The sequence below is a fragment of the Hordeum vulgare genome, chromosome 1H (genome assembly GCF_904849725.1).
Source record: "Hordeum vulgare subsp. vulgare chromosome 1H, MorexV3_pseudomolecules_assembly, whole genome shotgun sequence".
Taxonomy (NCBI): Eukaryota; Viridiplantae; Streptophyta; class Magnoliopsida; order Poales; family Poaceae; genus Hordeum; species Hordeum vulgare.
The window spans coordinates 462,470,794-462,542,882 of record NC_058518.1 but is presented as its reverse complement, the minus strand read 5'-3'; the positions used below and the strand labels follow the sequence as shown (position 1 = coordinate 462,542,882).

The 72,089-nt window shown below is 44.1% G+C and overlaps 1 protein-coding gene and 1 non-coding gene across 2 annotated transcripts; one reads left to right on the top strand and one right to left on the bottom strand.

The window, feature by feature from the left end:
- Nucleotides 1–37,503: 37,503 nt before the first annotated feature.
- LOC123445495 (kinesin-like protein KIN-10C) lies at nucleotides 37,504–41,220 on the top strand. Its single transcript, XM_045122488.1, has 13 exons — nucleotides 37,504–37,802; nucleotides 38,018–38,183; nucleotides 38,286–38,486; nucleotides 38,580–38,751; nucleotides 38,838–39,043; nucleotides 39,115–39,419; nucleotides 39,506–39,591; nucleotides 39,951–40,168; nucleotides 40,273–40,319; nucleotides 40,435–40,456; nucleotides 40,542–40,610; nucleotides 40,698–40,736; nucleotides 40,849–41,220. The coding sequence occupies exons 1-13, from the start codon at nucleotides 37,636–37,638 to the stop codon at nucleotides 40,891–40,893; spliced, it is 1,743 nt and encodes a 580-aa protein (XP_044978423.1). The 5' UTR covers nucleotides 37,504–37,635; the 3' UTR covers nucleotides 40,894–41,220.
- A 400-nt stretch (nucleotides 41,221–41,620) lies between these two features.
- On the bottom strand, nucleotides 41,621–41,693 carry TRNAK-CUU. The gene has a single exon. It is a non-coding gene; the product is annotated as a tRNA-Lys (tRNA).
- Nucleotides 41,694–72,089: the final 30,396 nt, after the last annotated feature.

Below are 72,089 nucleotides of genomic sequence, written 5' to 3'. Positions count from 1 at the left end.
TAATAGCAGCAAAATCAAAACCCATCATAAATCAAGAGAGTATCATATAGTGGCTGCCGCTTTCTCATACACATGCCTAAACCAACCGTAGCACACCAGCCCCAAGCAATGATCCAGTTTTCTCTAATAAATAAAACTATAAACTGTAATAGGGGTGTGACAAAGTCTGTAGCATGAAAAATATCCTTCACGTGTAATGACAAAGTCCTTCACGTGTAATGCATGAAAAATATCAGTTCGTTTACCAAGGCTTGCTCACCTTTCATCATGGGGTAGTTTCTTTCGATGCTCATATGTGCTCACGAATTATAGAAATCAAAAAGAGCTTACGGGTGTCGATTCAGTGATATACTGACCAAAAAGGCAGACCATACAGTACATTAAGCAACCTTACAAATTGATTGTGAAAAAGCAACGATACATCCACATATATAGGAATACTGGCCAAAATGCAAGTCAAATAATTTACACTACTTCAACACCCCATATTGATTGTGAAAATGCAGACCAAACTGTACAATCCAGGATTAGAGGAGCTATCTGATATTGCACATTCAGTTTTCTCCATGTTAACGCAGGATGGAATGACTTCTGTTGAAAAACATATGCTTCTCTTGGTTCTTGATCATCAACAGATCTACAAATGTCAACATTCATTGTACCACTTTGCTGATTCATATCCTTTGATGACTCATCCATGTTGGCAAGTAAGAGGTGACCATCATGTGAAACATTTGCTACAGTTGGTGGGCTCAGAATCACAACAGTATCTGGAACTCCAACATAAGTTTTTGTTTCAAAATACTCCTGCTGCACATGATTATTCAGAGCATCACAAACTACATTTTCTAGCTGCCCATCTTGAGCGCCAAAATTGGCAATATGAGGCAAATCAAGAGTCTTGTCATCAGAGAAACTGTAGCCTATGGCTGCTTGTTCAACATTCATATGCAGTAATATATCCTTTGTTTTCACATCATGGCACACCAGTGAATCTGGTTGAACCTCCACAGGCACGTGCACAACCTCCTCAAATGAAGTGCAAATCTTGTCTGTGCTTCCACATGAATCAGGTTGCATGACCACCAATGTGCACCTCACATCTGCGTTAAGCTCATTAATTGGAGAAGACTCTTCCACATGCTTTATGCTTTCTAATGTATTGACTTGAACAACTTCTGGATACCTGTATTCATTGTTATCTGTATGATCATCACAAGAACGACTAACAGAAGACAACGGAAGTTCATTCCCAACAGAACACTTATTCACATCTGAAATACTTGTATCATCCAATGATCTTTGATGGCTGCACACTTGATCAATGGGATCTAGTGAAGAAAAATTGTGATCCATCACTTTTTGTTCCACATTGTCATGCAAATGCGCTTCGGCGTCTGAAACATCCTGTTCAATTGGTTGGGTGATGAAACCAGGCTCCTGTCCACATCCATTATCTTCTATGGGAAACTGATGCAGCACAACAGATAAATGGTCACGGGTGTGAAATACTGCATTTTCCATTTCAGCACAGCATATGTCCTCCCCAACTACTTCTTCATTATGTTCTGCAAGTACAAAAAAATGTCAGTGTTGATTCAAAAAGGATCCACAAAAAGGTTTTGCTTCAAGCAAAATAGTAATGGCTGAAAGACAAAAGTCATGTAGATTGATCTTCAATATCAAGATAACAAAGAACTGGAATATAGTTCTTCTTGCACAAACGTGAAATCAGCCTGAACAATCATTTTTTCTGTCTTGAACAGGAAAGCAAAAAAAACAATAGTTGTGTCAATCTTTGAAAGTTGATTTCACACCCGGTGCAAAAGCATGGAGATTCCTTATGTTTAACTTTTGAATTCTCTATTCGAAAGGTAACAACTTGAAGCAGTACTGAACACATCTTTTCACATGCTAAATGCATTCATAGGACCTCGAACACTCTAACTCACATTCAGCACCCAGAAATTATCAAATTCAGTTAAACATCTACCAAATTATTTACACACTACTGTCCAACCTAAGATCAATTCGAATCACGCACCCCTAGGATATCGGACACATGTACCTGTTCTCCGGTTGGACCTAAGAACAGAGAGATGGGGCAGGACCAGGAGGACAAAGGAGGAGATGGAAAAAAGGAACCTGAGGATGTCTACAACGAAGGGGTGGTGGTGCCAGCTTCTCCTTGGGCTCATGGACACCATAGCAGCAGGCCCCCGTCGTCTCGAACACTACTTTGTTGCCGCTAAGACCAGCACCATGGTCGCACTCAGATGCAGGAGCAGAGAGCTTTGGGAAAGTTTAGAGCAATCATGGGCATCGGAGAAGGAGAAGGAGCAGCAGCAGAGGCGTGGGGAGAGAAGAATTGGCAGTAGCAGTGTAGTTCGTGCAGGTCTCCAGAACTCCATACACCGTCGGCTGCGTATCTTGTCGGGCGCGCTGGCTTGTAGAAAACCACGCAGATGACCAGAAACCCTCCTGGTGTTGTCTTGTGAGGCGCACGTGTTGATGTTCGGCGCTGGTTGTGTGCCGCCTCAACAGGAGCTCGCTGCCCTGCCGCCGGCCGGTCACCGGCGGCGCCACCGCTGGTGACTGTCTCCCTCACCTTTGCCCTATCGATGGATTTTTGTAACCAACACGCAGATTCAGTTTTGTTGCCAAGAGGAAGAAGAAGACCACCGTCACCCACCTCTTCCAGAGGTCGCGCTCGCCCTTGGCGGGGATGGAGCACCAGAGGCGGTCCATCTGCGCGCAGAGGCCCTGGATCTGCGCCACCACCCTCCGCACGGCCTCGGCGCCCGTCGGGTCCGGCACGCCGACGGGCGGCGCCGAGGCAGAGTAGTAGGAGGAGGCGGGCGCCGAGGCGAGCCTCTCGACGCGGGCCATGTCGTCACGGGCCGACAGCAGCAGCCGCCGCGCGCTCTGGTACATCTCCGACAGCGTCGCGCCGCCGCCGCCTCCTGCGCCGCGCCTCACGTCGCCGCCCCTCACCTCGCCGCGGCTGGAGAGGGACCGTGTGGATAAGATGAAACAAAGGATCGTGATTGAAATTCTTACAAATGTAGGGGGCTTTTTGAAACAATGAAGCGTTTTCTCAGATCCACTTAAGAAGGGACTGCGGGTTGATTTACCAAACACGGGAGGTTGTTTTTACAAAAATGCCACAACGGACGAGAGAAGCACTACGTGGTTTATTATTAGGGAGAGATGTGTTACCACAGGTGGCTAAATATTCTGTACGGAATTTCATGATTTATGTATTATTTTATTATTATTATGTGATTAAATATTAAAAGTAGATACTCCGGAAAAAAAAGTCACATCGAATGTAGATGTAACATTAGAATGTGTGCCGTGTCGTTGAAGGTTTTTATCTCGGTAGCTCTGCACCCTTTATTAACGGTGTGACTAATTAGGTTCTATTTGGAATGATAATATAATATGATAATCTGAATCATGAAAATAGATTATATAATCTGGTTTATAAAAATAATCTAGGTGAGTATGTTTGAAGATCAGATTATATAAACTGTAATCTAGGTTTTACATTGCATAATGATTTATCTATCCTTTGTTTTTTTTATAGAAAAAAGAGGGTGACGGTGGCAATTATCTTTAACTTTATAAAGGTAAGGAATCATTAGCAATTCATAATCTGATTTTAGCTAGGGTAGAGTAGATTGTGAGTTTTTAATAATCTGTTCATCTAGTTTTATAATCTACACCATAATATGTCCTGTTTGGAGACAGAATAGATTATAAAAACTAGATTATATAATCAAGTGGTTCCAAACAAGGCCTTAGAGGGTTGCAATATCTTATTCTCACCATTCCTAATATTTCGTTTGCTGTCAACAAGGTGTGCCAATATCTAGCGAAACCTACTCATATGCATTGGGAGGTGGTCAAGCCCATATTAAGGTACATCAAGGATACTATGGCTACTAGACTCTATTCGTTGGTCAACATGAGCGAACACATCAAGGATACAAAGCATATTGGGATAGATTTTCAGTTCATAAGAAAAAAAGGTGGCGCAAGGAGTTTTGGATGTTCGCTTTGCATCCTCCGGCGATCAAGTGACAGATGCTTAAACTACACTTGCTACTAAGGTCATGTTGTTGGAGAAATTACTACATAATCTCAACCTTGTGGCATGTTCAGATTAAGGGGGGATGTTAATGTTTATCTCAACATGTAATCAATGTAGTTGACTACAATTTTTTAAGGGTGCTACGTCGGGCTTACGCCGGTCGAGACCATTTTCATTATAAATAAGAAATATACAAGACAACGGTACAACGGATAGCAGCTAACCACACCCGAGAGGGAACAAAGAACAACACAAAGAAGAACAGACAACGGGCTACGAACAAAGAACAAAGTAAAGAGAGCTAGAATCAGGCTGTGACAAACAACCAACACCAAGAACTTAGCACCATCGCCACCAGCTGTCCGAGAAGAGCGGGGACTAGCTTTGTTGGATTAGTCAAAAGGAGATCCACTGCCAAGAAGACGTAGAGAAGAAGACGTCTGCTGCCCTGCGTTCACTATGCACCTTGAAGAGTTAGGAAGTCGCGGCCACCGTCGAAGGGCATCACACTGCCTAGGAACATCGCGACAGAGAGAGCCATGGACCGTACCGATGGGCAATGACCCGCTGAGACAATCTTGCACCTCCTGTGGGCCACACCATGACCGCCATCGCAAATAGAGAGAACCAAAGCACTATGAGAGGCAACCAAACCTAGAACGCCATCGAAGAGGGATGATCATTGAGACCTCACCGTTGCCACGAGCCCCCAAAAGGAGAGGTCAACCATCAACATAGGATGACCAAGGCATTGGTCACCACCACAGAGCACCTCCACCGCCGCCATTGTACAAACCAACAACCCAAACCAACGCTCCAACCCAGACATCAATAGACCAACTGCGGATCCATGGCTCCTAGAAAAATGCCCCAAAGGGGGAAAATGACATCGATGATGGCATCATCGTCCAACCCACAAAAGAATACAAGGCTTTTGCCTGGAGCACAGGAAAATAGCGGGCAACAGAAGCTACCCGACGATGCCTTCATGAAGAGAAACGACGCGCGAGGACGTCACCATCATAGCTGCCGACAATGTTAGCAAGAGGCTTTCGCCTGAAGCATCCAAGCCCGGCCATCTCCGCCAATGCTAGCCACCAAGTCCGGCAGCGCTAGACCTTCCCCATCCTGCCGGTCCACGTGAGCATCCCTGCTAGGTCCATCAAGAGACTTCCGCTATCGCAACCACTCACCTTGGGCACCTGCACAGATAGAGCCGATCGGTCTCGGCCGCCACTAGCACCCAATCCCGCACCGCCGGCCAAAACACTCCACCACACGCCTACCCCGCCAACCCTAGCTATATCCGCAACTATGGTGCCTGCCGGGCCGTGCGAGCCACCGCAACGGTGGGATATAGATCTGTGCGTAGAAAAGCCCCCAGATCGGGCATGGCAGCTCACAGGGACACCGCGTCGCTCGAGCCCCCACGCTGCACTGACCACCAGCTCTGCCTTGCACCATCAGCCCCTAGTCTCGGCCACAGGGACCGCCGACGAAGGGAGCAAGCTGCCGCCCCAAGGGAGCAAGATCTGAGGTTGGAGCTCCTCGGGACGGAGCAACGTTGGATCTCATGTTGATCAAGCCGTTCGCGGCTCCACGCTGCCTGCGCCACTGCACTGCACACCCATTGCCCGTGCACGCCCACATCTGCGTGTTGTCAGTCGAGCGCCCCACGCCACCATGCCTGGATGAGAGGAGGGTGAGACGTCCCCATCGCTACCAACGCTGTGCTGGCTTTGCCCTCCGACGGCGGCGGGAGGAGGAGGAGTGGAGGTGGGATAGGTGTCGGCGGCGGCTAGGGTTTCTCCCGAGCCGCCCGTGTGAGCGACACGGGAGTCAGGTCCGTTGTTGTTGTTGTTGTTTTTATTGTTGTTGTCAAGGTCTTATGACTACAAATTAGCTAGGATTATTTCCTACTAGCAAACATGCCCGTGCGTTGCTACGGCATGGAGGGGCAATGGTTGAAGAATGGGTGGTTTTTAAAGTAAGAGTATACATGATGTTTTTTAGACATTGTAGATTAGACCATCGATATATAGTGATAACACATACCTAACCAGTAAATTAACCATCGTACTAACAAGAAGAAAATCATACACGCGATATTTATGTTGAGTTATTGATATCACGCAGTAAAAATGCCGTATACTTTTCCTAGCATCCAAGCATATACTCCCTCCGTTTCAAAATAAGTGACTCAAAAGTGACTCAATTTTGCACTAAAGTAGTGTAAAATTGAGTCATTTTTGTGTCACTTATTTTGAGACGGAGAGAATGTTTTTATCGTGTGTGTCCTGAATTCTATAGTCGGTATGAATACGTCAAAAACCCGAACAAATGTAAATCCAACTTTAAGAAAAAGAATAAAATGACATGCACGGGGAGACTACGTCAACCGATATGATGGGTAAAGGAGCCCTCACGCGTATCCTTTTTTCTTTATCTTTAATCTTTAATCTAATCTAATCGTATTCGGTGGTTGCTTCTAGCCCGCTCGTGCGTTCGTTGCAAGACAACTTTTATCCCCTCGTGACCGCTCACTGTCACTTCAGCCTTATCTTCTCAGCGGGTCTTCATCCATCCTCATCGTTTTTTCTTTTTCTCTTGGCCATCAGCCCCATCTCGATCCAGATCAGATTGAGGCCACCATCGAGCGAGATTGCCTCTCCAGCAGGCCCACCTTTCTCCTCCTTCCTCTCTTACATATCATTTTTTCTTTTTCTCTTAGCCATGAGCACGAGCATGCAGTGAGCGGGGCAGCCTCGGGGGTGAGCGCAGCGGCGCGACGTTGCAGCCTGGCATGCGGGTGGGCAGTGCCGGTCCTCTACGCACGCCGGCGGTCATCTCCAGGCACGGAGAGCTGCAGTCGTAGGGCAAGGTGGGGGCGCGGTGACCTGTTGTTGCAGGGAAAGGCCGGGGGCGGCGACAGCTCCAGGGCGAGGCGGGGCCGACCGGGCGTGGCGAGGGCGGGAGCACAGGTGGGCAACTGGCGCTTTGGCGAGCGAGATTGAGCGCATAGGCCGGCGCGGTGGGGATGAAGAGGAGCGAGCTTGACTGCTGACCTCGCTGCCCACCTCCGAATCCTCCCCAGCCCCTGTTGCGCCGCGCTGCAAGTTCGAGTCGTCGCCACCGTTCTACAAATCGCAGGTTGAATAGATGAAAACACAAGGTCCTTTTTGTAAATTTGAAACGTTTTTTTGACTTACTATTACTAAATCCTGTAGTGCAGGTTCATTTCAAGAAACTATAAGGGGTTTTCTGTAAATATGCACGACGTACGGCAGAAGCCTTATCTGCTTTATTATTAGGGATAGATTATCATCCATTACTCATTGAGATGGTTTGATGTATGCTTTTGTTAGCCCAACAGGTTGGTGATCAAAATCTTTACTGACACGGCGGGTCAAGCATCATAGGCACCCTAAGGGCGGCACAAGGTTTTTTAAGGATCACAGAAGAGTTCCGCAACATGCATAAGCAAGGGATTGTTTTCTAGAATAACCTATTACATGGCTCGAATGGCCTAATCAGTAAGATCTATTCTGCTGGTGCCTCCGGGTCAACCTGCCCCGAGCTCTGGCCGACTTCAAGTTGTAAATCGCCCAGTACCCAATTACACTTGGATAGAGCGGCAAATTCTTCTTCATCATTCAAAAATGCCGAGAGATCAGATTCCAAATCAAAAGTGTTCTTGGGCCGACGAGGAGTTAAGCTAGTTGTCACGAACAACGGCGGGTTTACTTTCTCGTTCTTGTCATCATAAGCAGCTTGGTACTTTGATAAATCCAAGCTCGCTGCTAGCTGAGTTGCTGCCGAGCGTGATTCCTTGACAACATGCTGGTAATCATCTTGAGTAAACTCTGACCCGTCATCCTTGAGCTGTGGAAAGCCTGTTGCTACCTCTTCGGGCTTCAGCTCTAGAGCATATGCCAAACACCAACTCAAGGTAGTCAGCGCCCCCTTCCGGGCGGCTGATCGGGTTAGCTCACCTATCTCAGGCGGAAGAGTTGATAGGCAGCCAAGCATCTTTTTGATTGATGTGATTAGTTCCTTGGTGCCCGTCACTGCCTTCATGGTCAGCATGCTCCCAACATACAGTTGCTCAGTCAGTGTGTAAATCGCCTTTAACTTCAAGATACAGTCCTCCTGAAGGTTGGCGGCTCTCGGGCCTGCGCAAGAAAGATAATGATGTTTTGTTTCAGCCATTTCCGCTCGCTTTAGTGCGGTGGCCTGATCAGCTTGAGAGTTCTTATTGGTGGCTTTCAGCTTTTCCATATCAGCTAAGATCGCCTGGTATTTTTCTTCTGCTTGAGCCCGCGCGTCTTGCTGGTCGGCTAAACTTTTCTTTAAGTCGCCCAATGCCGACTCGGCTTCGGCCAGAGATTCCTGTCAACATATTATCAAGGGACAAGTCTCAGAATTATGGCAAGCAACATCCCTGACACTTGGGGGCTAATGTATAATTTTTTAGACAAAATTATACCACAATCAAGACCCGGCTCATCTTTCAAAAGATGACCCGGCCCTTGGGGGCTAATGAGGAGGGTATGCATTAAGGCGTACCTCATGTTTATTCTTCATCATATGGAGCAGGTTCTTCTCCATTTCATAACTTGTTTCTAGGCGACTTGCGAAGCCGGAGAAGAGCTCATCAAACTCAAGTTTTTCATATTGGGAAAGTTTGGCTTGGAAATCTCATGTTTGGTGGAAGGATGGGACGATGTTGATACATGCTTCGATAAGATTGCCGAAGCCGGCTTAGAGAAGCCAGTGCCAGTAATGACCAAAGTGTCAGGATCTTCAGCCGCCTTCAACGGATTTGGCGGGTTGGGCGCTTTTATGCCTTCCTTGGGAGAACTTGGAAGGTCAACTCGGTCATCAGATATATCTTTTGCCGGGTCAGCACGAGCCGGTGCTGGGTTTTCTTTAAGTTCTGGAGCCGGAGTGGAAGTTGAGCCGCCAGTTTTTCTCTTATTCGCTTGTGCTCTAAGGAAAAGATGGTCATGCTTAAAGCAAGCATCATTATCATCAAGAAAGACATAAGTATTATAAGGACTTACCCTTGTAAACGAATCATTGGCGGAAGGGCCGACATCACTGAGTCGCCCGACGAAGGGGGAGAAGTCTGCAAAAGTAATATCTCAAAATGTGAGCGAGTTACAAGTGTGATCCAAAAGAAAACGAAGGTGGACATTGATAGAGGGTACCTCGTTTTGCCCTTTCTTGGTAGGGGTTTTTATTGGCAATCCGGACACCAAATCTCCTGAGTGGCTTCGAGTCTTCCGAAAGGAAGCATGTTGCGCCTTCTTCAAGAGGAAATTAGGGTCCAAACAAGCATTCGGGTGAGACATGGGAACTTTCCCACAAACCCTCCTTGCCGGCTTAGGCGAAGGAGAAGATGAGTCGAAAGAAATAGAAATTACCTCTACGGCATCATCCTGGCTTTCGTTATCATCATTCCATACATAGAAATGCAGAGATATGAGCACAAATTAGAGCAAAGGGCGTCAAGACAAAGAAGATAACATTTTACCTCTGAAGACGCCTCGCCGACTTGGGATTCGCCCACATCAAACGATTCGGCGATGGCGGTTTTGTTTTTACCCTTGGTTTTCTTCTTTGGAGGCGGTTTGGCTTGCTTCACGGCAATCTTTTTCGGCCTTCTTGACCAGAATCGGTCGCCTTTCTGAAGTGGAATTGTCATTATGTAAGTCAGAATTCGAGTAAGTCGGAAAGAGTGAACCAAGGGCGGGTTAAATTATTTACCTTAGGAGCCGGGTTAATCTTGCAGAATGGTTTAAGCCCTATCTGGCTGCACTTGGCCAAAGGCTCACCGGTTAGCTTCTTGATGATGCTCACAATGTCTTCCTCTGTGAGTGCTGTATGGAAGTAGCACTGGGGATGGTCCAAAGTACCATCAAACTCTCACATCAAGCCGTCTCGGCGACTTAAGGGAAGGATGCGCCATTCCACCCAGCAACGGATCAGATCAACTCCAGTAAGACCGTTGTTTGTTAAAGATCGTAACTCAGATAGCACTGGAATGAAATCTGACTCCTCCTCTTCGGTGAGCTTGTCTGGAAGTTTGAAGTGTGTGGGCAGACGTTCCTTCCTGTAGCCGAGGAGTTTGTTTTCACCCGGAGGGGAAGTGTCCCGGCAATAAAACCAAGACTCACCCCTGCCTTTGGGGTGGCTAGGCATGGCGAGTGATGGGAATGAGCTGTCCCCGCGTCGTTGAACGTTAACACCTCCAAGTTCTAAGCTAGGGCCGTTGGAGAACTCGGTCTGGCGATTCAGATGGAAGAAGTACCAAAACAAAGGGATCGGTGGTTCCATTCGCACGTAAGCTTCACAGAATACTTGGAACTGGCACATGTTGCTGATCGAGTTGGGGCCCAGGTCTTGGAGGCGGACGTTCATGAAGGCCATAGCATCTCTGAGGAACTTTGATCCTAGCGGCTTAAACCCTCGTTCGAGGTGTTCAGCAAAAACAACTATTTCCCCTTTGGCCGGGTTGGGAATTTCGTCGCCCATTCCAGATCGCCATCCGATGACTTCCTTCGGATCAAGGTTCCCAGTTTTTACGCAATCCTCAAGGAAGGCGTCGTCGACTTTGGTCGGGAGCCAGTCGGCCTTGAAAACGGCACCCATAGCTACAGAAGGAAAGGTCATGGGTAAGTTAACCCGCCTAATACTTGTTGAGTGGCTAAGAAAATCCTTCAACTCGCCAAACACTTGTTGAGTGGTTAAGAGAATCTCTCAACTCGCCGAACACTTGCCAAGTGGCTAAGAGAATCTGTTAACTCACCAATAGGGGATCAGATTTGGGCACGAGGGCGATTTAGGAATTTCCTATTACTCAGAGAAGGCATCCCAGGACATCAAAGACGTGTGGTAAAATGATGAAGTCTGAATTTACAAACAGTTTTCTACACAGTAAGCAGTACAATGCGGATCTACGAACAAGGTAAAATAACAGAAAAAGGCTTGGACGAAACAAAATGGGTTGTGACTGAAAATGAATATGACAGAGATGATTTGGCCGAAGTTTTTTTTGGTTTTCAAATAGGAAACTATTTAATCAAGGATGCGGCTAACACATCAGCTACTACCATTGACCTATCAACATGCAAAGGAAAGCTCAGAGTGTTCTAAGAACATGGCAGGTGGCGAATGTCGAAAGATCCGGATCTGATTGCAACTGAAGAAGAACTGACCTACTAATGGCGTCCGGAAGCGGTTGTGCGGGTCCACGGCGAGGACGGCGTTCTCGCTAGATTGAAGATACGTCGAACGCAGTGGGCGGCGGTGGAATCCCTCGAGTGGCGACGTAGCTTTACAGCCGGCGTCGGAGTCCCTCGGGCGGCGGCGGAGACCCTCGAGCGGCAACAGAACTCCGCAGGCGGCAGCGGAGTCCCTTGGGCGGCGACGGAATCCTTCGGGCAGTGAGGAGTTCTTCGGGCAGCGACGGAGCTCTTTGAGGAGGTGTTGGATTTATTTGTGTAGTCGCGAGGAAGAAGAAGCCGATGGGACGAGTAGGTGAAGATTCCCTCCGCTCATGTTCCCGAGCCTATTTAATAGGTCGGGCGCGGGGATCGAGGCGCCTCGCGCGGGAACCAAAAGGGCAAACTAAAGATTCGCACTTATGGCACCAAGATTTTCGGGATATTTGCGCCACGAGATCTGCTGGAGATTGCGTCATCATTTGCCGAGTATAAAGGGATAAGGTGATGTCCTCAAGAAACGGTTCAGTGACTTGGATATTTCCATGGAGGATGGCGGCTTAAGCGTATGATGCATGAAAGGAGTGGAATGAGTCGCCCCTAAACTAGGTACGAGTATTGGCGTGAATAGGTTCAAGTCAATCTGGGGCTTATGATACGTCCATTTTGCATCATGCTTTCATGTTGATATTTATTGCTTTATGGGCTGTTATATTACTTTGTGGTACCATATTTATGCCTTTTCTCTCTTATTTTGCAAGGTTTATTTGAAGAGGGAGAATTCAGGCAGCTGGAATTCTGGACTGGAAAAGGAGAAAATCTTATCTCACTATTCTGCACATCTCCAAATGACCTGAAAAGTTACGTGGAAATTTTTGGGATTATATAAAAAATACTGGGCGAAAGAACTACCGGAGGGGGGCCACAATCCCTGCCACCGCCCACTACCCCCCTAGTGGCGGAGGGCAAGCTTGTGGGCTCCCTGACGGCCCACTAGCTCCCCTCTTTTTCTATATGAAGGGTTTCATTCCAGAAAAATCATTCGGGAGCTTTTTCGTCGTTTCACCGCCGCCACGAGGCGGAACTTGAGCAGATCCAATCTAGAGCTCCGGCAGGACGATCCTGCCGGGGAAACTTCCCTCCCGGAGGGGGATATCGTCGCCATCGTCATCACCAACACTCCTCTCGTCGGAGGGGAGGCATCTTCATCTACATCTTCATCAGCACCATCTCCTCTCCAATCCCTAGTTCATCTCTTGTAACCAATCTTCGTCTCGCGACTCCGATTGGTACTTGTAAAGTTACTAGTAGTGTTGATTACTCTTTGTAGTTGATGCTAGTTGGATTACTTGGTGGAAGAGTTTGTGTTCAGATCCTTGATGCTATTCATTACACCTCTGATCATGATTATGATTATGCTTTGTGAGTAGTTACTTTTGTTCCTGAGGACATGGGATAAGTCATGCTGATAATAGTCATGTGAATTTGATATTCGTTCGGTATTTTGATATGTTGTATGTTGTCTTTTCCTCTAGTGGTGTTATGTGAACGTCGACTACATAACACTTCACCATATTTGGGCCTAGAGGAAGGCATTGGGGAGTAGTAAGTAGATGATGGGTTGCTGGAGTGACAGAAGCTTAAACCCCAGTCTATGCGTTGCTTCGTGAGGGGCTGATTTGGATCCACTAGTTTAATGCTATGGTTAGACGTTGTCTTAATTCTTTTTTTGTAGTTGTGGATTCTTGCGGGAGAGGTTAATCATAAGTGGGATGCTTGTCCAAGTAAGGGCAGTACCCAAGCGCCGGTCCACCCACATATCAAACTATCAAAGTAACGAACGCGAATCATATGAACATGATGAAACTAGCATGACAGAAATTCCCGTGTGTCCTCGGGAGCATTTTTCCTCCTATAAGACTTTGTTCAAGCTTGTCCCTTGCTACAAAAGGGATTGGGCCACTTGCTGCACCGTTGCTACTACTTGTTACTTGTTACTTTTTGCTTGCTACGTTTCACCTCGCTACACCATCACTTGTTACCGCTACTTTCAGTGCTTGCAGTTATTACCTTGCTGAAATCCGTTTATCAGAGCCTTCTGGTCCTCATTGGGTTCGACACTCTTACTTATCGAAAGGACTACGATTGATCCCCTATACTTGTGGGTCATCAAGACTGTTTTCTGGCGTCGTTGCCGGGGAGTCAAGCGCCTTTGGTAAGTGGAAATTGGTAAGGGAACATTTATATACTGTGCTGAAATTTATTGTCACTTGTCACTATGGAAACTGTTTCTTTGAGGAGTTTGTTCGGGGTATCTTCACCACGAACGGAAACACGAGGAGTTGTTCCTCGACCTGAGGTACCTACTGAAAATATGTTTTATGAAATTCCTTCGGGTATGCTTGAGAAACTACTGGCTAATCCTTTTACAGGAGATGGATCTTCACATCAAGACTTGCATCTAATCTATGTAGATGAAGTTTGTGGTTTATTTAAGCTTGCAGGTTTGCCCGAGGATGAGGTAATTAAGAAAGTCTTTCCTTTATCTTTGAAGGATAAGGCATTGACATGGTATAGGCTATGTGATGATACTGGATCATGGGACTACAATCGGTTGAAATTGGAATTTCATCAAAAGTTTTATCCTATGCATTTAGTACATCATGATCGGAACTTTATTTATAACTTTTGGCCCCGTGACAGGGAAAGCATAGCTCAAGCTTGCGGGAGGCTTAAATCAATGCTATATTCATGCCCCAATCATGAGCTCTCGAGAGAAATCATCACTCAAAACTTTTATGCTCGGCTTTCTCATAAAGATCGTACCATGCTTGACACTTCTTGTACCGGTTCTTTTATGAAGAAGGATATTGATCACAAGTGGAATTTATTGGAAATAATCAAACACAACTCTGAAGATTGGGAGCTGGAGGAAGGTAAGGAGTCAGGTATGAATTTCCAGTTTGATCGCGTTAAATCTTTTGTTGAGACAAACACTTTTAGAGATTTTAGCGCTAAGTATGGACTTGACTCTAAGATAGTAGCTTCTCTATGTGAATCTTTTGCTGCTCATGTTGATCTTCCCAAAGAGAAGTGGTTTAAATATCATCCTCCTATAGAAAGCAACATAGCCAAAACCAATCTAGTTGACGAGAAAGTCATTGCTTTTAGTGATCCTGTTGTTCCTTGTGCTTACACTGAGAAACCACCATACCCTGCTAGGATAAAGGATTATTCTAAAGCTCCAACTATGATACGTAGGGGTTACATTAGACCACTTGCACCCCGTGAGGAGATTAGAGTTGAACCTAGTGTTGCTATTATCAAAGATCTCTTAGCCGAAGACATAGACGGGCATGTTATCCAATTCTGTGAGGACTCTGCTAGAATTGCTAAACCTCACGCGAAAGACAAACACAGACGTGTAGTTGTCCTACTCGTTGTTTCTGTCAAGATAGGAGATCACTGTTACCATGGTTTATGTGATATGGGAGCTAGTGTTAGTGCAATACCCCGTTCCTTATATGATGAAATCAAAGATGAGATTGCACCTGCTGAGTTAGAACCCATTGATGTCACTATTACGCTAGCTAATAGAGACACTATCTGCCCTCTGGGAATTGTGAGAGACGTAGAAGTCCTGTGTGGTAAGACGAAGTATCCTATTGATTTCCTCGTCCTTGGTACTGCACAAGATAGCTTTTGTCCCATCATATTCGGTAGACCCTTTCTCAACACTGTCAATGCTCACATTGATTGCACTAAGCAGACCGTCACTGTTAGTTTCGAGGGTGTGTCTCATGAATTTAACTTCTCCAAGTTTGGAAGACAACCCCATGAAAGAGAGTCGTCTAGTAGGGATGAAATCATTGCTCTTGCCTCTATTGTCGTACCTCCTACGGATCCTTTAGAGCAATATCTGCTTGAGCATGAAAATGATATGCATATGGAGGAGAGAGATGAGATAGATAAAATTGTCTTTGAACAATATCCTATTCTCAAGAATAATCTGCCTGTTGAACTGCTTGGGGATCCTCCCCCACCAAAGGGTGGTCCTGTGTTCGAGCTTAAACAGTTGCCTGATACTCTTAAGTATGCCTATCTTGATGAGAAGGAGATATATCCTCTCATTATTAGTGCTCTCCTCTCAGAGCACGAAGAGAAGAATTTACTAAAAACTCTAAGGAAGCACCGTGCTGCTATTGGATATACTCTTGATGATCTTAAGGGTATTAGTCCCACTCTATGTCAGCACAAGATTAAAACCGATCCTGACTTTAAACCAGTTGATGATCATCAAAGGAGATTAAATCCTAAGATGAAAGAGGTCGTGAGAAAAGAAATATTAAAGCTTCTGGAAGCAGGAATCATTTATCATGTTGCTCATAGTGATTGGGTAAGTCCAGTACATTGCGTACCTAAGAAGGGAGGTATCACCGTTGTTCCTAGTGATAAGGATGAACTAACCCCACAAAGGATTATTACTGGCTATAGGATGGTGATAGACTTTCGGAAACTGAACAAGGCAACCAGGAAAGATCATTATCCTTTGCCGTTTATCGGCCAAATGCTAGAAAGGCTATCCAAACACACACACTTCTGCTTTCTAGACGGTTATTCAGGTTTCTCGCAAATACATGTTGCACAATCCGATCAGGAGAAAACCACTTTCACCTGCACCTTCGGTACCTTTGCCTATAGACGTATGCCTTTTGGCTTATGCAATGCACGTGCCACCTTTCAAAGATGTATGATGGCTATTTTCTCTGACTTTTGTGAAAAGATTGTCGAGGTTTTCATGGATGACTTCTCCGTTTACGGGTCTTCCTTTGATGATTGCCTCAGCAACCTTGATCGAGTCTTACAGAGATGCGAATATACCAACCTCGTCTTGAATTGGGAGAAGTTCCACTGTATGGTTAATGAAGGCATCGTCTTAGGACACAAAATTTCTGAAAGAGGCACTGAAGTTGATAAGGCTAAGGTTGATGCAATTGAGAAAATGCCTTGCCCCACGGATATCAGAGGTATACGAAGTTTCCTAGGTCATGTTGGTTTCTATAGAAGGTTCATTAAAGACTTCTCTAAGATTTCTAGGCCTCTTACCAACCTCTTGCAGAAGGATGTTCCTTTTGTTTTTGATGAGGATTGTGAGGAAGCTTTTGAAATACTTAAGAAGGCTTTGATAACCGCACCTATTGTTCAACCACCTGACTGGAACTTGCCCTTTGAAATCATGTGTGACGCTAGTGATTATGCTGTTGGTGCTGTTCTAGGACAAAGAGTTGACAAGACGTTGAATGTTATTCACTACGCTAGTAAAACTCTAGCCAGTGCCCAAAGAAACTATGCCACTACGGAAAAGGAGTTTTTAGCAGTCGTGTTTGCGTGTGAAAAGTTCAGATCTTACATTGTAGCGACCCGACCTGAAACGGCCAAGTCTCTGGGTTTTCCGTACCATCCCAAGATCATGCTGGTACACACACAGTACATCAATGTATATATCGAGAGTTCAATCACACAGCTTTATTAAACAAAAACAAAATTTTATTTTTATTTGTTATCAAGAAATCAATTCTAGTTCTCTAATAACTTGCTATTGATTTCCCTACTAGTTTAACTCCCATTTGAAAATACTTTCAAAATAGTTTCATGAAAAATACTTTATTTTGTCTTAGTTAAATTTATATTATATTCTGTGTTATTTAAGTTTTTCTTTCTGTTAGACAAAAATTATTTTTGTGAATGTTGTAGTAGAAGACTCCCAAGCTCTCTTTGAAGTTCCCATTTCGATTCTTATTCGATCTTTCATATTGTTTTGATTTCATCTACTTTTATTGTTGTTTGATATTTCATTGCTAGAATGATTGCTAGTGTGAGTGCTTATGTGAATACTATGTTGCTTATATAGATTTCATCGGAGAGTGACGAATAGTTCTATCAAGTTATTTCTCGAGAACGATAATTCTTCTTCGTCAACCTCACCAGGCAAGTCATTTGATCGTGTATCACCTATGTTTTATGCATCGTAGTTCTACCATACTAATAACCATTTGCATGCTGACTAGGTACTTGGAAAAATATGGTTACTTGATGTAGTATCATGTGGTAGGCACCCCAACAACCCTGTTACTTGGCCCGGGACGACAAATTCTATTATGCTATGCTTGAGTAGACGGGGTTCTGGTTGAGAGTCTATCACGAGTGATGCGAGAATAATTTAATAACCAAGACCGGTTAAGTCAAGACTTTTCAAGACCTCGTGATGCAATGCAACTCTGGGTGAAGGACGGTTTAGATGGGCTCCCTAGAGAAACCAGTGGACGACCCGGGATGCATGGGGAAGTGCCATGACATCTGGCGGAAAGCTTCACCCAGGCTCAAAGAGATGGACGGATATTTTCAAGACCCAAGGCTTACCTGCACAGCCACAAGTCATTATGGGCTCTGGCTTGGTTGGACAACACGACGACTCTGGAGAGGCGGTGCTAGCAGATGTAGAAGAACGGTAGGATTGGATGGGCACCAACAGGGGATCAGAGGGACCCGTTGAAAGACCACGTTTTGATCATCCGGTCTTCAAACACCCTGAAGTGCGAGGACATACCCGGAGGCGATCAAATCTTGTGGGGAACGTGTGCAAAACTCTGCAGAGTACTCAAACCTAATCGATTAGCCATGTCCACGGTCATGGACAACTTGAGCCAAAGGAACTGAAGTTATCTGAAATTCTCAACACCATTATATATACTTGATGTGGGTAATATTGATAACTTGGGTATGAGAACTGGTTGGCGAACCATCTCATTAACAACCAACAATGTAGTAATATTTTGCTTTTAGCCCCTCTATTGTTGTAGGAGAGAACTTTGCTTTTCCGCTAAAAACTTACAGCCCCACCTGCCATATATGCATATAGAATAGATGATTACTTTTCACCTCTCTCTTATGTGACTTGTCGGCATATTCAATATGCTGACCTACACAGCTGCAACGTCTTAGGTTGCAGATATTTTTCTTCGACGAGTAAGAGTACGATTCAGGGTTACGGTCTACACTCAGCCTGTCGTTGGTGTTTATTGGGACTCCACTCCCTTTGACTGTTTCCGCAGAGATTTTAAGGTATATATCAGTTTTATGCTATTTACATGTGATTGCACTTTGATATATACATTGATGTACTGTGTGTGCCAGCATACTGATCCACGGATGGCACAGATACACAAAGGCTTGACTCGTTTCGAGTCGGGTCGCTACATACATAGTTGACTCCAAAGTCACTATTCACTATGATCATGCTGCTATTAAGTACCTCATGGAGAAGAAGGACGCTAAGCCTAGACTGATCAGATGGGTTCTCCTGCTACAGGAATTTGATTTGCACGTCGTTGACCGAAAGGGTGTTGATAACCCTGTAGGAGATAACTTGTCTAGGCTAGATAATGTCCTAGATGTCCCACTACCTATTGATGACAGCTTTCTTGATGAGCAACTAAATGTCATCCGCAGTTCACACAGTGCACCGTGGTACGCTGATTATGCAAACTATATCATAGCCAAATACATACCACCCAGTTTCACCTATCAGCAAAAGAAGAAATTCTTCTTTGATTTGAGACACTACTTTTGGGATGATCCTCACCTTTATAAGGAAGGAGTATGTGGTGTTATTAGACGTTGTGTGCCTGAACATGAACAGGGACAGATCTTGCAGAAATGTCATTCCGAAGCCTACGGAGGACACCACGCTGGAGATAGAACTGCCCACAAGGTATTGCAATCAGGTTTCTATTAGCCCACTCTCTTCAAGGATGCCCGTAAGTTTGTCTTGTCTTGTGACGAATGCCAAAGAATAGGGAACATCAGTAAGCGTCAGGAAATGCCTATGAACTATTCACTTGTCATTGAACCATTTGATGTCTGGGGCTTTGATTATATGGGACCTTTCCCAAGTTCCAATGGGTACACTCACATCTTAGTTGCTATGGATTATGTCACTAAGTGGGTAGAAGCTATCCCCACTAAAAATGCTGATCACCACACCTCTATTAAGATGCTTAAAGAATTCATTTTCCCAAGATTTGGAGTCCCTAGATATTTGATGACTGATGGAGGTTCACACTTCATTCATGGTGTTTTCCGCAAGATGCTCGCTAAGTATGATGTCAACCATAGAGTTGCATCTCCTTATCATCCTCAGTCTAGTGGTCAAGTGGAGTTGAGTAATACGGAGATCAAATTGATCTTACAAAAGACCATCAATAGATCTCGAAAGAATTGGTCTAGCAAACTTGACGATGCACTATGGGCTTATAGGACTGCCTATAAGAATCCCATTGGCATGCCGCCGTATAAAATGGTTTACGGTAAGGCCTGTCATTTACCTCTTGAGCTGGAACACAAAGCTTATTGGGCAATCAAAGAGCTCAACTTTGATTTCAAACTTGCCGGTGAGAAGCGGTTGTTTGATATCTGCTCGTTAGATGAATGGAGGTCCCAGGCATATGAGAATGCCAAGTTGTTCAAGGAAAAGGTTAAGAGATGGCACGACAAACGAATACAGAAACGAGAGTTCAATGTAGGTGATTATGTCTTGCTATACAATTCTCGTTTGATATTCTTTGCACGCAAGCTTCTCTCTAAATGGGAAGGTCCTTATGTTATCGAGGAAGTATATCGTTCCGGTGCCATAAAAATCAATAACACGGAAGGAAATTTTCCTGGAGTGGTAAATGGGCAAAGAATCAAGCATTACATCTCTGGTACTCCCATAAATGTTGATACCAATATCATCAATGTCATAACTCCAGAGGAGTACATAAGGGATGTTTATCAGCCTGTTTCAGACCCTGAAAACGAAGAGGTATCTGTTTCGGCAAGAAATTTGACTCCGATGCTTTTCCAATAGGAAATTTCTTCCGTTTTGGAATTTTTGGAAAATTAGAAAAATAAAAAGCACTCCGGAGAGCGCACGAGGCAGCCACAAGCTTGGACACCATCTTTACCCCCCTGGTGGCGGAGGGAGGCCTTGTGGGCACCTCGTGTGCCTGCCGGACTCGGTTTTCCTGCGGAGCACTCCTTCTGGTCTAGAAAAAATCAATATATATTCGCCCGAAGGTTTTGATCTCTGTATCGTGCAGTTTTCCGCTGTTTTCATTTTGAGCTTGTTACTGTGACAGATTTAGATCACCATGACTTCCCCAAACGCTCCTAAGGACAAGATCTTCGAGAAGGTCATCAATCCCTACCTCACGGAAGTGCTGAAACACCCTCAATCTATCAAGATGAGCGAGGGGATGTTGCACATCCGTGATGTTGAGGGGCCTAAGAAGACCGAAAGCATGGAGACGAGGCTCGAAGCAATGGAGCAACAAGTCTTCAAGTGCCAAGGGATGGTGGAGCGTGGAATCAACGCCAACCACATGATGATCACGGAGTTCACTAGCAATCACAAGATGGATGCCATTGACATTGGGAAACACCTCTCCAGGCTCTATGACTGGGTTGATCAACTTCACGGCCAGATCTATGACCTGCAGAACCAAAACTGTGAGTATGAGTAGAGATTTAAATCAATAAGGTTGGCTGCAGATTTGAGGATTCCGGCGACTCGTTCATCCTGCCATGATGGAGCACCTATGCCTTCGAAGACGGAGGATCAGACTACTTCAACAACAACACCACCATCACCGCCAAAGGAAGACAACTAAGCATTGGTATGGGCAATCCCCTTGGCTTTTGCCAATCTTGGGGGAGTTGCCGTGGTATCGTATCACCTTTATATCTTTTGTTTTTACCTTTTTTTTAGTTCTTTCCTTTTCAGTTTTTTATCTCTTCTCTTAGAGGAATAAGTTTTAGTGTTTAGTTTGAGTCTTTTGCTTTTGTCTCTCCCCCGATGTATTCGAGCTGGTGAGCTATATAATAAAGAGTATCTTAGTCAAGGGCTTTGCTTTATGTCGTGATCAAAAGTATGAAAAGAACGATACCATGAAAGATCATGAGACGATCCTATGGAAAGTGATAGCTTCACATATGACATGTTTGATGATTGAAACTTGTTGAGAACAAATCAACATAGACCTCAGTCATTGTTGCAATTAATAAGAAGTAATAAGGAAAGAGAGGTTCACATATAAATATATCATCTTAGACACTTTTTACTATTGTGAGCACTCACCAAACTATTACATGCTTAGGAGTAGATGTTGGACAAGGAAGACAACATAATGAATTGTGTTTGCTTGGTTCCAAACAATGTTATATGATTAGAGGTCCCTTAACATGTGACGATTGCTTCCACCTCATATTAGCCAAAACTCCCGCACCAAGTAGAGATACTACTTGTGCATCCATAAACCTTCAACCCAGTTTTGCCATGAGAGTCCACCATACCTACCTATGGATTGAATAGGATCCTTCAAGTAAGTTGTCATCGGTGCAAGCAATAAAAATTTCTCTCTTATATGTATGATCTATTAGTGTGTGGAAAATAAGCTTTGTATGAACCTGTGATGAGGAAGGCATAAAAGCGACAGATTGCATAATAAAGTTCTTTATCACAGGAGGCAATATAAAGTAACGTTCCTCCGCACTAAGATGACACACATTCAAACCTCAAAAGCGCATGACAACCTCTGCTTCCCTCTGTGAAGGGCCTATCTTGTACCTTTACTTTTTGCCCTTGTAAGAGTCATCGTGATCTTCACCAATTCCCTATTTTTGCCTTTGTCTTGGCTATCGTCACATGCTTGGGAAAGATCTATATTCATATATCAACTTGGAGTTGAGTACTTATGCTTTATTAGTGTTGACTTTACCCTTGAGGTAAATCGTTGGGAGGCAAAACAATAAGCCCCTATCTTCCTCTGTGTCCAGCTGAAAGTTTGACACCATGAGTACCACGTGAGTTGTAACAATTGTGGAAAACAAAAGAGATGATTGAGTATGTGGGTTTGCCTTACAAGCTCTTATTTGACTCTTTCTGATATTATGATAAATTGCAATTGCTTCAACGACTATGGACTGTTGTTGGTTACTTCTCGGTAAGGTTTTTGCTTCATACTTTGCTTTGTGAAGGAATTGTTACTTTCCCATAAGAATCTTTATGATGTATTGCTGTTCTATGTGTGATCATGATGCCCTCATGTCCGTATTATGTTTTATCGACACCTTCGTCCCTAAACATGTGGACATGTTTATGGAACTTGGTTTCCGCTTGAGGAAAAGCGAGGTCTAAGCTTGGGGGAGTTGATACGTCAATTTTGCATCATCCTTTCATGTTGATATTTATTGCTTTATGGGCTATTATATTACTTTGTGGTACCATATTTATGCCTTTTCTCTCTTATTTTGCAACGTTTATTTGAAGAGGGAGAATTCAGGCAGGTGGAATTCTGGACTGGAAAGGAGCAAATCTTAGTCCACTATTCTGCACATCTCCAGATGCCTTGAAAAGTTACGTGGAATTTTTTGGGATTATATAAAAAAAATATTGGGCGAAAGAAGTACCATAGGGCGGCTAGCAAGCTTGTGGGCTCCTTGACGTTCCACTGGCCCCCCTCTTTTGCTATACGAAGGGTTTCATTCCAGAAAAAATCAATCGGAAGCTTTTTCGTGGTTTCGCCGCCGCCACGAGGCGGAACTTGAGCACATCCAATCTAGAGCTCCGGCACGACGATCCTGCCGAGGAAACTTCCCTCCCGGAGGGGGAAAACGTCGCCATCGTCATCACCAACACTCCTCTCGTCGTAGGGGAGGCATCTTCATCAACATCTTCATCAGCACCATCTCCTCTCCAATCCCTAATTCATATCTTGTAACCAATCTCCGTCTCACGACTCCGATTGGTACTTGTAAGGTTACTAGTAGTGTTGATTACTCTTTGTAGTTGATGCTAGTTGGATTACTTGGTGGAAGAGTTTATGTTCAGATCATTGATGCTATTCATTACACCTCTGATCATGATTATGATTATACTTTGTGAGTAGTTACTTTTGTTCCTAAGGACATGGGATAAGTCATGCTGATAATAGTCATGTGAATTTGATATTCGTTCGGTATTTTGATATGTTGTATGTTGTCTTTTCCTCTAGTAGTGTTATGTGAACGTCGACTACATAACACTTCACCATATTTGGGCCTAGAGGAAGGCATTGGGGAGTAGTAAGTAGATGATGGGTTGCTGGAGTGACAGAAGCTTAAACCCCAGGCTATGTGTTGCTTCGTAAGGGGCTGATTTGGATCCACTAGTTTAATGCTATGGTTAGACGTTGTCTTAATTCTTCTTTCGTAGTTGAGGATGCTTGCGAGAGGGGTTAATCATAAGTGGGATGCTTGTCCAAGTAAGGGCAGTACCCAAGCGCCGGTCCACCCACATATCAAACTATCAAAGTAACGAACGCAAATCATATGAACATGATGAAACTAGCATGACAGAAATTCCCGTGTGTCCTCGGGAGCGTTTTTCCTCCTATAAGACTTTGTTCAGGCTTGTCCCTTGCTACAAAAGGGATTGGGCCACTTGCTGCACCATTGCTACTACTTGTTACTTGTTACTTTTCGCTTGCTACGTTTCACCTCACTACACCATCACTTGTTACCGCTACTTTCAGTGCTTGCAGTTATTACCTTGCTGAAAACCGTTTATCAGAGCCTTCTGCTCCTCGTTGGGTTCGACACTCTTACTTATCGAAAGGACTATGATTGATCCCCTATACTTGTGGGTCATCAAGGGGCGGAGAGGTAGATAAGTTCTCCAACACGGCGGCGTGGTGGTAGAGTTCTCCAAGCTCTACGGTACTAATCTAAAGGAGAAAACGATCTAGAGAGAGAGGGTAGCATGTGGCTAATTAGGGTTGGGGCTGCCCTCTAATTTATCTAGTATATATAGGAGGGAGGGAGGGGAGGAGGCAGCCTCAAAAAACCCTAAGGCTGCGTTCGGTTGACACGGATTTGGAAAGGGTTTGGCAGGGATTGAAGGGGATTGAATCCCATGCAAGTCAAATTCCCCGAAATCCCCTCCAATCCCCTTGGGACAGGGAGTAACTGAGCAAAGCCTAAGGGTTCGGCCGAAGTGGAGGAGGTGGAAGAGTCCACCTCCAATCCTACTCCTAGTAGGATTCCTCCGTTCCCCACTTGGGTTTCTTTCCTTCCCACCTCCCAACCACATTGGTCTTTAGTAGGGGGTTCGGCTAGCCCACTAGGGTCTGGTACACGTCCTCCCACAGCCCATGAGACCATTTGGGGTGGTTGGGCCCACCTGGTGGACCCTCGGAACCCATTCGTCACTCCCGGTACAGTGCCGGAAATGCCTGAAACTTTTCCGGAGTTCAAAACCCACTTTCCTATATATCAATCTTTACCTCTGGACCATTCCGGAGCTCCTCTTGAGATCCGAGATCTCATCCGGGACTACGAACAACTTTAGGTTACCAAACACACATAACTCAACAATACTGAAACGCCACCGAACCTTAAGTGTGCAGACCCTGCGGGTTCGAGAACTATGCAGACATGACCTGAGACACTCTCTGGTCCATAACCAATAGCGGGACCTGGATGCCAATATTGTCTCCTACATATTCTACGAAGATATTTAGCGGTTGAACCTCTATGTCAAGGATTCAGTTAATCTCGTATGTTGTTCCCTTTGTCCTTCGGTATGTTACTTGCCCGAGATTCGATCATCGGTATCTCTATACCTAGTTCAATCTCATTACCGGCAAGTCTCTATACTCGTTCCCTAATACAAAATCCCGTGACTAACCCCTTAGTCACATTGCTTGCAAGGCTTATTGTGATGTTGTATTACCGAGTGGGCCCCGATATACCTCGCCTTCATATGGAGTCACAAATCCCAGTCTTGGTTCACCCCAACCCAACAGACACCCTCGGAGATACCTCTAGAGCACCTTTATAATCACCCAATTATGTCGTGATGTTTGATACACACAAGGTATTCCTCAGCTGTCCGGGAGTCACATGATCTCATGGTCATAGGAACAGATGCATTGACATGCAGAAAACAGTAGCAATAAACTGACACGATCATATGTTACGTTCATAGCTTGGGTCTTGTCCATCACATCATTCTCCTAATGATGTGATCCTGTTATCAAGTGACAAAACTTGTCTATGGCCACGAAACATTGACCATCTTTGTCGACGAGCTAGTCAACTAGAGGCTCACTAGGGACAGTGTGTTGTCTATGTATCCACACATGTAATTGAGTTTCTAATCAATACAATTCTAGCATGGATAATAAACGATTATCATGAATAAGGAAATATAATAATAACAAATTTATTATTGCTTCTAAGGCATATTTCCAACATTGAGCTTGTGTTCTTACCCCGTTGTTGGCCTTCTTCGAGCTTGCTCTAACTCTCAATCCATCCACTCATTCTTGCTAGTTCTTGAGGGAAAATAGAGAGAAGATCTAGATCTACGTTTCCACCAATCACTTTCTCCTCTATGTGAGGGGAACCCCTTGGATCTAGATCTTGGAGTTCTTTGTGAACTCCTTGTTCTTCCTCTCATATTCCTCCATAGCTTTTGTTGTTGTGGAGGGATTTGAGTGTGAGGGACTTAACCACTTTGTGTGTCCTTGCCATTGCAGTAGTTGCATTGGTTTGAGTCATCCACGGTGATATGTGGAAGTGAAGTTTGAGAAGATTTTTACTCTTGGGTGCTTGGTACCCTAGAGCTTATTGATCTTGTGTGCTTTGGCGTCCTAGAATCTTGGTGGTGCCTCAGAGCTCAATCATTGTGGTGTAAAGCTCCGGGCAAGCGATGGGGTGTCCAATTAAGTTGTGGAGATTGCCATGAGCATTTTGTACGGGTTTCGTTGACTGCCCCCAAGGGTTGCCAAAGTGTACACGTTCGGTGATCGCCCCCAAGGGTTGCCATTTGTACGGGTTCGGTGACCGCCCTCAAGGGTCCCTTAGTGGAATCGCAACATCTTGTATTGTGCAAGGGTGTGAGAAGATTACGGTGGCCCTAGTGGCTTCTTGGGGAGCACTGTGCCTCCACACCGCTGCAAACGGAGATTAGCATCTGTAAGGGTGTGAACTTTGGGATACATCGTTGTCTCGACGTGCCTCGTTTATCTCTTACCCGAGTCTTTTACTTATGCACTTTACTTTGTGATTTCCATATTGTCTCTTGATATATATCTTGCTTTAACTTAGTTGTTTATCTTGCTTAGCATAAGTTGTTGATGCACATAGATGAGACTAGATGTTTTAGGTTTTGTGCTTGACTAATTAAACGCTAGTTTTATTCCGCATTTGTTCAAGCCTAAACCATAATTATTTTAGAGCGTCCATTCACCCCCCCCCCTCTAGGTGACATCCACATCCTTTCAGCATGTGTTGTACCTTGTTAGCATGTCATTACATAATTTGTAAGCATCAAAAAATCGTTGGCACGACGGCGGGAAACAACAACGTTCACATGTAGAATAAGGTAACCAGTAACAACAATTCAAATACATTCAAGATAACTATGTAATGTAGTACAAGTGCTTAGATAATTAGTTAAGATAGCTAGTCAAGTTTTAAAGTACGATAACACAGAACCTCACACACATGTAGCTCATCGAACTAGTAGTATTGTAGAACTAACAACATAGGTAGCTGACACTATACTATTACATATCAGCATAAGGATTATTAACGTATTTCTTCGACGGGTACGCGGGAGACACACGACCGTTAGCATCAAGCCCCTGCTTCTGAAGGCAAGCTTTTATCTCCTCCGGGCTGGTAGGTGCACCGTCGTTGAAAACCCCGACATGGTGGATGCCATCCTTCTTGAGGATGGTAGGAAACTTCACCTGGATGCGTCTAAACTCATATCTCCTATTTCTTGGGTTAATTTCCTCCATTTTCTTCCCCCATGCGATGACGTCTCAGTTCTTTTTAAGGCGTTCTCCCTCCCGCATGTACTCCTCCATGTGGTGGACGACGTAGTAGCTATCTATATCACTGTTTTCCGGCTACTGCATGCAACAAAGTCGGTTTTGTGGCTGAAGCGCATCACTTTAAATTTGTCAAACTTCCTATATCCTCTCTAATCACCCCTTCCCGTCTAGTATACGCGAAAAGTGCTTCATCTAGGACCTTGTTGCCTTTGTAGTTTTTTTTCACTTTCTTGTCAAATCCTGGAAATAAGTTTTGGCGAACTTTGGGATAACAATGATTAGGACACAATGTTTTGTGCATAAAAAGATGAGTTAATGGTTTTACGTGGAAGCATGCATAATGAGATTTTACTAAAAAAGTGTACAATCTATCTAGACAAGGTTACTTACTTCAGATAGTAGGGCACGAGATGGCAGACTTTGTCCATGTTGGCAATCATGAAGTCTGTCAAATACCTCCACATAACTTGTCGGTGCTCAGGGTGATTGGCGCTGGTCTCGTACATGAGGTACGGGTCCGCTACCGCGACATCCTTGTTGAGCTCACATTTGGGAGTGTAGGCAGTATTGATTGTGTGCACCCTTATTATGAGGAGTTTTCGCAGATTAGATTTGTCCATATCCATTAAATTTGTCTCGTTGATGGAGCAAACTTCTCGAAGGATGACACCTAGGGTGTTGTCATAGTGAGCAACGGTTTTCGGTGGACTAACAGGCTCACCAGTCTCGTTAACTCGTGTGACGACAAACCTATTGGTGCCGATAGTATCTCGGCTCCTAGATTTTTGTTGCTTCTTGGATTTTGAAACATGCTCGTTCACCTCTACCTCTTCCTCAGCAGAAGACTCATCAGTGCCCTTATCAGGATTACCCTCCGCACCAGGAACACTTGTGTAGCCAGTGCCTCTCACATAGAAGTCATCTAGATTAACCTCCTCATAATCTTCCTGGCCATGTGCGTCCATAAATACATCTTCGTCATTTGCCGAACGTGTCAAAGAAGAGCCGAGCATGTGGTTCGTTCGATTGGACATCTATACAAAAACAAATAGGACATATAATTATCAATTCATATACAAAATACAAAATTTCAACATGACATTTGCTACAATTTGGACATATTGGCTGCGAGATATTTGACAAAACGGGAATTAATCAATGTTTTGCCAAAACATTGGCAACCATATGCATTCTTTGCAAACAATACATAAGTAACTACATTTCCATCGAAACAAAATTTCAACCACATTTCCTCAAATACAACTCCAAAACAACTCACAATGTTACAGCTACAACTAATTTACTATTAAATGATGTGTATCAATTCTAACACATATGTGTATGAACTTTTAAAAAAGGAATCTCGATCACTTACCGTTGGAATCGAGGTGTTGGCACGAACGTGGCAGGTGGATGATAGCGGGGGAGCGGGTAAAGAAGACGCGACGAGGTCGAGGTCATTGGGCCCGATGGCGCAACGGCAGGGGAGGGAGTAAAGGCGTCGCGACGAGGTCGGCGCGATTGAGGTTGACGGCGGCTCGAGCAGTGCGACGACCATAAGGGAAGGTGGAAAACGATGGGAGAGGGAGTAAATAATTCGCGGTGAGGTCGAGGTGGTTGGGGCCGACGGCGTGACAGCAGGGGAGGGCGACGACGAGGTGGTGGCGGCGACGCAAGGAGCGGAGGGTGTGAGGGCGCGAAACGAAAGTTTTGTTGTAAACATTTCTCCCCAAATTGACAAAGACAAAAGGGAAAATAGATGTGGCATTGATGACATCACCAATGACGTAGCTATGTTAGCTATGGTGCTGGTGACATCACCAACGCCATAGCTATTTTTCTTTCAAAATTACGTCTAATTCAACTTCCGAAGGTCAATAAAAATGTAGAATAATAAAATTCGGTAAAGGTTAAAAGGGATGGATAAGGTCACAAACACAAGAAGATTATAACATTAATATTAAAATACATTCAAATGTTGCCAAGTTAATAATAAATAAAATACAGATAAAAATTAACTACGACGTCGTTTCTCGATTTCTCTTGTTTGTGCGAGGGCTCTCAACGGAAATTTTTCTCTTGTTTGTGTGGGGGCTCTGAACAAAAGTTTTTCGTTTGTCTGTGCAGGAGCTCTCAACGGAAGTTGTTTGCATCCAACGTGCTTCGGGGTCTTTTCTTACACTTCTCTATCCGAATAATGGCATCTTCTTCTTGATAGATACCACATTGGTCATAGTCATCTAGATCTTCTTTCTTTGACAGTTCTTTACCGTTGCGTTCTTCGTGTCCGTCGAGGTGATTTTCATGTTGTGAAACATTCTCCACACCTCCTTCTAGCTCATAATCATGTACTGCCCCTTAGACTTCGTCATCGTCCTCTTTCTCACCATGACTTGTCCATCATGTGTAACCAGACATGGAATCATATTTCAACAAATGCATCTTCACACGACCAGTAGAAGTGTTAACCAAAACTATGTTTTCGCACTTCTTATATGGACATGATATTTTTGTTTCCCCTTTCTGATTCATATCTTCCAACACGACTTTACAGAACTCATTTATAGTTCGATTCATATATATGAATCATGAACTTCCACAGTGCCTACAAAAAATGGTCAAAAACATTTCAGCATATTACTACACACATGCATTTGCTAAAAAATTGAAACCAAAAATATATTGGGCATTACATGCCTAGAGGATTATATATAGACACACACACAACAAAATCAAGTAGCTAGTAGTTGATATAGTCTAGCTCTCAATGGTTCGGAGGAAGAAGAGGTCGCCGGTCTGTCTGTATACACACATATATGGCATTACCGTCAAGAGATCACATATAATGAACCAGTCTAGCTAGCTATATATATAGATGGAAATACTTATGTCGTTTAACCTTTAGGAACGCCACCAAAATATCTACGGGCCCCACAAAATATACCTATGGCGTGCGACAAAAGTTGCACGACACAAGTACATACCATAGTAGTACTGGCGTAGGAACTTTAGCCACGCCACCAATATTTTACGCAAGGGGGAGTGATGGGGTTCTCATACAAGTGACGTTTGGCCGAATTTGAACGCCGCTACTATGTGTGTAGCAATAACGTGCAAATTTAGCCGACGCCAACCCTATTTAAAAATATTAGTGCTGGTGTTGGAGGAATTTGGTGCGCCATCAACAAGAGTTGTTGCTAGCCATATTTCCACTAGTGGCGCCTCCTCATGATAGGGTTTAGCCGACTCATGTTGGCCATTCTTTCCGCCACAACCATGGCTGCAGCGAGCACATGCTCTTCGGCTGTTGGACCTCCACGGGGCTAGTCGCTTACCTCCTCCAATACACTGCAAACTAGTCATGTTTATCCGGCACACGCATGTTGCGACCTGATTATTCATGTTGTCCAACGATAGCGTGATACCGCCAGCCACCCCCGTTCGCATGATTGCCGTCGACCTCAACGTCACATCTCGGTCCGATGGCGTCGGCCAGTCGCCCACTAGGATGCAAAGGAAGCAGACGTGGGCGATCTCCTACGGCCAACCTTCCAGACGCCCGCAACCTGTTCGACGAAACACCGTACCTGACGCCGGTGCAAGACGACCTCAACTTCAACACTTTCATGGAGAAAGTCATCTACAAGGGCCATGGTCAAGCCTTCCACCCAAAGGGCCGATGCTAATGCTTTGATCCATACGAGAGCCAAAGCCAAGATGGTCACGACCAAGATGAAGAGGTCGATGACATTGGCCATGGAAACCAAGAAGAAGAGGCTGAGGGCCACGACAACTCATGGCATGAAGACATCTATTGCGAAGACGAAGAAGAGAGCATAGACATTGAGGAGGAGCCATTGCAAGTCAATGCACAAAAGCGGAAGCAAAGCATTCACACGGGGTCATCAAAGATGAGGACAAGTTGGTTTGTGAAAGTTGAAAAGAAATAGGGCAAGATCAAAAGACTGTCCCCAAGCAAAAATATGTCATTTTTTGGGCGAGAGTTCATATGACCTTTCATGATCGTAGGAATTTTCCTTCCTATAAGTTTACGGGTATTCGTGGCATCAACTCAATTCAAAAGAGATGTGGCCGGAAGAAATACATTCGTTGGCTGGAGGCGTTGTCCAACGCAAATGTTAAACGGAGAGACGCCGTCCCTTTGCCCGACCCAAATGTACAAAATCTCGAAAGTTGTTGGAGTTAGAACATCTCTAGCAGATCCCATAAAAATGGTTAAACCTACAGATTTACTTTACTCGCTAAAGAAAGTACCGAATAGATCGTGTAAAACAGCATATCGTGCAAAAGAAATTACAGGCTTTTGTATATTAGAGCTCTCATCCATTATATATGGAGAATTCTAGCAGTTTCTTGAGGATCCTCTAAGCCGGTCAACCTTGGAGCACACTGCGGGACGGATCGCCACGGGAGCTCCTAGGCGGTCGACTGAAACATCGCCGGAGCACACTGCGGGCCGGATCGCCACAGGAGCGTCATCGAAGCATCGCCGGAGTAGGCAGCAGGTTGGAGTGGCGTCGTTCTGGCCAGTCGGAGTTTGAGTTTGAGTTTGTCGAATGCGTAAGAAGAAGTGTGAGGAGAAAAACAATCTTTTACGATACGAGTTTATGAGATCTGGTTCGTCTCATGCCTCGTTATACCGTAAATTCGTTTTAGGAGGTCTTGTATGATGTTTTTTACTAGTGGTGTGTTTAAAGCATCTACAGCCGGACCCCTCAAATAATTTCTCATACGTCCGCGGACGCGTCCAGTTTGTGATCGGACAAAAGAGAGAAGAAAAAAGTGACCCAACCGGACCCCTCATACCATCCCTCTACGGCCGGGTTGTTCGCGATCCCTCATATTCATCTCAAATATGGGGCCGATATGAGGGCTTGCGGACGCATCCGGGCGCGCCCATTCAGTTCGCCACATAGGACGCGGCCCCAACCCGGACCACCTTTTTATTTTCTTTATGCATTTTTTTCTTTCTCTCTCTTCCTCTCCACCAATGACATGCAATTCACCGGACATGTAAGGAAGAAAATGAGAAGTGTGGTTGCACGGAGGGACAAATAAAGGATCTTCTTCAAGAGTTTGATATCCTTGATGTTTTCTCTAAGACCAACCGGTTAGATGAGACTGATAGGGCCCGTATGGAGGAGATTAAGAAAGAGTTAGACGAGATCTGGAAGAAAGAAGAGACTGCCTTGTGGCAGCGTTCCAGAGATATGAGGATTTTAGACGGGGACAAGAACAATAAATACTTCCATGCCTTAGCTAACCATCGTCATAGGAAGAATCACTTGTTTGAGCTGAATGGGGATGATGGCCCTGTTCATTCCACAAAAGAGATGTTGGAGGTTGCCACATCTTTTTATAAAAATCTTTTTGGTTTTGAGCAGAAACACAATATAAGTTTGGGACCTTCCTTTTGGAAGGATGGTGAATTGGTTACTTCGGAGGAAAATGAGGTGTTACAGATTTTTTTTTCTTCTGAAGAGGAGATTAAAGAGGCCATCTTCAGTTCCTATGCACATGGTGCACCAGGACTTGATGCTCTTTCTTTTTTATTCTATCAGGTTTTTTGGGATCTGATTAAAAACGACTTCATGGCCATGGTGAGAGATTTTGAAGTGGGTAATCTTGACATTTATAATCTGAACTTTGCCATTATTGTGTTAATTCCTAAAGAATTATATGCCAAGGATATTTAGACCTATTAGTCTGGGGAACTGTGCAGTTAAGATTCTTACCAAGGCCATGACCACCAGATTATCCCCTATTGGAGATAGACTGATATCTTCTAATCAAACAACTTTTATTAAAGGTAGATTTATTCTTGAGAGAGTGGTGTTAGCTCATGAAGTTATCCATGAGATTAAGAGATCAAAACCCAAGGGCTTGTGCTCAAACTAGATTATAAGAAAGCCTATGATAGGGTGAGTTGGGAATTTGTTTTTGATATGCTGCGATCTAGGTGTTTGGGATCAGGTGGATCTCTTGGATTAAAAGTGTGATTCTTAGAAGTACTTTTAGTGTCCGTATTAATGATGTGATTGGACCCTATTTTTTGGATGGTAAGGGTCTCAAGCAAGGGGGCCCCATTTCTCCCCTTCTTTTTAATCTAGTTGAAGATGTGTTTTTCAAAATGTTGATTAAAGCTTCTCAACAAAATTTAATCTCGGGGCTTCTGCCTCATGTAGTTAATGGAGGGATTGTTAGTTTACAGTATGCTGATGATACTTTACTTTTTTTGGCTAACTCCTGACAAAGCCAGAAACTTCAAATGGATTTTATTTTGTTTTGAAAACCTGTCTGGGATGAAGATCAACTTCCATAAGAGTGATCTTCTCACCATTAATATTGAGGAAGAGGTTGCTAAATCTTTTGCCCAGATCTTTAGCTGCAAGATTGGTTCTTTTCCCATCAAATATTTAGGTGTGCCCCTTCATTTTGACAAGTTGCATAGAGAGGACCTGCAGCCTATCATTTATGGGATTATTAGTTGTATTTCTGGCTGGTTGGGTCAGCATCTCTCTTACAGAGGTAAGCTAATACTGCTATGTGCTTGTATAGTCAGTATTCCTGCTTACCTTATGGTTGTGATTAGGTTTCCAAAGTGGGCAATTGATGCTATTAATTCCCAGACGGCCCATTTCTTCTTGGGAAGTGTAGGAGACCAACATAAGTATCATCTCGCTAACTGGGGCCTGATTGCCAGGAAGAAGTCATTTGGGGGCATGGGTATTCCCAATTTAAAAGAATTTAATATGGCCCTTTTAGCCTCCTGGGGAAAAGGTTTGTTGATCCCCAATATAAAGATTGGAAAGAGGTTATCTCTTTCAAGTATAACACTGTTTCTCCTAGTATTTTTTGGACTAAAGCTGACAATGGCTCTTCCTTTTGGAAGAGTGTAACCTGGGCTTTAAATGCCTCTAGGAATTTATATAAATGGACTATTGGTAATGGGGAGAGCATCAAATTTTGGCATGACTTATGGTTTGGGGATTGTTCCCTCAAAGTTCAGTTTTGGGATCTGTTTTCTATTTGTAACCAACCTGAGTGCACCATCTCTCAAGTGTGGGATGGTGTTAACCTTAAACTATCTTTTAGGAGGTGTGTTTACTATAGTGGTATGATTAGATGGAATCAATTGTTGGAGATAATGCAGACTGTTAACTTAACAGAGACCCCTGATACCCCAGTTTGGATGTTGGAAAAGTGTGGGGTTTACTTGGTTAAATCCTTTTATCATACTATTAACTTCGGGGGAGTGGTTTCTACCATTGGGGATAAGCTTTGGAAAATTCTTTGTCCACAAAAGATTCATGTGTTTCTTTGGTTATGTGTCTATAACAAAGTTTTGACCAAAGACAATTTAGCTAAACGTAGAAATGTCAATGATCCTACTTGTTTGTTCTGCAAAGAAACGTAATCGATGCAACACCTGTTCTTTGACTGTGTGGTTGCTAGATGTGTTTGGAAGCTCTTTACTGATTCATTTCCGGATTGCTATATCTCTTGTTTTAAGGATGTATGTGCCTTGTGGCAGCTGCATAAAAAATTGCCTGTGCAAAATATGATTGTTGCTGCTTCCTTATGGAGCATTTAGAGACTAAGGAATGATTTCTGTTTCCAGGGTCGTTGTTGGAGAAGTCTAGGTTGCGCCCTTGTGAAGCTTCGAGGTTTTCTTCGACAGTGGGATGTGCTTTGCGACGCCACACGGGAGGGGGTTCTTCGTCAGTTCATCACTAAGCTGGACAAGTTCAGGGGAGAATTGTTGCGTATCGCTTGGTCGCCGACCTAAGGAACTGAAGCTCTAATAAAATCTCATCTGTAATATGTCCTACTAGTGCTTGTATCTGAACCTTTCTCTGTTTTCTCAGAGTTTAGTTTCCCGGTAGTTTGCTTTTGAGCTGTACTGGTGGGGTACCATGGATGTAAAACTTGTTGGTTCCCTGCTTCAATAAAATGAAGCAGGGGAAACCCCTTTTATTCAAAAAAACAAATAAAGGACATACCTGATCACTGACCGGGCGTGTCGGTGGATGTTTAAGGTGTGTTTGGTTTCCAGAGCCAAGTGGAACGACACAGATTGGTTCCGTCACCAAGTCTCATTCACGTGTTTGGTTCGATAGAGGAACCGGAACCAATCGGTTCAAGGGAACGGTATATTCCCTGGATATGTCGTTCCGCGCGGTCTCCCGAAATCGAGCGGACCACATGGAACCGACCGGCTCTTTCCTTTCCCTTTCTCTCCATGCTTCCTGCCTGCGCGTGTGCCCCGCCGCTGCTCGTGTGCCCATGTCCTCCGCCATTGCTCGCATGCGTCCTCTGCCGCTGCTAGCCTCCGCGTGTCCACCACCGCTGCTCGTGTGCATGTGCCCTGTCGTTGCTCGCATGCGTCCTCCGCAGCTGCTCGCCTGCGGGTGCTCCAGTACTGTTCGTGTGCGTGCGCCGCCGCTACTGCTCGTCTACGTGCACCGTCGCCGTTGTCGCCTGGTCTGTCTACGCCGCCGCAGCCTCGTCTGCATCTCCTCCTCCCGTCCCTTCCTTTAGAGGGGTGGTCAGATCAACGTCCTTGTGTGTGGTGCTTCTCCATTCTTCTCGTAAGAACCATTCCATCCTACCTTGTTACATTATAGCCAACCATCAAGATGGAATCATTCCATTCCTAAGGAATCAAACGGTTCCATGACATTCCACTTAGTTCTAGAACAAAACACGTCTTTTAGTGAAGGGAATCGTTTCTGGCCGGTGCGCCGGCCGAACCAATCGGCCGGCCGCACGCGACCGCGCGCGCCCGTGTACTGGGCATGCAACATTTTTTCGTTTAAATTGTTGCAACCAGCGTCATATTTGCTGCAAGCGTTATTTTTTTCCTACATTTGTCCAGTAAAAAAGTTGCATATACGTTTGGTTGCAACTCCAGTTCTTCGATTTTTTCGTTACAATCGATGTTTTTTTACTTTTGCTGCAACCGTGTTAATTTTTGCTACAACCGACATCATTTTTTGCTGCAACCGTTCACTAAAAAAGTTGGATACACGTCACGTAAATATTTGTTACAACCAAACGCCGGCGCAGATCACTCCCCTTTAGGGCGTGTTTGGTTGCCTGGGTGCATCCAGGGTGCATTGCATGAAGGAGCTTGGGTGGTCCTGGCCTGGTTGAGCTGATGCAAAATAAAAATGAGATGTGTGTTTGGTTGGGTGCATGATACGAGCCGGGTTCAGCTTAGATTTTGTTTGGTATTGTTGCATCTTGGGTTGTATGAGAGATGCAACATACAACAGATGTTGTTTGGTGGGTTGTATGATGTCCAACAGATATAAAAACAGCAACCAAACCAGCAGCTTGCACTATCAGTGTATCTCGAGTCTTGCTGTTGTCATCCATCTATATAAATTTAGCACACATTTAATACTGATAAATTAACACTGATAATATTTACATCAAAACAAAATAAAATATGTGCAAAAATTGTAAACAGGGATCAACATTTAGCACAGGTTCAGATCCATACTAAGAAAGACCTACAGGAACCTTCAGACCCATGATCGGCCACGAAGGACCTACACTGGTAAGCAGGGAGCAGCCTGTACAGAAGCAGCTCCCATGGCCACGACGGCCATGGCCAGGAGCTCCGCTCCCTCGCGAGGGCTGGCAGCTGCTCCCGTGCAGGCGGAGGTGCACTTGTGACGGCGGCGTACTTGATCAGATCCGACAGGGATGGAGGGAGGAGGAGAACCAACCTGTGGGGGAGGAGAGCGGCTCGCCGGGGCGGGGGAGGAGAGCGGCTCGCCGGGGCGGGGGACGAGAGCGGCGCGTCGGGGTGGGGGACGAGAGCGGCGTGTCAGGGACGAGAGCGACGCGTCGGGGAGGGAACCCTATCCTCGCATGGGTGTGGGAGTCGCTGGGTCGCTACACGCGCGGGTGCACGCTCGCGGAAACGGCCCGAACTTGCGTTTCCCCTCAGCCTGGCCTGGAGGCGTTTTTTACATATGTCGGGTCAGGTCCAACTAAACATACAGTATACCAAACAATCAATATATTGCATGATGGATGCGAGCCAGATGTAATACAACGAACCAAACACGTCCTTAATGAATCATATTTACGATGTTCGGCCGTAGATGCTTTGGATCCTCACCGTATACCCGTGTGCGTTGGCCGGTTGGAGCTGCCTTGCTCGCAGGCTCACCGCGCCCACGAGTTCCTCACCTGACCCGCCTCCCGTGTTCAAATTCGAACCGCTTCCCCGGCAACGGTCACCGTCTTCTTCCCTGCCCCCCAAAGGGTCCACGACGCCCGGGTGATCCAAAACCTCGCCCCATCCCGATCTACTCCCCCGCCTCTCCCGTGTACCGCGGTCGACCTCTCCCCAATGGCGAGCGCCGCCTCCTCTTCCTCCTCGCAGTCAGTGCGTGTCGTGCTGCGGGTGCGTCCGCTTCTCCCGTCGGAGGCCAGCTCGGCGGCGGCCCCCTGCGTCTCCCTCATCGGCCGCCACCCCGGCGGCGAGGTCACTATCCAGCTCAAGGATCAGCACACCAGGTACCCGCCTCGGCCTCTCGAATCGAGTAGTTATCGGCACTTTCCTAAATTCGCAGCTCCCCTCCCTCCTGGTGTAGCTGTCAGGGAAACGCCGCATGATTTGAGATCTGATTAACTCTAAAATTGTAGCGGTGCCGACGGCCAATTCTACCTCTTGTCCTTGCCTGTTTCCTGATCCTTCCTCTGGTAAACCGATTTGTTCCTGATCCGTGCAGCCGGAACGAGTGCTACAAGGTGGACGCCTACTTCGGCCAAGAGGAAAGGGTTTCCGACGTATTTGACCAGGAGCTCAGCGCCGTGATCCCGGGCATCTTTGAGGGCACCAACGCGACCGTGTTTGCCTATGGGGCAACCGGCAGCGGCAAGACCTACACGATGCAGGTGCCCATTCCATTCTCCCGGTCTTGCCCACAACCTGTTTGAAGAAATGCCGCCCTGCTGCACGGCCGACCTGTTTCTGTAACAAACCTTGTTGCCGTGCAGGGCAGCGAGGATGTGCCGGGGCTCATCCCTTTGTCGGTTGCGACCATCCTGGCGCGCTGCACCGGCACGTGGTGCTCCGTGGAGATCTCCTATTACGAGGTGTACCTCGAACGGTGCTATGACTTGCTCGAGCCCAAGGCAAAGGAGATCATGGCTTTCGACGACAAACTTGGCAACCTACAGCTCAAGGGCTTGGCTTGGGTAATGCGCTGGGGCTTGGTCATCCTCGGGTGTCTGTGGTTGCTGAAGTGTAGCTTCTGCAGTGCACTTACTGTTGTCTTTTCGTGGTTTAAGGTCCCTGTGCGATCAATGGAGGAATTTCAGGAGGTCTACTCGATAGGTGTGCAGAGGAGAAAAGCCGCCCACATAGGCCTGAATGATGTCTCAAGTAGGAGCCATGCTGTGCTCTCTATCAGGATCAGTAATGATACTGTCAAAGGGAAGCTTAACCTCATCGACTTGGCTGGTATGACTCCCTGTAATAAGGTGCATAGAACGTATAAAAGCTTTGCATTTCCAGTTTAAGATCATGCCGTGTTGGTTTCATTTCAGGAAATGAGGACAATAGAAAGACTTGCAATGAAGGGATCCGCCTTCAAGAAAGCTCTAAGATCAATTCTTCACTGTTTGCATTATCTAATGTCATTTCAGCTCTCAAGAAGAATGAGCCTCGGGTACCTTATAGAGAGAGTAAATTGACCCGCATACTGCAAGATTCTCTAGGAGGCAACAGCCGTGCTGTGATGATAGCTTGCCTGGTGAGTTTCTGCTCTAGACGTCTCATCCCACAGAGTATAGATACTTGCTGATTGCTTTTCATGTATCACAGAATCCCGTGGAATACCAGGAGGCAGTCCACACAATAAGTATGGCTGCTCGTTCAGGCCATATGGTGACCAACACGCCTTCGACAAGCAAGGAACAGACTCCAAAAGTAAAGCTGGACATGGAAGCGAAGTTGCAATTGTGGCTGGAATCAAAGGGAAAAACCAAGAGTGTCCAAAGGAGGAATGGACTTCTGTCCCCAACTGTATGGAAGACTCCTTCTTCCATGAGCCATATGAAGCAACCACTATCTGCCCGGGTGTCGGGTAGAGCTAAAGCAATGGACCAAGACGGTGCTAAAATAAAGAAGTCAGTGTCTCCAATTTTGCTCTACAAGTCTGACATAGACCACCTGAAATTATGAGCTCTTAGCTGTTTTATCTTCTGTTTCACAGGGTGCTTTTTGATTCAGAAGTCCATACTACTGCTGAAAACACACCAAGACCGAGCTCACGAGGTGAAGTAAAGACAACTAAGAAAGGTATGGTGTTTGAAATATACAGAAGAGATAATTGGATATAGATTCTGAACGTACAAAGGTCAGTAAGCGAAGAAACAAAAAGGAAAACTCTAATGAATGCACAAGAGCTTTCCGTGACATTGCATTGGAAAGATAATGGTCCAGAGCAAAAACATTTACAAACCAAAAGTTGCAGCAAGAATGGACTAATGTTCATGACTTTACCATTAACAGAAATGAAACTGTTTAAATTAAAAAAGATAGCTATTCAATTGAAAGTAATTGCACACAATCTACTTTCGGTTTGCTTGTTGTATAACTTTGGAATTTGATCTATGTTTCCATGTTAGAGTCTGAGCCATATGACATGTTTTATGCAGAGGTACCCCCGTCGTTAACTCCTTGCAAAGAGGACAAGTCTGAATCTCCTCTTAGGAAAGCTCTTTCTCCCATTCCTTCAAACATGATGACTCCCTGTAATGTCAATTGCCCTCCTTCATTGGAGCTGAAAACTCCAATAGGAGCACATCATATAGTTCAGAAGAACCCAGATGGTACACCTCTTGATAAGTTTAATGCACTGGGATCTAACCTAAAGGTCTGCATGATTTTTCTCCTATTTCATAGTACTCCTTCATTGGAATATTATCATCAACCTGTTTTAGTTTAGTACCGATTTCTAAACATCTCTATGTTACGCAGGAATCTCTTATTCAACAGTATCTTGAGTTCTTAAATGTTGCGAACAAGTAAGTATAAACCCTCAAGTTTGTTATAGTTCATTTATGTAGTTGGCTTCTGTTAAACGCACAAGCCACCTTCTATCCTTTCTAATTATTTACTCCTGCCTATCCATGGGTGCAGGGAAGAGCTACAGCAACTGAAAGTATGGTCCTTACATTTCATAATAATCTGATAGATGGTATAGCAGCATGTCCTTTTCCTACTAATGTTTCCCATTTCTTCTTCAGGGAATTGGTGAAAAGAGAGCAGACTACATTCTCGAGCTCCGGGAGGATTCACCCAGACCATTCCGATCTGTAAGATTTATGTACCATGAAATCCTTAATACTGAATGTGAAGGTCACCTGTATTTGTCAGCTTTTTAACATAATGTGATTTGGCAGCTTTCGGACTTGGGAAACATAGGTCTATCAACGAAACAAGTAATTCTTCTGCTGACTTTCCTTTTGGACATATTCTTGTATTCTTTCTTGTACAAGCTGTGTACATAAAACAGAGCCCTTGACATGTTTTTTTTTATACTGCTTCAAACAGATCCAGGATATCCTACGCAAAACAGCCACCGGAATCTTCAAATGATCACTAGAATGGACTGCTACCTGTAATCTACCACCTTGGAGATGCTGGGTCATATTGGTTCACCATCCGTGTCACCAACGTATGGTGTTGTACTTGTGCTGTTAACTGTCAGCATGTTGTTGACATAATTGCAGTTTTACTCTCAATTCAACAGCAGGCCTGTTGCTGTTGCTGTTGCTACTAAACCTAGAGCAATGGGTCTTGTTGCAATTTTTCTCTTGTAACTTATCTTGCTGAGGTGATGCAAATTTTCTCTGGAATCTTCCATATTGAATGGTTTGTCTTCCTGATGTAATTCAAATTTTATATGGAATCTTGTGTATTGAATGGCTTGCATATTGCACTAGCTTTGTTGCGCGAGCAGGTGAAAATGAGTTTTGCTCGGCAAAACTTTGTGTGTGAACTATTTCGATGTCGGACATGATCTGTATATCTCACAGGAGATTTCAAGCGTACTTGTGTACTAGTTTGCCCGGATTGTAATTTGTAGGAGCCCATGACAGTAGGCTTTTTGTGTGTGTGCTGAAGTGAGCATTTGTTTGCATGCATTGTAATTTGTAGGGAACCCATCACATGATTGTGTGCTTGTTTTGTCTCGTATCCCTGGATTGGCCTGTAGGATATACAGTGGTAAATGTTTTTTGCATACTTCGGACGAACATTAACCATCAGTTGTGTAGCAAACACAACACAGCAAAAACGAATATAACATGTAAAAAAACCAAATCGCCCACCGTGGGGCTCGAACCCACGACCACAAGGTTAAGAGCCTTGCGCTCTACCAACTGAGCTAGACGGGCTACCGGTTCAATTATAATTATTTATTGATACATTATTTAAACAGACATGGCGTCAACGGTTCACCAGGGTGACCTCATTTGATGTCCATGAAAGCGCAGCAGCCAATGCTCTAACTGTATAATGTTGGCATCTCAAAAAGGAGTATGCACATTAATCCCTTCGTTCTTAAATATAAGATTTTTTAGAGATTTCACTATAAACTACATACGAAGTAAAATGAGTGAATCTACACTTTAAATTATGTCTATATACACTCGTACGTAGTTTATAGTGAAATCTTTAAAAAGACTTATATTTAGGAACGGAGGAAGTATATACAAACCGAAATGAGCATTGTCGTGTTTGCAAGGAATGTCGTATACAAGCAGCTCGAGACACGAACAAAACATCTATCCTTTGCTTTAACCCGGTTGCTACCTCACAGATCTATTTATCTAGTCTAATAGTCTAGGGGTTTGGCACTTAAGGTCTTTTGACCATCCATGGTTTCATCTCCTGCGATGGTGATGGCGGCGGCAAATAAGGTTCAGCCATATCTATCCTCAATGGCTCAACGCGGCGGTGACTCTCATTGTCTTCGTCATCTCGTCTACGTCAACAACTCCCATTTGTCGTTTCTACATGCTTTTCGGTTAAAACAAGTTTGCTTCACTGAAACGTAGACCCAAAGACAGCAACGAGCTTTGCTCATGGCCCATCGTCGTTGGGTGCACAATTTTGGATGTATTTTCCTTTCTTTTATAAAGGTGTTTTGTAAGAAAATGTGATACTTAATATATTGTATTGGGTCTTTTCCGCATAAAAAACAGTACTCCCTCCATTCCGAAATGTAAGACTTTTTTGATGGGTTTGCCTATGTCACCACTAGATGTGAGATAATACCTCACATCTAAGTATGATGTCAATGTCATCTTATTTTTTTCATTGTTTGTCCTATTTGATTGATTTTAATTTATCAAAGCCCAAGACTAAAAACCACCTCGCACTGCATGTGACCGGCCTATATGTAAACCCGTTCGCTAGTTTCGCTCGAAGCATGTGTAAGTGCATCTAGTGTCCCTTAGTGATTTTGGTGTATTGAAGACTTGGTTAAGGGACTAATATGTTTGTTAGTGTACACATGCTCTATAAGTCGGTGAGGAGTTTGTTATATCCGACAAATGTCGATCCCTAAAAATGAATGTCTTCAACTGAAGACTTAGAAAATAAAGAAATGGTGTGACCTTGAAGATATTGATGCCAAGACTACGAAGAGTGATTTTTTTTGTTTTTGTAGTTTCATTTCTTTTCTTGGAGTCATAGGAAACATTGTACTGTTGAAGGGGTCGAGGTAATACTAAGAAAAAAACTCCAAGTGATGCTCATCTCAAAAGCCAACACATAACCAATCCTCCGAGTGAAGCCTTTGGAAATCTCTTGCAGCTCAGTCAATTTCTTTAGTGAGAGAGACGAAGTTCTTCTGGTCTTTGAGGAAATTGGTCTGACTGAGTATTTAGGATTTTGCCAATGTGAATTGCCTACCGTGAGAAACATGATAGCCCTAAGGACTTTCATAGTTCAAAATTATGACCGTTGTTTTTCTTAGCGCCAGTTGTCTCGAAATATCTTATCTACATAACGGTCATATCATTGAGGGCATTTATGTTATATCATGTCGGGTTGCACCATGGCTATAAATAGCCGCCCCCACAACCACTAGTTGGTTGGCTGCTCTCAGAGAGAAATTGACAAGTGTCATTTAATATCAACCCATCCTCCAAGGGCTATGAGAGAAAATCATCAATGGGGAAAAATCCAAAACACCAAGACCTACAACCCAAAGTGATTGAGCATCACTGAAGAGATTGTTTCTATGTGGAACCAACGCTTGTTACCTTTGAAGATTGTGCATATTCCAAACGGTTAGGCGTCAGGGTCTAGAGCATCCAAAAGGAAATTGTGGATTGTCGGGTGACCGAGTTTGTGAGGGTTTGGAAGTCTACCCTGAAGACTTACCACGAGTGATTTGGCGAGGTCTGTGTGACCTTAGCTCAAGGAGAATACAGCAAGGACTATGTGTTCTGGGACTGTGTGATCTTTGGCTTAAATACCAAGCCGATCCAAACCAGACGTATGACTGTCACAACAGTTGGAACTGGGTCCTCACATCATTGTCTTCACCGAGCCCTTGGTTCTATTTCCTCAACCCTTTCATTTCCTCAAGTGCTTGTTGATGAAATTGATCATTACTGTTTGGCGACTTTGACTGAAGACTTTCTCAATTACCTTAACACAAATTCTTCACTCACCTTGTCTATCGCCTGCATATCCTATTTATAGGCTACTTATACTCTATGTATGCTTCATTTCATCATGACGGCTATACTACAACCATGTTATGCATACACTTGAATATTTTATTCACTTCAAGTATTTCGTCACTTAGCAAATTCCTCAAGAAGAAATACCTCAATGATGAATTTGTAAAAATTGCCTATTCACCCCCTTCTAATCGATATAATGCACTTTCAGCATCTAGTCACTAGCTACCTGACTGTTGGGGAACGTTGCATGGGAAACAAAAACTTCCTACGCACACGAAGACCTATCATGGTGATGACATCTACAGAGGGATATCGGATCCACATACCCTTGTAGATCGCTAAGTGGGAAGCATTAAGAAACACGGTTGATGTAGTGGAGCGTCTTCACGATCCAAATCGCCGCCGTCCCACGATCCGTCCCGATCTAGCGTCGAACGAACGGCACCTCCGCGTTCCGCACACGTACATCTCGACGATGATCTCGGCCTTCTTGATCTAGTAAGAGGGGGCAGAGAGGTAGATGAGTTCTCAGACAGTGCGACGACATGACGACGATGGTGGTGGATCTAGTCCAGCAGGGCTTCGCCTAAGCATCGCTGAAAACTAGACCAGAGGAGAAACAAATCTAGAGAGAGGGCAGCACGTGGCTGATTATTGTGTCTCAAAAACCCTCAAAACCTCTAGTATATATAGGAGCATAGGAGAGGAGTCTGCCTTGGCCCCTCCTCCAAGGAGAGGGGTCGGCCAAACCAAAGGAGGAGTCCACCTCCTTGTGGGAAGGTGGACTACTTTGGGAGAACTCCTCCTTTCCCTTCCTTTTAAAAGTTCTTTCCCTTTTATCTCTTCTCCTAGCCGCATGGGCCCTTGAGAGAGGCTTTGGCAAGCCCACCAGGGGCTGGTCCACCTCTTCTCACAGCCCAAAAGGCTCTTGGGTCGTCACACCCCTCCCGGTGGTCCCCCCACACCCTCCCAACACTCCTCGTACACTACCGATGAGCCCGAAACTTTTTCGGTGACCAAAACAGGACTTCCTATATATCAATCTTTACCTCCGGACCATTCCAAAGCTCCTCGTGACGTCCAGGATCCCATCCGGGACTCCGAACAACCTTCAGTCACCAACACCTATAACTCAACTATACCGAAACGTCATCGAACCTTAAGTGTGCAGACCCAGCGGGTTCAAGAACTATGCAGACATGACCGAGGCACTCTCCGGTCAATATCCAATAGCGGGACCTGGATGTCCATATTAGATCCTACATATTCTACGAAGATCTTATCGGCTGAACCTCTATGTCAAGGATTCACACAATCCCGTATATGATTCCCTTTGTCCTTCGGTATGTTACTTGCCCGAGATTCGATCGTCGGTATCCACATACCTATTTAAATCTCGTTACCGTCAAGTCTCTTTGCTCGCTCCATAATACAAGATCCCGTGGCTAACTCTTTAGTCACATTGCTTGCAAGGGTTGTTTATGATGTTGTATTACCGAGTGGGCCCCAAGATACCTCTCCATCACACGGAGTGACAAATCCCAGTTTGATCCATGCTAACTCAATGGACACCTTCAGAGATACATGTAGAGCACCTTTATAGTTACCCAGTAATGTTGCGACGTTTGACATACACACGGTATCCCTCGGGTGCCAGTGAGTTAGATGATCTCATGGTCATAGGAATGTATACTTGACATGCAGAAAACAATAGCAACAAAATGACACAATCATATGCTATGTTTACAGTTTGGGTCTTGTCCATCACATCATTCTCCTAATGATGTGATCCCGTCATCAAGTGGCAACCCTTGTCTATGGCTAGGAAACCTTAACCATCCTTGATCAATGAGCTAGTCAACTAGAGACTTACTAGGGATAGTATTTTGTCTATGTATCCACACATGTATTGATATTTCCATTCAATACAATTATAACACGGATAATAAACGATCATTTTGAAACAAGAAATATAATAACTATTTTATTATTGCCTCTAGGGCATATTTTCAACAGTCTCCCACTTGCACTAGAGTCAATAATCTAGCTTCACATCTCTATGTGATTTACAATGTAATGAATCTAACACCCATACAGTTCAGGTGTTGATCATGCTTTGCTCGTGGAAGAGGCTTAGTCAGCAGATCTGCAACATTCATATTTGTGTGCACTTTGCAAATATTTATGTCCTCATCCTTGACATAGTCGCGGATGGCATTGTGGTGTTTTATGAAACCTTGGTTCCTTGGCTAGAGCAATGGCACCAATGTTGTCATAGAACAAATTTAATGGATCTAGTGCGCTCGGCACAACTCCAAGATCTGTCATGAACTGCTTCATCCAGACACCCTCCTTAGTTGCCTCTGAGGCAGCTACGTACTCAGCTTCGCATGTAGAATCACCTACGATGCTCTCCTTGGAACTGTACCAGCTTACCGCACCCCCATTAAGAATAAACACGTATCCGGTTTGTGACTTAGAGTCATCTAGATCAGTGTCGAAGCTTGCATCGACGTAACCCTTTACGACGAGCTCTTCGTCACCTCCATAAACGAGAAACATTTCCTTAGTCCTTTTCAGGTACTTCAGAATATTCTTGACTGCTGCTCAGTGCTCCACTCCTGGATCACTTTGAAACCTGCCTGCCATACTTATGGCAAGGCTGATATTCGGTCTTGTGCACAACATTGCATACATGATAGACCCTATGGCTGAAGCATAGGGGACGACACTCATCTTTTCTCTATCTTCTGGAGTTACTAGGCATTGGGTCTTACTCAACTTTATACCTTGTAACACACGCAAGAACCCCTTCTTGGATTGTTCCATTTTGAACTTCTTCAAAACTTTGTCATGGTATGTGCTTTGTGAAAGTCCTATCAGGCGCCTTGACCTATCTCTATAGATCTTTATGCCCAATATGTAAGCAGCTTCTCCCAAGTCCTTCATTGAAAAACTTTTATTCAAGTAATCCTTTACGCTTTCCAAAAGCTCTACATTGTTTCCAATCAGTAATATGTCATCCACATATAATATTAGAAACGCTATAGAGCTCCCACTCACTTTCTTGTAAATACAAGCTTCTCCAACACCTTGTATAAACCCGAACGCCTTGATCACCTCATCAAAGCGTTGATTCCAACTCCGAGATGCCTGCACCAGACCATAAATGGATCGCTGGAGTTTGCATACTTTGTCAGCATTCTCTGGATCGACAAAACCTTCGGGTTGCATGATATACAACTCTTCCTTAAAAACCCATTAAGGAATGCCGTTTTGACATCCATCTGCCAGATTTAATAATCGAAAATTGCGGCCATTGCTAACATGTTTCAGACGGACTTAAGCACCGCTACGGGTGAGAATGTCTCATCGTAGTCGACTCCTTGAACTTGTGAAAAACCCTTTGCCACAAGTCGAGCTTTATAAACGGTCACATTACCGTCTCGTCTGTCTTCTTCTTAAAGATCCATTTGTCCTGAATAGCCTTTCAACCTTCAGGTAATACTTCCAAAGTCCATACTTTGTTTTCATACATAGATCCTATATCGGATTTCATGGCTTCTAACCATCTATTGGAATCTGGGCCCACCATTGCTTCTCCATAATTCGCAGGCTCATTGTTGTCCCACAACATGATTGACAAGACAGGATTCTCGTACCACTGACGAGCAGTACATGCTCTTGTCGACCTACGAGGTCCGATAGTAACTTGATCTGAAGCTTCATGATCACCATCATTAGCTTCCTCTTCAACTGGTATTGCCTTGACAGAAATTTCTTTCTGCCCTGCGCCACCATCTCATTGAAGTAGAGGTCCTACAACCTCATCAAGTTCTATCTTCCTCCCACTCAATTCTTTCGAGAGAAACTCTTTCTCAAGAAAAGCTTTGTTCTTAGAGACAAACACTTTGCCCTCGGATTTGAGATAGAATGTATACCCAACTGTCTCTTTTCGGTAAGCTATGAAGACGCACCTTTCCGCTTTGGGTTCCAGCTTTTCAGGCTGAAGCTTTTTGACATAAGCATCACATCCCCAAACTTTAAGAAACGACAGCTTTGGCTTCTTGCAATACCACAACTCTTATGATGTCGTCTCAATAGATTTTGATGGTGCCCTATTTAAAGTGAATGGAGTTGTCTCCAATGCATAGCCTCAAAATGATAACGGCAAACCGGTAAGATACATCATAGAACGCACCATATCTAATAAAGTACAATTACAACGTTCGGACACACCATTGCGCTGTGGTGTTCCAGGCGGTGTCAACTGTGAGACAATTCCACATTGTCTTAAGTGAGCACCAAACCCGTAACTCAGATATTCACCTTCTCGATCAGATCGTAGGAACTTGATCTTCTTGTTACGATGATTTTCAATTTCACTCTGAAATTGCTTGAACTTTTCAAATGTTCCAGACTTGTGCTTCATCAAGTAGATATAACCATACCTACTCAAATGTCAGTGAAGGTCAGAAATCAACGATATCCGTCGCGTGCCTCTATGCTCATCGGTCCACACACATGAGTATGTATGATCTCCAACAAGTCACTTGCGCACTCCATTGTTCCGCACAACGGAGTCTTAGTCATCTTGCCCATGAGACATGGTTCGCATGTGTCAAGTGATTCAAAATCAAGTGACTCCAAATGTCCATCAACATGGAGTTTCTTCATGCGCTTTACACCAATATGACCTAAGCAGCAGTGCCACAAGAAAGTGGCGCTATCATTATTAACTCTACATCTTTTGGTCTCAATGTTATGGACATGAGTGTCATCACAATCGAGACTCAATATGAACAAACCCCTCACATTGGGTGCATGACCATAAAGTATATTACCCATATAAATAGAACAACCATTATACTATGACTTAAATGAGTAACGTCTCGCAATAAACAAGATCCAGGTATAATGTTCATGCTCAACACAGACACTAAATAACAATTATTTAAGTTCATCACTAATCCCGATGGTAACTGAAGTGAGAGTGTGCCGACGGCAATCGCATCAACCTTGGAACCATTTCCCAGGCGCATCGTCACTTCATCCTTCGCCAGCCTCTGTTTATTCCGCAGTTCCTATTTCGAGTTGCAAATGTGAGCAACAAAACCGGAATCAAATACCGAGGCACTACTACGAGAGCTGGTGAGGTACAAATCAATAACATGTATATCAAATATACCTTGTTTGGCGTTGGCCGCCTCCTTATCGGCCAGATACTTGGGGCAGTTTCGCTTCCAGTGACCAGTTCCCTTGCAATAAGAACACTCAGTTTTCGGCTTAGGTCCAGCCTTGGGTTTCTTCATCGGAGGGTAACAGGTTTGCCACTCTTCTTGGAGTTACCCTTCTTTCCTTTGTCATTTTTCTTGAAACTGGTGGTCTTATTAACCATCAACACTTGATGCTCTTTCTGGATTTCTGACTCTGCGACTTTCAGCATCGCAAACAGCTCGGCGAGTGACTTATTCATCACTTGCATGTTACAGTTCAACACAAAGCTCTTATAGCTAGGTGGCAGTGATTGAAGAACTGTGTCAGTGATAGCCTCTTGCAGGAGTTCAATCCCCAACTCAGCTAGACGGTGAGAGTACCCAGACATTCTGAGTATGTGTTCACTGACACACCTGTTCTCCTCCATTTTGCAAGCATAGAACTTACCGGAGGTCTCATACCTCTCGATCCGAGCATTCTTCTCAAAGGTAAGCTTCAACTCCTGGAACATCTCATATGCTCCATGACGTTCAAAACGTCTTTGAAGTCTCGGTTCTAAGCCATACAAAATTGCATATTGAACCAATGAGTAGTCATCCTAACGGGGTTGCCAAGCGTTCAAAACATCTTGGGTCACCGTAGCGGGTGGTGCATCACCTAGCGTAGCATCAAGGACATATTGCTTTTGGCCAGCCGTGGGGATAAGCCTCAGATTGCAAGCCCAGTAAACAAAGTTGCTTGCATCATCTTTCAGCTTAGATTTCTCTAGGAATGTATTAAAATTCAGGGTTGCTACTGCGCGAGCCATTTGATCTACAACATAAAAGTTTGCAAAGATTACTTAGACTATGTTCAAGACAATTGAGTTCGGCTAATCATATTACTTATAAACTCCCACTCAAATAGACATCCCTCTAGTCATTCGAGTGTCGCATGATCCAAATCTACTAACTCAAGTCCGATCATCACGTGAGTTGAGATTAGTTTCAATGGTGAACACCTCCATGTTGATCATATCAACTATATGATTCATGCTCGACCTTTCGGTCTCTTGTGTTCTGAGGCCATGATTGCACATGCTAGGCTCGTCAAGTTTAATACGAGTGTTCCGCATGTGCAACTGTTTTGCAGCCGTTGTATGTGAACGGTGAGTCTATCATACCCAATCATCACGTGGTGTCTCGAAACGACGAATTGTCGCAACGGTGCATAGTCGGGGAGAAGACAATTTTATCTTGAAATTTTAGTGAGGGATCACCTTATAATGCTACCGTCGTCCTAAGCAAAATAAGGTGCATAAAAGGATTAACATCACATGCAAATCATAAGTGACATGATATGACCATGAACTTGTGCTTCTTGATCTCCATCACCAAAGCACCGGAATGATCTCCATTGTCACTGACGCCGCACCATGATCTCCATCATCGTGCTGTCATCGAGGTTGTCGCGCTATCTATGTTGTTACTACTAAAGCTACTACCTAGCGATATAGCAAGATCATGTGCAAGCACATTTTTTTAAAGATAACCCTATGGCTCCTGCCGGTTGTCATAACATCGACGTGCAAGTCGATATTTAACTATTACAACATGATCATCTCATACATCCAATATATCATATCATGTCATTGGCTATATCACATCACAAGCATACCCTGCAAAAACAAGTTAGACGTCCTCTAATTTGTTGTTGCATGCTTTACGTGGCTGCTATGGGTATCTAGTATGATCGCATATTACTTACGCAAAGCCACAACGATGATATGCAAATTGCTATTTAACCTTCTCCAAGGACCGACTCGGTCAAATCCGATTCAACTAAAGTTGAAGAAACAGACACCCGTCAGTCATCTTTATGCAACAAGTTGCATGTCAGTCGATGAAACCAGTCTCTCGTAAGCGTACGAGTAAGTTGGTCCAGGCCGCTTCAATCCAACAATGCCGCTGAATCAAGAAAGGACTAAGGAGGGCAGCAAATTGAACATCAACGCCCAATAACTCTTTTGTGTTCTACTCGAGATATCATCTATGCATGAACCTCACTCATGATGCCACTATTGGGGAACGTTGCATGGGAAACAAAAAAATTCCTACGCACACGAAGACCTATCATGGTGATGATCATATACGAGAGGGAGATCGGATCCACATACCCTTGTAGATCGCTAAGCGGGAAGCGTTAAGAAAGGCGGTTGATGTAGTGGAACGTCTTCGCGATCCAAATCACCGTCGTCCCACGATCCGTCCCGAACTAGCACCGAACGGACGACACCTCCGCGTTTAGCACACGTACAACTCGACAATGATCTCCGCCTTCTTCATCCAGCTAGAGGGGGCGAATAGGTAGATGAGTTCTCCGACAGCGCGACGACGTGACGGCGATGGTGGTGGAGCTAGTCCAACAGAGCTTCGCCTAAGCACCGCTGAAAACTAGACTAGGGGAGAAACAGATCTAGAGAGAGGGCAGCACGTGGCTGATTATTGTATCTCAAAACCCCTCAAAACCTCTAGTATATATAGGAGGATAGGATAGGAGTCTGCCTTGGCCCCTCCTCCAAGGATAGGGGTCGGCCGAACCAAAGGAGGAGTGCACCTCCTTGTGGGAAGGTGGCCTACTTTGGGAGGACTCCTCCTTTCCCTTCCTTTTAAAAGTTCTTTGCCTTTTATCTCTTCTCCTAACCACATGGGCCCTTGAGAGAGGCTTTGGCCATCCCACCAGGGGCTGGTCCACCTCTTCTCATAGACCACAAGGCTCTTGGGTCGTCACACCCCTCCCGATGGTCCCCGGCACCCTCCCGGCACTCCCGGTACACTACCAATGAGCCCGCAACTTTTCTGGTGACCAAAACAGGACTTCCTATATATCAATCTTTACCTCCGGACCATTCCAGAGCTCTCGGTTCTATTTCAAGGATTCACACAATCCTGTATATCAAATACATATTCTAAGAAGATCTTATCGGTTGAACCTCTAGGTCAAGGATTCACACAATCTCGTATATCATTCCCTTTGTCCTTTAGCATGTTACTTGCCCAAGATTCGATCGTCGGTATCGACATACCGATTTCATTTTCGTTACCGCAAGTCTCTTTACTCGTTTCGTAATACAAGATCACGTGGCCAACTCTTTAGTCACATTGCTTGCAAGGCTTGTTTGTGATGTTTTATTACCGAGTGGGCCCTGAGATACCTCTCCGTCACACGGAGTGACAAATCCCAGTCTTGATCCATGCTAACTCAATGGACACCTTTGGAGATACATGTAGAACACCTTTATAGTTACCCAGTAATGTTGCGACGTTTGATACACACAAGGCATTCCTCCGGTGTCAGCGAGTTACATGATCTCATGGTCATAGGAATGTATATTTGACATGTAGAAAACAATAGCAACAAAATGACACGATCATATGCTACGTTTACAGTTTGGGTCTTGTCCATCACATCATTCTCCTAATGATGTGATCCCGTCATGAAGTGACAACACTTGTCTATGGCTGGGAAACCTTAACCATCCTTGATCGACGAGCTAGTCAACTAGAGGCTTACTAGGGACAATATTTTGTATATGTATCCACACATGTATTTATGTTGCCATTCAATACAATTATAGCACGGATAATAAACGATCATCTGAAACAGGAAATATAATAATTACTAATTTATTATTGCCTCTAGGGCATATTTCCAACACCGACTCCCCGCTGATTTCCGTTGGCTTCTTTCCAAGCTTAAAGGGTGATGTAGCACAGCGGCAACAAGTATTTCCCTCAGTTATGAACGCAAGATATCAATCCAGTAGAAAGATCTACAAGACTATGTAAGCGGCACCTGCACACAAATAGCAAATCCTCGCAACCCAACGCGTGTAGGGGTTGTCAATCCCTCGTGGGTAAAATAAAGGGTAGATTGATAGATGCAAATAAAGTGATGGCAAATAAAATGCATCAAGGTATTTTTGGGTTTTTGGATAATATAGATCTATAAATAAAAGATAAAATAAAATGGAAACACGAATAGGAAAATAGATATTGCAAATAGATGATGTAAAATAGACCTGGGGGTCGTAGGTTTCACTAGTGGCTTCTTTCGAGAAAATAGAAAATGGTGGGTAGACAAACTACTGTTGGACAATTGATAGAAGAGCAAATAATTATGATGAGATATCCAAGACAATGATCATGTATATAGGCATCACGTACAAGACAAGTAGACCGACTTCTGCATGCATCTACTTCTATTACTCTACACATTGACCGCTATCCAGCATGCATCTAGTGTATTGAGTTCATGGAGAAATAGAGTAATGCCTTAAGAACGATGACATGATGTAGGCAAGATCTATTCATGTAGAAATAAACCCCCATCGTTTTATCCTTAATAGCAACGATACATGTGTGTCATGTGTCCTTCTGTCACTGAGATTGAGCACCGTAAGATCGAACCCATCACAAAGCACCTCTTCCCATTGCAAGATAAAAGATCAAGTTGGCCAGACAAAAACCAAATATCGGAGAAGCGATACGAGGATATAATAATCAAGAATGGATAATTTCATAGATCTGATCATAAAATCACAATTCATCACATCCCAACAAACACACCGCAAAAGAATGAGTTACATCAAATAGATCTCCAAGAGACCATTGTATTGAGAAGCAAAAGGAGAGAGAGAAAGCCATCTAACAACTACCTACGGGCCCGTAGGTCTGATATGAACTACTCACGCATCCTCGAAGGAGCATCAATGAGGATGATGAACCCATGTGTGATTGTGTTCCTCTACGGAACGGACTCTAGATTGGATTTCGTGGCTTCTCGAACTTGCGGCGGCTGAAACGATTTTTCTTCGACTCCTCGAGGGATTCTGGAATATTGGGGTATTTATAGAGCTTAGAGACGATGGAGGAGATGCTCGAGGCCCCCACTAGCCACGAGGCCACGCCAGGGGCCCTGGGCGCGTCCTGGTGCATAGTGAGCCGCCTGGGACTCCTCTGGTGATCATCCTTGGTGTCCAATTTTCCTTCCGGTCCATAAAAAATCTCCAACAAGTTTCGTGGCATTTGGACTTCATCTCGTATTGATTTTTTGTGAAGGAAAAAATAGCATCTGGCACTGGGTACTATGTCAATAGATTAGTCCCTAAAAATGATATAAAATTGCTATAAAATGATCATAAAACATTCAAGACTGATAATATAACAACATGGAAAAATCAAAGATTATAGTTACGTTGGAGGCGTATCACTACCCGTATAAAGAAGCTTGGTCGCTAGTTTCTTCTAAGGAAAAGAAAAAAAAATCGCTAGTTATACATTTACAAGTAGGTCTCTCATTGCTAGCTTCTTGGCTATCAATGAATTTTTTTGCTTTTTGTTTTTTGCATTTTCACTCTTATATTTCTATAATTAATTTCTAGTAAGGAGCAAAGTTTGATTAGAACATATTTCAAAAAACATGTTCACGAATTTATATAAAAAAATTCAAATTATAAAAATGTTAACAAATATAAAAAAATTCTAATATACAGTGAACTATATTCTAATATATGATGATCATTTTCGGAATACACACTATTTTCCTTGCAATAAAGTGAACTATTTTATAAATGATGGACTTTTTAACCATACACAATGAAGATTTCTTTAAATACACTAAATTATTGTAAAACAAGTACTAAACAATTGATTGTTCATTCAAAAAATGTTTATGGATTGTAAAAATATATATCCATGATTAAAAATTTGTTTGCAGAATAGAATATGTTCATAAAATTGAAAACATTCATGATTTAAAAAATCTTCTTAATTTTGAAAAAGTTTCAGAAAATTGAAAAAAGAAGAAGGAAAAGAAGAGTAGAAAAAATTGAAAAGCGAACATGAAAAAAAAGAGAAAACCAAATTGAGAAAATAGTTAAATAAGAAGGGATCAAAATGGTTGCAATCATCCCAAAACCGCTAGTTGTGAATAAGGACAATAAAAGTTTGAGCCCGAGTTGTGAATTGACGGTGGACTTGCAATTCGGACAAAAAATGTTGGAAATATGCCCTAGAGGCAATAATAAATTAGTTATTATTATATTTCTTAGTTCATGATAATCGTTTATTATCCATGCTATAATTGTATTGATTGGAAACACAGTACTTGTGTGGATACATAGACAAAACACTGTCCCTAGTAAGCCTCTAGTTGACTAGCTCGTTGATCAAAGATGGTCAAGGTTTCCTGGCCATAGGCAAGTGTTGTCACTTGATAACGGGATCACATCATTAGGAGAATCATGTGATGGACTAGACCCAAACTAATAGACGTAGCATGTTGATCGTGTCATTTTGTTGCTACTGTTTTCTGCGTGTCAAGTATTTGTTCCTATGACCATGAGATCATATAACTCACGGACACCGGAGGAATGCTTTGTGTGTATCAAACGTCGCAACGTAACTGGGTGACTATAAAGATGCTCTACAGGTATCTCCGAAGGTGTTCGTTGAGTTAGTATGGATCGAGACTGGGATTTGTCACTCCGTGTGAACGGAGAGGTATCTCGGGGCCCACTCGGTAATACAACATCACACACAAGCCTTGCAAGCAATGTAACTTAATGTAAGTTGCGGGATCTTGTATTACGGAACGAGTAAAGAGACTTGCCGGTAAACGAGATTGAAATAGGTATGCGGATGCTAACGATCGAATCTCGGGCAAGTAACATACCGAAGGACAAAGGGAATGACATACGGGATTATACGAATCCTTGGCACTGAGGTTCAAACGATAAGATCTTCGTAGAATATGTAGGATCCAATATGGGCATCCAGGTCCCGCTATTGGATATTGACCGAGGAGTCTCTCGGGTCATGTCTACATAGTTCTCGAACCCGCAGGGTCTGCACACTTAAGGTTCGACGTTGTTTTATGCGTATTTGAGTTATATGGTTGGTTACCGAATGTTGTTCGGAGTCCCGGATGAGATCACGGACGTCACGAGGGTTTCCGGAATGGTCCGGAAACGAAGATTGATATATAGGATGACCTCATTTGGTTACCGGAAGGTTTTCGTGCATTACCGGAAAAGTTTCGGGCTCATCGGTAGTGTACCGGGAGTGCCGGGAGGGGTGCCGGGGACCATCGGGAGGGGTGTCACGCCCCAAGGGGTCTCATGGGCTATGGGAAGAGATAAACCAGCCCCTAGTGGGCTGGAATAAGTTCCCACTAAGGCCCATAAGGTTTGAGAAGGAAAAAACACAAGGTGGAAAGAGTTTCCAAGTGGGAAGGTGGAATCCTACTCCAAGTAGGATTGGAGTAGGACTCCTCCACCTCCAATTTCGGCCAAACCTTTAGGTTTTGAGGCTGCCTCCTCCCCTCCCTCCCACCTATATATACGGAGGTTTTAGGGCTGATTTGAGACGACTTTCTCACGGCTGCCCGACCACATACCTCCATAGTTTTTCCTCTAGATCGTGTTTCTGCGGAGCTCGGGCGGAGCCCTGCTGAGACAAGATCATCACCAACCTCCGGAGCGCCGTCACGCTGCCGGAGAACTCTTCTACCTCTCTGTCTCTCTTGCTAGATCAAGAAGGCCGAGATCATCGTCGAGCTGCACGTGTGCTGAACGCGGAGGTGCCGTCCGTTCGGTACTAGATCGTGGGACTGATCGCGGGATTGTTCGCGGGGCGGATCGAGGGACGTGAGGACGTTCCACTACATCAACCGCGTTCTCTAAACGCTTCTGCTGTACGATCTACAAGGGTACGTAGATCACTCATCCCCTCTCGTAGATGGACATCACCATGATAGGTCTTCGTGCGCGTGGGAAATTTTTTGTTTCCCATGCGACGTTCCCCAACAGTGGTATCAGAGCTAGGTTCATGCGTAGATGTCTTCTCGAGTAGAACACAAAAGGTTTTGTGGGCGGTGATGTGCGTTTTGCTGCCCTCCTTAGTCTTTTCTTGATTCCGCGGTATTGTTGGATTGAAGCGGCTTGGACCGACATTACTCGTACGCTTACGAGAGACTGGTTTCATCGTCACGAGTAACCCCCTTTGCTCAAAGATGACTGGCAAGTGACGGTTTCTCCAACTTTAGTTGAATCGGATTTGACCGAGGAGGTCCTTGGATGAGGTTAAATAGCAACTCATATATCTCCGTTGTGGTGTTTGCGTAAGTAAGATGCGATCCTACTAGATACCCTTGGTCACCACGTAAAACATGCAACAACAAAATTAGAGGACGTCTAACTTGTTTTTGCAGGGTATGATTGTGATGTGATATGGCCAATGATGTGATGTGATATATTGGATGTATGAGATGATCATGTTGTAATAGAAATATCGACTTGCACGTCGATGGTACGGCAACCGGCAGGAGCCATAGGGTTGTCTTTATAACTAACGTTTGTGCTTGCAGATGCGTTTACTATTTTGCTAGGATGTAGCTTTAGTAGTAATAGCATAAGTAGCACGACAACCCCGATGGCAACACGTTGATGGATGATCATGGTGTGGCGCCGGTGACAAGAAGATCGTGCCGGTGCTTTGGTGATGGAGATCAAGAAGCACGTGATGATGGCCATATCATGTCACTTATGAATTGCATGTGATGTTAATCCTTTTATGCACCTTATTTTGCTTAGAACGACGGTAGCATTATGAGGTGATCTCTCACTGAAATTTCAAGACGAAATTGTGTTCTCCCCGACTGTGCACCGTTGCGACAGTTCTTCGTTTCGAGACACCACGTGATGATCGGGTGTGATAGACTCAACGTTCACATACAACGGGTGCAAAACAGTTGCACACGCGGAACACTCGGGTTAAGCTTGACGAGCCTAGCATGTGCAGACATGGCCTCGGAACACATGAGACCGAAAGGTCGAGCATGAATCGTATAGTTGATATGATTAGCATAGGGATGCTTACCACTGAAACTATTCTCGACTCACGTGATGATCGGACTTGAGATAGCGGATTTGGATCATGTACCACTCAAATGACTAGAGAGATGTACTTTTTGAGTGGGAGTTCTTAAGTAATATGATTAATTGAACTAATTGTCATGAATATAGTCTAATGGTCTTTGCGAATTACGATGTAGCTTGCGCTATAGCTCTACTGTTTTTATATGTTCCTAGAGAAAATTTAGCTGAAAATTGATAGTAGCAACCTTTGCAGACTGAGTCTGTAAAACCGAGGATTGTCCTCGTTGCTACGCAGAAGGCTTATGTCCTTAATGCACCACTCGGTGTGCTGCACCTCGAGCGTCGTCTGTGGATGCTATGAACATCCGACATACACGTTACTGATGACTACACGATTGTTCAGTGCAAGATACTTGATGGCTTAGAAGCAAGGCGCCGAAAACGTTGTAAAACGTCACGGAACATAAGTGATGTTCCGAAGAGATGAAATTGTGATTTCATGCTTGTGCCCTTGTTAAGAGGTACGAAACCTCCAAACAAGATTCTTTGTCCACAAAGTAAAGGAGAAAAGCTCAATCGTTGAGCATGTGCTCAGATTGTCTGAGTACGACAATCACTTGAATCAAGTGGGAGCTAATCTTCCAGATGAGATAGTGATGGTTCTCCAAAAGTCACTGCCACCAAGCTTTGAGAGCTTCGTGATGAACTATAACATATCAAGGATAGATACAATGATCCTTGAGCGATTCGCGACGTTTGACACTGCGAAAGTAGAAATCAAGAAGGAGCATCAATAGTTGATGGTTTGGAAAACCACTAAGTTTCAAGAAAGGCGAGGGCTAGAAGGGATACTTCGTGAAACGGCAAAACAGTTGCTGCGCTAATGAAGAGACCCAAACCCAAACCCGAGACTAAGTGCTTCTGTAATAAGGGGAACAGTCACTGAGGCGGAGCAACTCTAGATACTTGGTAGATAAGAAGGCTGGCAAAAGTCGAGAGAAGTATATTTGATATACATAATGTTGATGTGTACTTTACTAGTACTCCTAGTAGCACAAGGGTATTGGATACCGGTTCGGTTGCTAAGTGATTAGTAACGCGAAATAAAAGCTACGACATAAACGGAGACTAGCTAAAGGCGAGGTGACGATACGTGTTGGAAGTGTTTCCAAGGTTGATATGATCAAACGTCGCACGCTCCCTCTACCATCGGGATTGGTGTTGAACCTAAATAATTGTTATTTGGTGCTTGCGTTAGGCATGAACATGATTGGATCGTGTTTATTGCAATACGATTATTCATTCAAAGAGAATAATGGTTACTCTATTTGCTTGAATAATCACCTTCAATGGTTTATTGAATCTCGATTGTAGTGTTACACATTGGTGCCAAAAGATACGAGTTAATGATGATAGTACCACTTACTTATGGCACTGCCGCTTGAGTCATGTTAGTATAAATTGCATGAAGAGGGTCCATGCTGATGGATCTTTACTCACCTGATTGCGAATCACTAGTGACATGCAAATCATACCACATGAGCAAGGCCTTGTTTTCATTGAGATGAAACAAGATAGTAACTTGTCGGAAGTGATACATTTTTGATGTATGCAGTCCAATGAGTGCTGAGGCACGCAGTGGATATCATTATGTTCTTACTTCACTGACGACTTGAGTAGATACAGGAGTATTTACTTAATGAATCACAAGTCTGAAATACTGAAAAGTTCAATTCCGTTTCAGAGTGAAGTTCGTCGTAACAAGAGGATGAACTGTCTACGATATGATCATAGAAATGAATATCTGAGTTGCGAGTTTTTGGTACACAGTTAAGACAATGTGGAAATTGTTTCACAGTTCATGCCACCTGGAACATCATAGTGTGATGATGTGTCTGAACGTCATAGCCACGCACTATTTAGTATGGTGCATGCTGTGATGTCTCTTATCGAATTACCATTATCGATTATGGGTTATGCATTAGAGACAACCGCATTCACTTTAAATAGGGCACCGCGTATTTCCGTTGAGATGACACAGTATAGACTAAGGTTTAGAGAAATCTAAACTGTCGTTTCTTGAAAGTTTGGGGCTTCGACACTTATGTGAAAAAGTTTCAGTCTGATAAGCTCGAACCCAAAGCGGATAAATGCATCTTCATAGGATATCCAAAACAGTTGGGTACATCTCCTATCTCAGATCTGAAAGCAAAGTGTTTGTTTCTAGAAACGGATCCTTTCTCGAGGAAAGGTTTCTCTCGAAAGAATTGAGTGGGAGGGTAGTAGAACTTGATGAGGTTATTGAACCATCACTTCAACCAGTGTGTAGCAGGGTGCAGGAAGTTGTTCCTGTGGCGCCTACACCAATTGAAGTGGAAGCTGATGGTGGTGATCATCGAGCATCGGATCAAGTTACTACAAGTCTCGTAGGTTGACAAGGTCGCGTACTACTACAGAGTGGTACGGTAACCCTGTCTTGGAGGTCATGTTGTCGAGCAACAGTGAACCTACGAGTTATGGAGATAGCGATGGTGGGCCCGGATTCCGACAAATGGCTGGAAGCCATGAAATCCGAGAGAGGATCCATGTATGAAAACAAAGTGTAGACTTTGGAAGAACTACTTGATGGTCAGAGGACTATTGAGTAAAGATGGATCTTTAAAGGAAAACAGACGATGATGGTGATAAGTCACTATTAAGAAAAGCTCGACTTGTCGCAAAGATGTTTTCGATAAGATCAAACAGTTGACTATGATGAGACTTTCTCTCTCGTAGCGATGCTAAAAGTCTGTTAGAATTATGTTAGTTGTTGATGCATTATTTATGAAATATTGCACGTAGGATGTCAAAACATTGTTTTCTCGACAATTTCCTTGAGCAAACATTGTATGTGATACAACCAGAAGGTTTTGTCCATCCGAAAGGTACTAGCAAGCATGCAAGCTCCAGTGATCCTTCAATGGACTGGTGCAAGCATCTCGGAGTTGGAATATACACTTTGATGAGATGATCAAAGATTTTGGGTTTGTACAAGGTTTATGAGAAACTTGTATTTCCAAAGAAGTGAGTGGGAGCACTATAGAATTTCTGATAAGTATATGTGGTTGACATATTGTGGATCAGAAGTGATGTAGAATCTCTGTAAAGCATATAAGGTTGTTTGAAAGGAGTTTTCAAAGGAATACCTGGATTGCGCTACTTGAACGTTGAGCATCAAAGATCTATGGAGATAGATCAAAAGCGCTTAATGAAAGTTTCAATAAAATGCATGCCTTGACAAGTTTTTGAAGGAGTTCAAAATAGATCAGCGAAGACAGAGTTCTTGGTTGCGTTGTGAGGTGTGAATTTGAGTAAGACTCAAAACCCGACCACGGCAGAATAAAGAGAATAGACGAAGGTCGTCTTCTATGCCTTAGCCGTAGAATCTAAAGTATGCCATGCTGTGTACCGCACCTGATGTGTGCCTTGACTCAAAGTATGTTGAGAGGTACAGAGAGTGATCCATGATTGAATCACTAGCAGCGGTCAAAATTTATCCTTAGTAACTAATGGACTAAGGAATTTTTCTCGATTATGGAGGTGGTTGAAGAGTTCGTCGTAAAGGGTTACGTCGATGTAAGCTTTGACACTAATCCGAATAACTATGAGTAGTGAAACGGATTCGTATGGTAGAGTAGATATTTGGAGCATTTCCGAATAGCACGTAGTAGCAGCATCTATAAGTTGACATAAAGTTTTGTAAAGAACACACGGATCTGAAAGTTTCAGAACCTTTGACTAAAACCTCTCTCACGAGCAAGACGTGATCAGACCCCATATGGGTGTTGGATTCGTTGGAATCACATGGTGATGTGAACTAGATTATTGACTCTAGTGCAAGTGGGAGACTGTTGGAAATATGCCCTAGAGGCAATAATAAATTAGTTATTATTATATTTCTTAGTTCATGATAATCGTTTATTATCCATGCTATAATTGTATTGATTGGAAACACAGTACTTGTGTGGATACATAGACAAAACACTGTCCCTAGTAAGCCTCTAGTTGACTAGCTCGTTGATCAAAGATGGTCAAGGTTTCCTGGCCATAGGCAAGTGTTGTCACTTGATAACGGGATCACATCATTAGGAGAATCATGTGATGGACTAGACCCAAACTAATAGACGTAGCATGTTGATCGTGTCATTTTGTTGCTACTGTTTTCTGCGTGTCAAGTATTTGTTCCTATGACCATGAGATCATATAACTCACGGACACCGGAGGAATGCTTTGTGTGTATCAAACGTCGCAACGTAACTGGGTGACTATAAAGATGCTCTACAGGTATCTCCGAAGGTGTTCGTTGAGTTAGTATGGATCGAGACTGGGATTTGTCACTCCGTGTGACGGAGAGGTATCTCGGGGCCCACTCGGTAATACAACATCACACACAAGCCTTGCAAGCAATGTAACTTAATGTAAGTTGCGGGATCTTGTATTACTGAACGAGTAAAGAGACTTGCCGGTAAACGAGATTGAAATAGGTATGCGGATGCTAACGATCGAATCTCGGGCAAGTAACATACCGAAGGACAAAGGGAATGACATACGGGATTATATGAATCCTTGGCACTGAGGTTCAAACGATAAGATCTTCGTAGAATATGTAGGATCCAATATGGGCATCCAGGTCCCGCTATTGGATATTGACCGAGGAGTCTCTCGGGTCATGTCTACATAGTTCTCGAACCCGCAGGGTCTGCACACTTAAGGTTCGACGTTGTTTTATGCGTATTTGAGTTATATGGTTGGTTACCGAATGTTGTTCGGAGTCCCGGATGAGATCACGGACGTCACGAGGGTTTCCGGAATGGTCCGGAAACGAAGATTGATATATAGGATGACCTCATTTGGTTACCGGAAGGTTTTCGTGCATTACCGGAAAAGTTTCGGGCTCATCGGTAGTGTACCGGGAGTGCCGGGAGGGGTGCCGGGGACCATCGGGAGGGGTGTCACGCCCCAAGGGGTCTCATGGGCTATGGGAAGAGATAAACCAGCCCCTAGTGGGCTGGAATAAGTTCCCACTAAGGCCCATAAGGTTTGAGAAGGAAAAAACACAAGGTGGAAAGAGTTTCCAAGTGGGAAGGTGGAATCCTACTCCAAGTAGGATTGGAGTAGGACTCCTCCACCTCCAATTTCTGCCAAACCTTTAGGTTTTGAGGCTGCCTCCTCCCCTCCCTCCCACCTATATATACGGAGGTTTTAGGGCTGATTTGAGACGACTTTCTCACGGCTGCCCGACCACATACCTCCATAGTTTTTCCTCTAGATCGTGTTTCTGCGGAGCTCGGGCGGAGCCCTGCTGAGACAAGATCATCACCAACCTCCGGAGCGCCGTCACGCTGCCGGAGAACTCTTCTACCTCTCCGTCTCTCTTGCTGGATCAAGAAGGCCGAGATCATCGTCGAGCTGCACGTGTGCTGAACGCGGAGGTGCCGTCCGTTCGGTACTAGATCGTGGGACTGATCGCGGGATTGTTCGCGGGGCGGATCGAGGGACGTGAGGACGTTCCACTACATCAACCGCGTTCTCTAAACGCTTCTGCTGTACGATCTACAAGGGTACGTAGATCACTCATCCCCTCTCGTAGATGGACATCACCATGATAGGTCTTCGTGCGCGTAGGAAAATTTTTGTTTCCCATGCGACGTTCCCCAACAAAAAAGTCGAGCCTTAGTTGCGAATCAAGGGTGGACTTGCAATTAGGACTAAAGAATTATGGCCACAGTTTCGAGTCGAGGGTGTCTCGCACAAAAAATATTGGGACCTAGTTGCGAATCAAGGGTGGACTTGCAATTGGGACTAAAATACTCGGGCCTAGTTGTGAGTAGAGGTTGGGCTTGCAATTCGAACGAAAAAGGTTGGGCCCTAGTTGCAAGTCAAGGATGGTCTTGAAACTTGGACAAAAAAGGTTGGGACCCAGTTACGACTCCATGGTGGACTTGCAACTTGTAAAAAAAAAGTACTACCCCATTTATGAGCCAAGAGTGGACTTGCAACCAGGAAAAAAAGGGTTGGACCCTAGTTACAAATCGAGGGTGAACTTCCAATTAGAACAAAAAAAGGTTTAACTCCTAGTTGCAAGTCGAGGGTGGACATGCAATTAGGATTTAAAAAATTAGGCCCAAATTACGAGTCGAGAGTGGAATTGCAACCGACAAAAAAAGGAGAAGCCCCACGTGCGACTCGAGGGTGCGCTTGAAACTAGGAGAAAAAAGTGGCACCCCCAATTACGAGTCAAGGGTGAACTTGCAGTTGAGACTAAAAAAGGTCGGGCACCAGTTGTGAGTCGAGTTTGGACTTGCAACTGGGACAAAAAAGGTTGGGCCTGAGTTACGACTTACGATTCGAGGGTGAACATGCAACTGGGAGAAAAAAGGTAAAGCCCAGTTACGAGTTGATAATGGACTTGCAACTGGGACAAAATAAAATTGGACCAAGTTGCGAGTCAACGATGAACTTGCAACTGGAACAAAAGAAAGTCGTACTCCAATTACGATTCGAGGGTGCAGTTGCATTTGGGACTTGCAACTCGAGGATGGACTTGCAACTCGGACAAAAAAGGTTGGAATCTAATTTTGAGTCAAGGATGGACGTGCAACTTAGACAAAAAAAACCGGGCCCTAGTTGCTAGTCGAGGGTGGACTTGCAACTCGGACAAAAAAGGTTTGAAACTAATTGCGAGTCAAGGATGGACGTGCAACTTAGACAAAAAAAGGTTGGGCCTAGTTGCAAGTCAAGGTTTGACTTGCAACTTAGACAAAAAAGGTTGTGACCTAGTTTCGAGGCGAGGGTGGACTTGCAACTTGGACATAAAAAGGTTTGGCCCCATTTATGAGTCGAGAGTGGACTTGCAACTAGGAAAAAAATGTTTGGGCCTCAATTACAAATTGAGTGTGGACTTCCAAAATGACAAGAAGAAAGGTCGGACCACAGTTGTGAGTCGAGGGTGGACTTGCAATTAGGACAAAATTATTGTAAGACATATGCAACTCGAGAATGAAATGGCAACCGGGAGAGAAAAGGTGGTGCCGTGATTGTGACTCGAGGATGGACTTGCAATTAGGACAAAAAAGATTGAACCCCTAGTTGCGAGTTGAGGGTGTACATGCAATTAGGACAAAAAAGATCGGACTCCTAGTTGCGAGTTGAGGGTGTACTTGCAATTAGGACAAAAAGGCGAGTCCGAGATATGAGCCGAGGGTGAGTTTGCAACGGGAAAAAAGTAGAGCCCATGTTGCAAGTCAAGGATGGAATAACAACTAGAAAAAAGGCCGGACCCAATAACGAGTCGACGGTGGACTTGGAACTAGGATGAAAAAAGGTCGGATCCCAATTACAATTCGAGGGCGAACTTGTAATTGGGACCAAAAAAGGTCGAACCAAAATTGCAAGTCAAGGATACACTTACAACTGTGAGAAACAAAGCAATCCCCTATTAAATCTCGAGGGTGGACTTGAAAGTGGGACACAAAGCAGTCGTGTCCAATTGTGTATCGAGCACACAAAAAACATGTTATCTTCCAAAGAGCATGTTTCCTCGACATTGATTAAAAAGAAAGAAGAAACAAAATCATTTCTCTTCAATTTCTACAATGCATGCCAAATAAAATGGGCCATAAAACAATACAAGCAAAAAAATGACAAAAAACAGATGCACGACACAAACTCGGGCTACATCTGAACAAGCAGAACAGGGTGATGTGGGAATGCGTCACCAATGAAGTGGCATCACAATTGTGCACCAAAAAATGTAGCAAAAAGACCCCCAACAGACATCAACTTAGATAAAGGGACACATCCAAACGATGAGATAAATGTAGCTATATTAAAAGAAACACGAGAACAAAATAGCACAAAACAAAAGGGGACAATTTGACGCTGGACAAAAATAACGAGCTGGCATAGGTGAGCATGATCTGAGTTTGTGCGAAGATTAAAACAAACAAATTGTATTGTAATAGACTTAGATGAGACAATTACTACATCTCATCTATATGATATTTGGCAAATTCGAAAGAGAAACACTATCCTCTAGCTATGCAGTCAAACCAAAATAAACAAAAAAATGAATAAAAGGTCATGTAGCCTTCAACAAAAACGTTGCAACCTCAATACATAAAACATAAAAACGACTCACTAAAAAAATTCATATGAGGCCTCACTGCATCACGGGGAACACACAAATAACATGACCAAATGATGTAGGACCGGAAGTATGTCTAGAGGGGGGTGATTAGACTACTTGACCAATAAAAACTTAGTATTTTCCTAATTTTAGTTGTGGGCAAGTTTTAGCAATTATGACAAGTCAAGTACACCCTACACATGCACACCTAAGCATATAGCAGAGGAATGTAAAACATTGATACGTCCATTTTGCATCATGCTTTCATGTTGATATTTATCGCTTTATGGACTGTTATTATACTTTGTGGTACCATACTTACGCCTTTTCTCTCTTAGTTTGCAAGGTTTATTTGAAGAGGGAGAATACCGGCAGCTGGAATTCTGGACTTGAAAAGGAGCAAGTCTGAGTCCTCTATTCTGCGCAACTCCAAGTGCCCTGAAAATCAACGTGGAATTTTTTGGGAATATATAAAAAATACTGGGCGAAAGAAGTGCCAGAGGGGAGCTGCCAGGGGCCCACAAGCCTGGTAGCCGCGACCTGCCCCCCTGGCCGCGGCTACAGGGCTTGTGGGCACCCTGGTGGCCCACTGGCCCCCCTCTTCTGCTATATGAAGGGTTTCGTCCGAAAAAAATAAGGGCGGAGCTTTTTCGAGGAGGCGCCGCCGCCACGAGGCGGAACTTGAGCAGAACCAATCTAGAGCTCCGGCAGGACGATCCTGCCGGGGAAACTTCCCTCCCGGAGGGGGAAATCGTCGCCATCGTCATCACCAACACTCCTCTCGTCGGAGGGGAGTCATCTCCATCAACGTCTTCATAAGCACCATCTTAGACACTTTTTACAATTGTGAGCACTTTTTACAATTGTGAGCACTCACCAAACTATGACATGGGATAAGTCTTGCTATTAATAGTCATGTGAATTTTGTATTCGTTCGGTATTTTGATATGATGTATGTTGTGTTTTCCTCTAGTGGTCTTACGTGAACGTCGACTACATAACACTTCACCATATTTGGGCCTAGAGGAAGGCATTGGGGAGTAGTAAGTAGATGATGGGTTTCTAGAGTGACAGAAGCTTAAACCCCAGTCTATGTGTTGCTTCGTAAGGGGCTGATTTGGATCCACTAGTTTAATGCTATGGTTAGATGTTGTCTTAATTCTCCTTTTGTAGTTGCGGATGCTTGCGAGAGGGGTTAATCATAAGTGGGATGCTTGTCCAAGTAAGGGCAGTACCCAAGCGCCGGTCCACCCACATATCAAACTATCAAAGTAACGAACGCGAACCATGTGAACATGATGACAATTAGCTCACAGATTTCCCATGTGTCCTCGGGAGCGCTTTACTTCCTATAAGACTTTGTCCAGGCTTGTCCCTTGCTACAAAAGGGATTGGGCCACTTTGCTGCACCTTTGCTACTTTGGTTACTTGTTGCTCGCTACGAATCATCTCACCACACAATCACTTGCTACCGACAATTTCAGTGCTTGCAGTTATTACCTTGCTGAAAACCGTTTATCAGAGCCTTCTGCTCCTCGTTGGGTTCGACACTCTTACTTATCGAAAGGACTACGATTGATCCCCTATACTTGTGGGTCATGAAGACTCTTTTCTGGCGCCGTTGCCGGGGAGTGAAGCGCCTTCGGTAAGTGGAATTTGGTAAGGAAACATTTATATACTGTGCTAAAATTTATTGTCACTTGTCACTATGGAAACTGTTCCTTTGAGGAATTTGTTCGGGGTATCTTCACCACGAACGGAAGCACGAGGAGTTGCTCCTCAACCTAAGGTACCTATTGAAAATATCTTTTATGAAATTCCTTCCGGTATGTTGAGAAACTGCTAGCTAATCCTTTTACACGAGATGGATCATCACATCGAGACTTGCATCTAATCTATGTAGATGAAGTTTGTGGTTTATTTAAGCTTGTAGGTTTGCCCGAGGATGAGGTAAATAAGAAAGTCTTTCCTTTATCTTTGAAAGATAAGGCGTTGACATGGTATAGGCTATGTGATGATACTGGATCATGGGACTACAATCGATTGAAATTGGAATTTCATCAAAAGTTTTATCCTATGCATTTAGTACATCGTGATCGGAATTATATTTATAACTTTTGGCCTTGTGATAGGGAAAGTATAGTTCAAGCTTGGGGGAGGCTTAAATCAATGCTATATTCATGCCCCAATCATGAGCTCTCGAGAGAAATTATCACTCAAAACTTTTATGCTCGGATTTCTCATGAAGATCGTACCATGCTTGACACTTCTTGTACCAGTTCTTTTATTAATAAGGATATTGACCACAAGTGGAATTTATTGGAAAGAATCAAATGTAACTCTAAAGATTGGGAGCTTGAAGAAGGTAAGGAGTCAGGTATGAATTTCTAGTTTGATTGCGTTAAATCTTTTGTTGAAACAAACACTTCGAGAGATTTTAGCGCTAAGTATGGACTTGACTCTGAGATAGTAGCTTCTCTATGTGAATCTTTTGCTGCTCATATTGATCTTCCCAAAGAGAAGTGGTTTAAGTATCATCCTCCTGTAGAAGTCAACATAGTTAAACCCAATCTAGTTGAAGAGAAAGTCATTGCCTATAATGATCCTATTGTTCCTTGTGCCTACACTGAGAAACCACCTTACCCTGCTAGGAAAAAGGATTATTCTAAAGCTCCAACTGTGATACGTACGGGTTACATTATACCACTTGCACCCCCCTGAGGAAATTAGAGTTGAACCTAGTGTTTCTACTATCAAAGATCTCTTAGCCGAAGACATAGACGGGCATGTTTGTTGGGGAACGTCGCATGGGAAACAAAAATTTTCCTACGCGCACGAAGACCTATCATGGTGATGTCCATCTACGAGAGGGGATGAGTGATCTACGTACCCTTGTAGATCGTACAGCAGAAGCGTTAGTGAACGCGGTTGATGTAGTGGAACGTCCTCACGTCCCTCGATCCGCCCCGCGAACAATCCCGCGATCAGTCCCACGATCTAGTACCGAACAGACGGCACCTCCGCGTTCAGCACACGTACAGCTCGACGATGATCTCGGCCTTCTTGATCCAGCAAGAGAGACGGAGAGGTAGAAGAGTTCTCCGGCAGCGTGACGGCGCTCCGGAGGTTGGTGATGACCTTGTCTCAGCAGGGCTCCGCCCGAGCTCCGCAGAAACGCGATCTAGAGGAAAAACCGTGGAGGTATGTGGTCGGGCTGCTGTGGAAAAGTCGTCTCAAATCAGCCCTAAAACCTCCGTATATATAGGTGGGAGGGAGGGGAGGAGGCAGCCTCAAAACCTAAAGGTTTGGCCGAAATTGGAGGTGGAGGAGTCCTACTCCAATCCTACTTGGAGTAGGATTCCACCTTCCCACTTGGAAACTCTTTCCACCTTGTGTTTTTTCCTTCTCAAACCTTATGGGCCTTAGTGGGAACTTATTCCAGCCCACTAGGGGCTGGTTTATCTCTTCCCATAGCCCATGAGACCCCTTGGGGCGTGACACCCCTCCCGATGGTCCCCGGCACCCCTCCCGGCACTCTCGGTACACTACCGATGAGCCCGAAACTTTTCCGGTAATGCACGAAAACCTTCCGGTAACCAAATGAGGTCATCCTATATATCAATCTTCGTTTCCGGACCATTCCGGAAACCCTCGTGACGTCCGTGATCTCATCCGGGACTCCGAACAACATTCGGTAACCAACCATATAACTCAAATACGCATAAAACAACGTCGAACCTTAAGTGTGCAGACCCTGCGGGTTCGAGAACTATGTAGACATGACCCGAGAGACTCCTCGGTCAATATCCAATAGCGGGACCTGGATGCCCATATTGGATCCTACATATTCTACGAAGATCTTATCGTTTGAACCTCAGTGCCAAGGATTCATATAATCCCGTATGTCATTCCCTTTGTCCTTCGGTATGTTACTTGCCCGAGATTCGATCGTCAGTATCCGTATACCTATTTCAATCTCGTTTACTGGCAAGTCTCTTTACTCGTTCCGTAATACAAGATCCCGCAACTTACACTAAGTTACATTGCTTGCAAGGCTTGTGTGTGATGTTGTATTACCGAGTGGGCCCCGAGATACCTCTCCGTTCACACGGAGTGACAAATCCCAGTCTTGATCCATACTAACTCAACTAACACCTTCGGAGATACCTGTAGAGCATCTTTATAGTCACCCAGTTACGTTGCGACGTTTGATACACACAAAGCATTCCTCCGGTGTCAGTGAGTTATATGATCTCATGGTCATAGGAATAAATACTTGACACGCAGAAAACAGTAGCAACAAAATGACACGATCAACATGCTACGTCTATTAGTTTGGGTCTAGTCCATCACATGATTCTCCTAATGATGTGATCCCGTTATCAATTGACAACACTTGCCTATGGCCAGGAAACCTTGACCATCTTTGATCAACGAGCTAGTCAACTAGAGGCTTACTAGGGATAGTGTTTTGTCTATGTATCCACACAAGTATTGTGTTTCCAATCAATACAATAATAGCATGGATAATAAACGATTATCATGAACTAAGAAATATAATAATAACTAATTTATTATTGCCTCTAGGGCATATTTCCAACAGTCTCCCACTTGCACTAGAGTCAATAATCTAGTTCACATCACCATGTGATTCCAACGAATCCAACACCCATATAGTTATGGGGTCTGATCACGTCTTGCTCGTGAGAGAGGTTTTAGTCAACGGTTCTGAAACTTTCAGATCCGTGCATTCTTTACAAATATTTATGTCATCTTATAGATGCTGCTACTACGTGCTATTCGGAAATGCTCCAAATATCTACTCTGCTATACGAATCCGTTTCACTACTCATAGTTATTCGGATTAGTGTCAAAGCTTGCATCGACGTAACCCTTTACGACGAACTCTTTAACCACCTCCATAATCGAGAAAAATTCCTTAGTCCATTAGTTACTAAGGATAAATTTTGACCGCTGCTAGTGATTCAATCATGAATCACTCTCTGTACCTCTCAACATACTTTGAGTCAAGGCACACATCAGGTGCGGTACACAGCATGGCATACTTTAGATTCTACGGCTAAGGCATAGAAGACGACCTTCGTATATTCTCTTTATTCTGCCGGGGTCGGGTTTTGAGTCTTACTCAAATTCACACCTTACAACGCAACCAAGAACTCCTTCTTTGCTGATCTATTTTGAACTCTTTCAAAACTTGTCAAGGCATGCATCTTATTGAAACTTTCATTAAGCGCTTTTGATCTATCTCCATAGATCTTTGATGCTCAACGTTCAAGTAGCGCAATCCAGGTATTCCTTTGAAAACTCCTTTCAAACAACCTTGTATGCTTTACAGAAATTCTACATTACTTCTGATCCACAATATGTCAACCACATATACCTATCAGAAATTCTACAGTGCTCCCACTCACTTCTTTGGAAATACAAGTTTCTCATAAACCTTGTACACACCCAAAATCTTTGATCATCTCATCAAAGTGCTTATTCCAACTCCGAGATGCTTGCACCAGTCCATTGAAGGATCACTGGAGCTTGCATACTTGCTAGCATCTTTAGGATCGACAAAAACTTCTGGTTGTATCACATACAATGTTTGCTCAAGGAAACCGTCGAGGAAACAATGTTTTGACATCCTACGTGCAATATTTCATAAATAATGCATCAACAACTAACATAATTCTAACAGACCTTTAGCATCGCTACTAGTGAGAAAGTCTCATCATAGTCAACTGTTTGATCTTGTCGAAAACATCTTTGTGACAAGTCGAGC

Bases quoted from the DNA above. Each gene is read 5' to 3' on its own strand.
- LOC123445495 (XM_045122488.1), top strand. From the start codon at position 37,636: ATGGCGAGCGCCGCCTCCTCTTCCTCCTCGCAGTCAGTGCGTGTCGTG. The intron at 39,420-39,505 runs GTCAGTGTCTCC...TCTGTTTCACAG, and splicing joins GACGGTGCTAAAATAAAGAA to GGTGCTTTTTGATTCAGAAG. The intron at 40,457-40,541 runs GTATGGTCCTTA...TTTCTTCTTCAG, and splicing joins AAGAGCTACAGCAACTGAAA to GGAATTGGTGAAAAGAGAGC.